General features: G+C 41.0%; 1 protein-coding gene across 2 annotated transcripts; it reads left to right on the top strand.

Annotated features, from left to right (window-relative positions):
• The first annotated feature begins 6,202 nt into the window (after window positions 1-6,202).
• Window positions 6,203-46,243, top strand: LOC140497159 (cytochrome P450 2W1-like). Of its 2 annotated transcripts, none has more exons than XM_072597771.1 (9): window positions 6,203-6,467; window positions 14,350-14,512; window positions 17,167-17,316; window positions 17,420-17,577; window positions 24,520-24,693; window positions 25,757-25,895; window positions 32,590-32,774; window positions 41,108-41,249; window positions 46,080-46,243. In XM_072597771.1, the coding sequence occupies exons 1-9, from the start codon at window positions 6,270-6,272 to the stop codon at window positions 46,085-46,087; spliced, it is 1,317 nt and encodes a 438-aa protein (XP_072453872.1). In that variant the 5' UTR covers window positions 6,203-6,269; the 3' UTR covers window positions 46,088-46,243. The 2 variants fall into 2 exon arrangements, with proteins under 2 accessions (XP_072453872.1, XP_072453871.1); XM_072597770.1 differs by lacking the exon at window positions 46,080-46,243 and adding an exon at window positions 43,279-44,626 and having other exon boundaries at window positions 6,205-6,467.
• The last annotated feature ends 14,705 nt before the right edge of the window (window positions 46,244-60,948 follow it).

The following is a 60,948-nucleotide window of genomic DNA, read 5'->3' as shown; positions in this document are numbered from 1 at the left end:
AAATATTGCAAGCAGCTAGAAAGAAACAATTCAAGTATTGTGGAAATACAATCAGGATAACACAAGATCTAGCAGCTTCTACATTAAGGCATCGAAGGGCGTGGAATAGGATATTCCAGAAGGCAAAGGAACTAGGACTAAAATCAAGAATCACCTACCCAGCAAAACTGAGTATAATACTTCAAGGGAAAAAAATGGTCTTTCAATGAAATAGAGGACTTTCAAGCATTCTTGATGAAAAGACCAGAGCTGAAAAGAAAATTTGACTTTCAAACACAAGAATGAAGAGAAGCATGAAAAGGTAAGCAGCAAAGAGAAGTCATAAGGGACTTACTAAAGTTGAACTGTTTACATTCCTACATGGAAAGACAATATTTGTAACTTTTGAAACTTTTCAGTATCTGGGTAGTTGGTGGGATTACACACACACACACACACACACACACACACACACACACAGAGCACAGAGTGAATGGAATAGGATGGGATCATATTTTTAAAAAATGAATTTAAGAGGTGAGAGAGAAATATATTGGGAGGAGAAAGGGAGAAATGGAATGGGGCAAATTATCTCTCATAAAAGAAGCAGGCAAAAGACTTTTTAGTGGAGGGAAAAAGAGGGGAGGTGAGAGAAAAACATGAAGTTTACTCTCATCACATTCAGCTAAAGGAAGGAATAAAATGCACACTCATTTTGGTATGAAAACCTATCTTACAATACAGGAAAGTGGGGGAGAAGGGGATAAGCAGGGTTGGGGGATGATGGAAGGGAGGGCAATGGTAGGAGGGAGCAATTTGAAGTCAACACTCTTGGGGAGGGACAGGATCCAAAGAGAGAATAGAAGCAATGGGGGGCAGGATAGGATGGAGGGAAATATAGTTAGTCTTACACAACATGACTATCATGGAAGTCATTTGCAAAATTACACAGATATGGCTTATACTGAATTGCTTGCCTTCCCAAAGGGAATGGGTGGTGAGAGAGGGATGAAGAGAAGTTGGAACTCAAAGTTTTAGGAACAACTGTGGAGTACTGTTCTTGCTACTAGGAAATAAGAAATACAGGTAATGGGGTATAGAAAATTATCTTGCCCTACAGGACAAAAGAGAAGATGGGGATAAGGGAAGGGAGGGATGTTAGAAGAGAGGGCAGATTGGTGATAGTGGTGATTAGAATGCTCAGCGTTTTAGGGTGGGGGGAGGGGAGAAATGGGGAGAAAATTTGGAACCCAAAATTTTGTGGAAATGAATGCTAAAAGTTAAATAAATAAATTTTAAAAAATAAAATAAAATTACAATTTGTTATGCATAATTCTCTGGGAGTGTGGTAGGGAAAACTGTAATGGTGTAAAAAACCCAGACATCAATGAAAACTTTTTTTTTATTTTAAAGGTTGAGCCTGCATGGTTGCTATAAGCTTCATTGTAATTAGACATCACAGCATCTATGTGAGTACATAGTTGGCTCTGGTCTGGTCTCTATTTCCAAAAGGTTAGTGAGTTTTGCAGTTCTTCAGTTTAAAGAGAACAGCTGTTAACAATAACGGTTAACACTTTCTAAACATCTGTTTAGGGTGATGGTTATTTGAAAGAGCTATTGATTTCTCCAGCTGAAGATAATCAATAGTTAAGCAATGAATAGAGAAGCTCTTTCATGTGATCTGGATATTCCTGAATGGAACAGTAATTTTTTTTCTCTTAAATTTAATATTTTCCCCCAATTACATGAAAAACAATTTTAAACATTCCTTTAAAAAAAATTTTGGGTTCTGAATTCTCTCCTTCCCTCCCTTCCCTTCCCCCTCCTCACCTCATTGAGAAGGCAACCAAATTGACACAAGTTATACATGTGCAGTCATGCAAAACACATGTCTATATTACTCCTGTTGTGAAAGAGAACACAAAAAACCCAAGAAAAATAAAGAAAAGTATACTTTGATTTGTATTCAGACTCCATTAGTTCTTTGTCTTCAGGTGGATAGCATTTTTCATCATAAATCCTTCAAAATGGTCTTGGATCACTGTATTACTCAGAAGAAGTCATTCACAGTTTATCATTATACAGTATTGCTGTTACTGTGCATAATCTTCTGGTTCTGCTCACTTTGCATCAGGTCATGTAAGTCTTTTTCTGAAATCTGCCTACTCATCATTTCTTACAGCACAACAGTATTTTATTATGATCATATCCCATAACTTGTTCAGCCATTCTCCAATTGATGGGCATCCCCTCAATGTCCAATTCTTTGCCACCACAAAAAGAGCTGCTGTAACTATTTTTGTACCTATATTCCTTTGTGTTTTTTATGTCTTTGGGATGCATGGCATAGCAGGGGTATTGCTTGGTCAAAGGGTAGATATGGTTTTATAGTCCTTTGGGTAGAGATAGAACAGTCATATTGAAGCCTGCAGTCTGGACTTACAACTCCAGTTGTAACTTAAGTTGATGTAAGTGAAGGTGCCTTCCTCATGTGTTCCTCTAAGTGTGTGCCCACTTTTTACCACAGCTACCCAATGCATTGGTAGAAGAATGTGAAATGGGTTCATACCTGTACTATGCATTTTGTTATATATGCATTTGCCTTAATATTAGTACATATAATTTATTTTGCCTTATTATTAAGTAAATAGTTATGTTTCAGATCTAAAAGTGTCAAAGTAGGGGGTTGGTTGTATAGATAGAAAACATATCAGATGGGGCTTAAGAACTGAAGTGTTAACTAGAGGAAGTTTATTTCCCCTCCACAGCATTACCCCAAGGGCCCTAAAAGAGTTGGAATGTGTCTGTGTGGTGGTCCATCTCTGGGATCTTAGACCTGCTGGCAGGAGAGCAGTTTGGGGGAATAAAAAAGTAGAATGTCTAGCTCCACTAGGCCTGGATGAGAGATAAAGCTGGTTACTAGTAGTATGAACATTCCCACTGTGACACATTATCTGGTTTTACGTTGGGGGCTATTAGAAGATTTATTGTTATTGCTTAATTATTTCAGTTATGTCTGACTCTTCATGACCCCATTTGGGATTTTCCTGGCAAAGATACTGGAGTGCTTTACCATTTCCTTCTCCAGCTCATTTTACAGGCAAGGAACTAAGGCAATTAGGGTTAAATGACTTACCTAGGGTCACACAGCTAGTAAGTGTCTGAGATAAGATTTGAACTCAGGTTTTCCCAATTTCAGACCTGGTATTCTATCCACTGTGCCAACCAGCTGCCTTATGTGTCCTAGCACACAGTCATAAGTGTGTCTTTGGAAAATTCCACCCACATATTACTCTCTTATTACAGAAGCACAGCCCAGTCCCAAGGCATTTTTTAAAAATAGGTTCAGAATACAAATTAGGATGGCAAGGATGTTTAGCCAGAGACAAGTTAGAGCAATTGGGATTTTGCAGGGAGAAGTCGGATATAGGCACCATATTCTTCTTAACTACATGCTTCAGTAACCAGTCATATTATATCATCCCGAAAGGGACAGCAATGCTCTAAAGAGGCTAGCCTGGAAGCAATGTCTTGGGAAGAAAAATTTAAATGAGTGGGCCTACAGAGATTGGAGCAGGAATGATCACAATGCAGTGTGAAGGGGCATCCAAGAGGGTTTATAAGAAAATAGATTAACATGTACAAAAATATTTATAGCCACTCTCTTTGTGGTGGCCCCAAACTGGAAATCAAGGGGATGCCCATCAATTGGGGAATGACTGAACAAGTTGTGGTATATGAATGTAATGAAATACTATTGTGCTATAAGAAATGATGAACAGGAAGACTTCTGAGAGGCCTGGAAAGACATATATGATCTGATGCTGAGTGAAAGGAACAGAACCAGGAGAACTTTGTGCACAGCAACGACCACAGTGTGCGACGAATTTTTCTGGTAGACTTAGTCCTTCACAGCAGTGCAAGAACCTAAAAAATTTCCAATGGACTTTTGGGGCAAAATGCTTTCCACTTCCAGAGAAAGAACTATGGAATTGGATCGCAGAATGAAGCAGACCATTTTCTTTTGTATTATGTTCTGTTTTGTTTTGTTTTATGGTTTCTCCCATTCATTTTAATTCTTCTATCCAGCATGACTAAGGTGAAAATGTATTTAATAGGAATGTAAGTGTAGAACCTATATAAGACTGTATGCTATCTCAGGGAGGGAGTGTAGAGGGGGGGGGAAGGAGGAGGAGGGAGGGGAAAATATCTAAGATATATGGAAGTAACTGTAGAACGCTGAAAACAAATAAAATAACTTAAAAAAGAAGTCCAGGCGAGGTGAAAGGAATCAATAACTATTGTTATTACTCTTTATTATTATTATTGACATCTTTAAAGCAATTCAATATTCATGAAACCCTTTATTCACGGAGGAAGTGAAATTTGTTTTGGATATACTTGGTACGAAGAGGCTTGAGGGGGCTCAGAGCTAAGAAGACATGATTCACATCCCACCTCTGAAACAGTCTTAGCTGCGTGACCCTGATCAAGTCACTTGATATCTCAGTGTATAAGTTACAGAAAAGGAATTAATCTTAAGGGGTAGAAGGGATTTTCTCATTTGAAAGTCCTCATACAAATAAAATCATAAAGTGCTGGACTTGGAGTTAGGAAGATCTGAGTTCACATCCTCCATCATACACTTAACTAGCTGTGTGATCCTGGGTCGGTTTCTTCATCTGTAAAACAGGGGTAATCTAGCATCTACCTCCCAGGGCTGTTGTGAGGATCAAATGAGATAAAGCATTTTGCAAACCCAAATATTAAGGCTTTCTATTTTTTGTTCAGTCATTGTAGTCATTTCTGACCCTTCGTGACCCCATTTGGAGTTTTCTTGGCAAACATGCTGGAGTGGTTTGCCACTTCCTTTTCCAGATCATTTTACAGCCAAGGAAACTGAGGTAAATGACTTGTCCAGGGTCACCCAGCCAGATTTGAACTCAGGAAGATGAGTCTTCCTAACTCCAGGCCTGGTCTTCTATCCGCTGGGCCACATAGCAGCCCTGAAAAGCACTATATAACTGCTAGCTATTATTGTTATTATCATCTTTATTTTTCATGAAAGGCAGTGCAAAGGAGGGAGTGAACTGGGAAGACATGAATTTACATCCCATTTCTGACACGTTGGCTGTGTGACTCTGGGCACTTCACTTTCCCTCTCTGTGCCGGAGTACCTCTCTACTTCTCTGAAGCTCAGACAAGGCAACAATTGCGTAGTCAGAGAAAAGTCCTTGACCCAAGCTCCCTATGCCTGTGAAATCATAAGCCCAGAAAAAAAGAAAAGAAAATGTCGTGTATGGGTTTATATGACAATCCTCATTGGTGTTCTTATCATCCCCATTTTACAGATGAGGAAAAGTAGTCTGGGAGAGGTTAAAATATCTTGCCAGTATCAAGCAACTAGTAACGTCTAAAGCGGGATCTGAACTCAGGTCTTCCCTCAAGCCTAACACTCCACTCACAATATTTATATGCATGCACATTGTTCTCTCTATTGAAGCCCTTTGAGGGCTGGGACCACTTCATTTCTGTCTTGATATTTCCATCATCTGGTACAGTGACTGACGCATGGTAAGTCCTTAAAAATGCTGTTGAATGAGTGATTGATTGATGTAGGAAAACTGGAAGGCAACACGGTATATTCCCCATTAGGAATTTAGAGAATGGAGAAAGAAATAAGGATTTATATTGTATCTACTACGTGCTGAGCATGGTGCTAAACACTTTACAAATATAATCTCATTTCATCTTTACAACAATCCTATGAGGCAGGTGATGTTATTATATCCCATCTTCCAGCTGAAGAAACTGTGACAGACAAAGATTAAGTGACTTGCTCAGGGACATACAGCTGGTAAAGGTCGGAGACTGCATTTGACTATCACTTAGCAGGGATAGTGGTTTGAGTTCACAATAAGCTCATGAAAAAATAGATACTGAGCTCACCTTTCTGTTTTGGTGGGCAAATAGGCAGTTGGTGTAGAAATATTTCATCCATGAAGTTGGGGGCTTGTTCTCTGTGGACGCCCACACTGTCCACTCAGCCCTCTCTCTTGACTAAAGCTCAATTTCTTGGAGACTTCATTCACCTACATACCACATTTGTAACTTTAAACCTTTTTGCTCCTGGTTTTTTTGCAAACTGCTTGTTCCACATTCTCCAAGGTGAGCAAAGAGGGTGGAGTGCTTCTGGCACTCCCAGGGAAGGTATAGAAGTAAGCCCTGCACTCTGGGACAGACCGTGGTAGGACAGTCATCCCTTGCCTGCTCAACAGGTCCTGACTGCCATGTCGTTCCTTACTTTTCTCCTGTCAGACCCCATTGGGCTTGCTTTGCTGGGGTTTCTGCTCTTCTGGAGGCTGCTCTGTTTCCTCACTCAATCTAAAAAGCCAGCTGGGAAGTGGCCCCCTGGGCCAACCCCTCTCCCTTTCATTGGGAACCTTCACTTGTTGGATCTCAGAAGACAGGACAAGTCACTGATGAAGGTAAGGCTGACTGCCGTCTCCTTCCAAGGACCAGCTCCTCTCTCAATAAGACTCTTTGCTCTGGGATTGGTGGGACTGGCCCAAGTAGCCTTGGGATCTCGTTTTCTCCAGTTTCCTCCAGCCTAATGTGGGTGAGTGTGGTACTGAGAGGGGTTTTTATTTGGAGCAGGGGAAACAGGCAATAATTTCCCACTATTCACTTCAACAAGTGTTTATCAAGGGTGTAGAGAACAGCCCAAATTCAAAAAAGAGAGGACTCTGTTAGCTGGAGTAGCTGCAGGGAATCTTCAGAATGGAAGGGGATTTTACTTGAGCCCTGTTGGATCTGGTTATCCAGGGACAGAAGGAAGTGGGGTGTTGGTGTGAGGCTCCCCATTACCTCTTTTGTTATGTAGTTCTTTCAGTCACATCTGACTCTTCATTACTCCATTTAGGATTTTCTTAGCAGATCCTGGAGTGATTTGCCATTTCCTTCTCCAGCTCATTTTATTGTTGAGGAAACTGAGGCAAATGGGGTCAAGTGACTTAGGGTCACACAGCTAGTCAATGTCTGAGGTCGGATTTGAACTCAGGTCTTCCTGACCAGCATTCTATCCACTGCATGACCTAGTTACCTGATGGTTACCTCTAGGATCAAATATAAAATCCTCTGTTTGGCATTTAAAGCCTTTCACAAGCTGGCCCCTGCCTAACTCTGGGTTTTCTTAAACTATATTTGTCTCCACATGCTGTACAATCAAGCAGCACTGGACTTTGGCTGTTCCTCCATCTGCCATCTCTATGCCTTTATATTCTTAGCTCTTACGACACTGTGTGGCATATGCTGAATAAATGTGTATTGACTGACAACATCACAGGTCAGGAGGGAGGCAGGATGGGATGCAATGGAAAGTGTGTGAGATCTGCAGTCAGAGGACCTGGGTCCAAATCTTGCCTCTTTGTGACCTTGGGCAAGTCATTGGCCTTCTCAGGATATCAGTTTCTTCACCTATAAAATGGGAAGCTCAGACTAGATTGCTTCTAAGGTCTTTCCAGCTCCATCTATGAACTTATTATGAGCAAAGATGCTAAGGTAAAAAATGAGCATGATGCCCACCAGGACCAGGATGGGGAATAAGCTTTTATTAAGTACCTGCTATGTCCTAGGCATTGTGATAAGTACTTTTCCAAATTTTACCTTATTTGACCTTATTGTTGAGTAGTCTTGGATAAGGGATCTTATTTCTAAACTTTTGACTTGGGTCTCTTTAGCTGTTTGGTGGGTTGTCTCTGAAACCATATTAATGGAGCAACCACTGGTACAGCATGTCCTTCCAAATAGTTTCTGATAGTGGGGATGGATTTGCATTGGACTCTCCCATCCTTTCATCAGTTTCCTTTGGTGATCTGTGGCAATGAGGAGCTAGATGCCCAGTTAACAGGTTACTTCACCTCTCTGTGCCTCAGTTTTCCCATCTGCAAAAGGAAGGGACTACATTCAATAACCTCTCCTGTCCCTTGTGGTTGTAAATCTATAATCCTTTGATCCTATAATCCCTAAACATGCATGAGACCAGCCCATTTGGCAAACATTCAGCTGGTGACTCATGGTATCCTTAGACAAAACCATTAAGATCCCTTGTGACTTCTTTCCTTTCTTTGTTTAATACTGTACATTTACAAAGTACTTTTCTCACAACAACCTTGAGAGAGAAGTATCACGTATTCTTTTCTCCATTTCAGAGATTACAATGTCTTGCTTAAAGTCACAAAGCTAGTTAGAGTTAGAGCTAGCACTCAAAATCAGGTGTTCAGTTTCCAAGACTGGTACTCCTCTCACAACACCACACTCATGATTAAGCATCTAATGCAGTAAGGTTACCAGAAATTATAAGCCTCAGGCTATGAACTTTCTGGCTAACTTAAATTTCTGGTCAGTTGAGAGTCCAATAGGTAATTATTCCAACCTTTGTTGAAAATGAAAATACCTTAGCCTGCTTTCCTATATTCTATATATCTATATATTATCTATATTCCTATATATCTATATGCCTATATTCACTATATTAGTGAATATAGTGGAGTGGATAGGGTTGAAGTTTGCTGTGTTGAGTGAGAGCAAGCAGTTCAGGATTATTTGTTCTCACTAATTATGAAGTAACTGAAGTTGTAGAAAGTATGAGATAAATACTACATGGAAAAGTTGCAAAAACTGTTGTTCAGTCATTTCTATCGTGATCAATTCTTTGTGACTCCATCTGGGGTTTTCTTGGGAAAGATTCCAGATCATTTTGCAGATGAGAAAACTGAGGCAAACAGGGTTAGGTAACTTGCCCAGAGTCACATAGCTAATAAGTTTCTGAGGCCAGATTTGAATTCAGGAAGATGAGTCTTCTTCAACTCCAGACCCAGTGCTCTATCCACTGTACCACCTAGCTATCCTTTGAAAAAAAAATCATAGCCTTTAATCCAATGATTCTACTGTTAAGAATATGCCCTGAAAGTGTATCATAAACAAATAAACAAAAAGAACTATCTGTTCAAAGATTTTCATAGCTGCATTATACAAGATTAAAAAAACTAACATGGAAACAAGTTAATGTCAGATAGAAGAATAGTTAAATAGATTGTGGCACATTATATTAATGAGATACTATAATGCAATGAGTTAATCAGCAAGCAATTACTAGGCACCTATTGTATGTCAGGCTTTGTAGTACGTGATGCAATGGAAAGTGTCTGAGATTTGGAATCTGAGGACCTAGGTCCATGACCTACCTTTGTGACCTTGGGCAAGTCATTGAACTTCTCAGGACATCAGTTTCTTCGCCTTTAAAATGGGAAGCCTAGACTAGGTGGTACCTCAGTATAGCTACGAAAAAGAAAAATCAACAAGTATGTAAAAAAACCCAAAGAAATCTTGAAAAGCTTTTATGAAAGAATTCCAAGTAGGGAAGAAACAGAAGTAGAAGAAAGGACTACATACTAAGTATAACCAGATAAGAGAATGAGTGTACAAAAAAAATCCTAATGCAGACTTAGAGGAAGAAATTGTTATGAAATTGTATGTTACTTTACCCACTGAAAAGAAGTCAAATGTAAATAGTTACATAGCAAACTCAGTTGGCTTCATTGACATTTGACTCTAAGCTTTTAATAAAGCTTTATTTTTTAAAAATGACAGGATCTGTGAGTGCACAAAGAAGGAAATGGTCTCCACCAAAACAGATCAATGACTGTTCTGGGCAAGTTATAATCTTAGACTTGTCCAAGGTCCTGCAGTTAGTATGTATCAAAGGTGGGACTCAAATCCAGGCTTTCTTGACTCAGAGCCTGGCATTCCATCCATAAAAACATGTTACCTTTTAAGAAAACACTTAAACTTTTGGAAAAAGTGGAGGGAAACTCAAGGTACTTGATGGAATAGTTTCTGAGCCAAGGGGATCCCCCATAAATGAATCGTTCAGATAATTTTTCTACAAGTCTATTCTCTTGTCATCTTTTTCCCCTTCAGAGCATGGCTCAATACTTATCAATCACTTTGGCCTTTAGAAGGAGAAGAAAATAAAAACATGCTAGTCTTTACTCTCCTTTTAACTCTTTATTCCAGTTACCTGGGGTCTAATTTTTCAAATTTCTACCTTTCATTTTTTAAAATAGAAGGTAGTATATAAATTAGAAGCAGCAAGAGTGGCATATAAATTAAAACTGTGGTATGTAAATTAGAAGCATGGTGGCCTCCAGGTCAAGATGAGCCAGGTTCAAGACCTGCCTCTAACTCATACTGCTTGTATGACTCTGGGAAAGTCACTTAGCCACCCCTGGCAACACTCTGAAAACAGCAATTGCAAATTTGCATTATAATATAATAACAATTGCCAGCCTGAACTGGAATCAGGAAGCCCTGAGTTCAAATTTGGCCTCACACACTAGTTGTGTGACCCTGGCAAAGTCACTTAATCCTGTTTGCTTCTGTAAAATGAGCTGGAGAAAAAAATGGCAAATATCTTTGCCAAGTAAACCCCAAATGATGTCATAAAGAGTCAGATACAATTGAAATGACTAAACACCAAAAACAAAAACTTACCAATTTGCATTGGCTGGAGGGATTTCCACCTGAAGTTCCCTAAATCAATGTAATTGCAGATCTGGCCATAATTAATATATTAATAGTGAATAGAGGTTTGTCATTACATCATATCATCTGAGCTCATGTCCTGCCCACAACATATACTTGCTAGGTGGCCATAGACAAGACACTTGATTACTCCATCCCCCCTTCCCCAGACAACTCACACCTCAGTTCCCCACACAGACAAAATCACAGGTACAGCGCCTTCACCCTGTCCATCCCCCTTCCCCACAAATCATATGTAGCAACAGAAGAGGGGACCCACATATGTAGTGAAGCTGTCCATGTGTTGCAATACTACTTAACAGTATTTTATTTTTTCCAATTACATGTAAAGATAGTTTTCAACATTCACTTTTATAAGATTTTGAGTTCTAAATTTCTCCCCTCCCTCCCATCACCCCTCACCAAGAAGAGATGCCATCTGATATGGGTTATACATATACAATCATACTAAACATATTTCCACATTAGTCATGTTGTGAAAAAAGAGTCAGAACCAAAGGGAAAAACCATGAGAAAGAAAAAAACAGAAAAAGAGAGAAAATAGTATGCTTCAATCTGCATTCAGACTCTGGTACAGCTAGGGCTAGGGGAGCTTGTTATGTATGGTTCAAAGGGAGGCAGAATAGACATCTCTGGTCTCTTTTCCCCTGACCCTTCTCCAAGAGAGGCTTTCATTCTTAACAGGAGGGGAAACAGGAGGTTGAGGCTGGTAGCCACCATTCTGCTCTGCTCAGAGAGAAGGGGTGCTAGGTTTGAAGTATATCTATCTGTTCCCTTTAAAATTGTTCATCTAAGGTATATGACTGGATTCAAGTTAACTTCTGATCACTTTGTCATTTCTGGAGAAAGGGGGACCCAGGTTCTATATCTGAGCCTTTATCCCTTTCCCAACTAATACCAGATCCACAATGAACACATACAGCAAATATAAAAAAGAAAAAACAATTTATCCAAATCATAGCAGAACAGAAATCAGACAAGATATACACAGGAGAACATATACCAGACAATGCAGAGTGAAAGAGCTCTCCCATTGGGACTTAGATAACTGAGCTCATCCAAGAAAGAGTATCCTTGATCTCACTCAAGGGGAAACTCCCCCAAATCTCTAAAGGTGCAAGCTGGGAGCAGAGACATTATGAAGATGTTCCATTCCTCTCAAGTGTTCCCAGAGTCTTTTCCTTCAGCAACATGATGTGGTGGATGGCCTTTTTGTCTTCTCGTGAAACTAGAAGTCCATTTGATGCTAACCTTTAAGACTCTCTGTCTTGGAGAGACCCCAAAGTTGGGATTGGTTGAGAATTGGAGCCCTCAACTTTTTCCAACTCTGCCTGCCCCTCACAAAGGTTAGTGAATTCACCTCCACCAATAACAAAAAAGTCCCATACCAATGGGTCTTGGGACATGGTTGACATATATAAATACTAATTATTTTACGTTCTGTTCATTAGATCATTTTACATACTCTACAGTCCAATTACACTGGCCTCTTTTCTGTTTCCCTCACAAGACAGCCAGCGTCCCAACATCTGATATTTTCACTGACTGTCTCTCTAAACTGGAGTTCTGTCCTTCCCTTACCTCCAACTCCTGGTTTCCTTTAATTGTCAACTAAGGTGCCACCTTCTATAAGAAGCCTTTGCTGGTCCTCCTCAATCTTAGTGCCTTCCCTCTGAGATTCTCTCCAGCTTATTTTGTATATATCTTGTTTGTACATAGCTTGTGTGATGTCTCCCCCATGTGACTATAGCTCCTTGAAAGCAGAAACTCCCCCCCTCCCTTTCTTTGTATCCTCAGTTCTTATCACAATGCCTGGTACATAGTAGGTGCTTAATAAATGCTTGTTGACTTGACGAGAGTGGGAACTCTTAGACAATAGTAGCAACAACATAGTATGATGCCCTATTCCAATAATATATGCCTTTTTAAACCAATAGTCATCCATAAGACAATTCAGTTATTCACACCAGTGGAGGGTAAGCAGTGGCATCCATAAACCAAATATAAATTCCAACTTTGGCTTGGAATGAATATTATGCTTTAGATTTTTTTGGGGGGGGGCCAACAGATTTACCCTTCTAATCATGTGTTAAATGTATTAGCTAATATAAAAAGGAGTTTTTCTTCTCCGATGATGGAGACAGTGACTCGGAAATTTGCTGCGTGGCAATAGGTCTAATGGCCTAACTGTTGTTACTCTAGATGAGATCAGTATCTCAAGAATTGGTTCCAACACAGCAGATGTCTCAGAAATCCTCTTTCCTACAGATGATGGTAAATCGACAGTGAAAGGTAGTAATAATATTCTTCTGCCAAGTCTTCTGCCTACCTGGGAAGACAACCCCAAGGGAGAGGACTAGAGATCTAGGAAACCCTACTTGTCACTTTTCTTTCATTTCCTATGACTGTCTTCTCTGGATTAAGACTGAAAGGAAGAATGTAAGAGGGAGAATGAGAGGAAAGTACCAGCTGAACAAGATTGGCTCCTGCTTTAATCTTTTTCATTCTCATTGGTCTCATCATTCCTCACTGTGTCTCCCATTACTCATACCCACACTCATACCTATAGCCCCCCCCCACACACACACCCATGTTGCCAAAGAAATCTTTCATCAGCTTTCCTCTTGGTTGAGAGAGAGAGATAGGCACTAGACCTGTGACTTAATTGGTATAGGAAACACCCAGGTGAGAAAACTCTTTCTGACAAGTCAGGTCAGCACCTTCTCTGTGACTTAATCTTAGAGAGTTGCCTAGTGTGCCAAGAAAGTAAGTGATTTATATGAAAAAATTATCTAAATCACTCTTGATTAGAAAAATGCAAATTAAAACAACTACCTCACACTTACCAGATTGGCTAATAGGACAGAAAAGGCAAATGATAAATGTTAGAGGGGACATGGGAAAATTGGGATGCTAATGCATTGTTGGTGGAGTTGTAAACTGATCCAACTATTCTGAAGAGCAATGTGGAACTATGCCCAAAGAGCTATAAAACTGTGCATATCCTTTGATCCACTAATGCCACAACTAGATCTATGTCCCAAAGAGATGTTTAAAAGGGAGGGGGGAGAAAGACCTACTTGTACAAAAATATTTATAGCAAGTCTTTTTTATTTCAAAGAGAGCATTCTTTCCCCAATACCACCCTGGTGTAGGGACTCCTTCCACCAGTACCAAAACAACCTGTATATGACTTGGTAAATAAATCCTAGGGAATTGTCTGAGACACATATAGGTTAAATGATTTCCCTTGGGTCAGGGAACCCTTATTCCCTCTGCCCAGATGTCAGAGAAACATGTCCCCATCTTCACCATTCACATTGGTCTCCAGAAGATGGTGCTAACTGGCTATGAGACTGTAAAAGAAGCACTGGTCAACTCCAGCAGGATTTGAATCCAAGCCTTTCTTGACCATAAGTTCAGCTTTTTCTGGCCATACTGCTTCCTCATTGTATTCCTAGGGCATTGTTTGGAGATTTTTCCACTGGTTATACATTTGTTAAGTGGTTTGTGAGAGGCAATACCACATAACGGAAGGAACCCCAGCCTGGGAATCAAGAGATCCAGATTTGCTTAAGATGAGGGAGTTGGACAATAGGGTAATTTCCAATTCTAATCTTTTGTGATGTTTTTCTCAATGTGCCCTTTAGTCCATAAGAATCCTAGGGTTGTTAGCCAGAGAAGGCATTCATATACCTGTGTATTATATGACTTAACCACCTTTTTCTTTTCACTGATGACATGACCCTTGTGTCCCCTCCCCAGATTTCAGAGAAATATGGCCCCATCTTCACCATTCACTTTGGTCTCCAAAAGATGGTGGTGCTGACTGGCTATGAGGCTGTGAGAGACGCACTGGTCAATTCTGCTGAGGAGTTTGCTGACCGACCACCCATCCCTATATTCCAGCACATCCAGGAAGGCCAGGGTATGTGATTGAGAAAACACTGACCTTCACTCAGCATAGTGGGGCCAGGAGAAAAAGGAGAACTTCCCAGATATATCTCTCCCACCCCAACTGCCCAAGTCAGCCAAGGCAACTGTCTCTTGGAGCAGCCGTTCACTTCTATTTTGCTTTCATAGTTTTGAATAGTATGGCCATGTAATTAAGCATATGCCCCCAGGTCTAGGGATATATATACACACATACATATATATGTATATATACACATAGATTTGTATGTGTGTATATATCTATACACACACACACATATATACACATATATATGTTCAGTTTCAAAGAAATGAAGGACTGAATTGAAAATAAATGGAAGAAAGTGATTCCATCTTCTTTTCCAATACAATCTTGTGTTGCAACAGAGTTTTATCCTTTTCAAAGGACTTTGGACATATATCATCTTGTAATCCTCATCAAACCCTGGAAGGCAGCCAGTACAATAACAAGACATTTATATATCACTGTAAAGTTTACAAAGTGAGGCAGAAACAGGAAAACAATATACTGACTATAACAGTCTAAGTGGAAAGACTATTCAAAACCCCCTACAAACTTAATACTATAATTATAAAGACCAAACTCAGCTCCAAAGAAGAGATAGGAGATTACTCCCTGTGGTAGGAGCAGCAGCACCACCTCTCTCTAAACCTGACCTACCAGGGGACTGGTCAGAGTCAGGCCCAGCCTAAAACACAGCACCTTCCCTTTTTGTAAGAGGAAGGGGCCCATGGATGCAGGGCATCAACTATTCCGCCACACTATGGTGAGGTATCAGTTTTCTAAAACTGTTCTTTTCCTCCCCTTCTCTTCCCAGCATCCCCTTAATTCTTTGCTAAAGAGAATGACTCTCTGAGAAGGGGTGGGATATGTTTGGAAATAATGGGACTATAAAAACCAAAGATATCTATAAAGATTTTTTGTTATAGTCTGCAAAGTGATTTATTGAAATCATAAAGCTCCAAATCAGTCCTGTGAGGTAGGACTATAGAAATTATACTTCCTTTGGTGATTGCTGTCCTTCTTTCTTGAAGAGGAGCAAAATGACATCACTTAGTTGGAATCAAGGTACAGTGCGCGCAACGGTGGTGGCTGATCATACAATATGAGCTCAGAAGGTCTACCACAGGTCAGGCAGAAATAGTCTATGTGAACATTTGGAGCAGATATGCTCCTTAGAAGCAGCTAGATGGTGATGTGGTGGACAGAGTACTGGACCTGAAGTCATGAAGACCTGAATTCATATCTTGACTCTGATTCTTATTAGCTATGTGAGCCAGGGCAAGTCACTTAATCTCTCTCTCTCTCTCAGTTTCCTTATCTGTAAACTGAGAATAATAGTATTTATCTCAAAGTGAGGATCAAATGAGAGACAATGTATCTAGATTGGTTTGCAATTATTAAAGTACTATTTAATAACAATTATTATTTCTGGATGAGGAAATGGGCACTCAGAAGTGATTGGCATAAGGTCACACAGTAAGTCATAGGATCACAGAATAAAAATTGAAAGGGGTTTTAGTAGGCAGTTAGTCTCCTCATTTTACAAATGAGGAACTGCCCAGAAAGGTAAACACACTTGCTTAAATAGGAAGTTAAGTATAGGAAGTTAGATTCAAACTCAGTCTTCCTGGATCCAACTTTAACATAGTCTGCTATGCCACACTGCTTAGCATTATTTCCATTGTATATATGAAGAAACTGAGGACCATTGAAATTAAGTGACTTTTTATACCTCCCTAACTCTTATGGTGACTTCTATACAATTGGCACTCAAGAAATGTTTGCTGATGATGAGAATAATGATAATGAGGATTTGTACTGGGTCACATAACCCAGAAGTAAAAGAGAGGACATTTGAACACAATTTTCTTATGGGAAGGGTTCTAGAGCAATAGGGTGGGGTTTCTGCCTGTGGTTCTCTAAGGCTACAGAAAAAGGAGGAGGAAGAACAGGTTGTAAGCTTGTTTGTCTGGGAGTAGAAAATAGTAGATGAACGCCAACCTGGTTCAGATAAAATGGGAGAGTAATGGGGCTAGGGGTGCAGGTAAGTAATGAAGAGTCAAAGTCAGAGTCGGATATGCTGAGAGAACCATAGATAACAGTAGATAGAATTCAAAGCCTTTTAAGTTGGACAACAGAGTAGCAATAAGGTGTTACTATGCTAGGGTTGGTTGTCATAGATTAGCTCTTTAAGGATGGATGGATGGATGGATGGATGGATGGATGGATGGATGGATGGATGGATGGATGATGAGTTGTTCTGATACCATCTACTGAGACTGCATTGATATTTAATAAGATAAGAAAGTACAGGGCTTTTATGAGTTGCTTCTCTAGTCATAAATTTCTCCTAAAGAGCCTCTCGCTACTAGGAGAATACCAACATTAGATCCCTTCCTCAAACCATCTTCTGGGTCAGAAGACAGATGAATTTCTTCAGAGAAGTGTATCTCCAGGCCATGGAACTCTGAAGACCTGTTTCAGCAGTGATATCTTTCTGACTCTGGTTGAATATGTTTTTGTATTTGACTGTCTTGGGGACTCTGGTAGGGAATGAATGAAGGTGAATGAGGTAGTATGATATTTTTAGGGAAGGAATAACTTGTAATGTATTCACCACACAGGTATATTCTTCTCATCTGGGAAACTGTGGAAAACCACTCGTAAATTTACCATGTCTAGCATGCATAACCTTGGGATGGGGAAAAAGCTGATGGTGAAGAAGATTCTGGAAGAATTTAGCTACCTGGCAGGATTGATAGACTCTTTCAATGGTAAGATCTTTGATTCTAATCATTTTTTTTGCTATAGAGCCTGAATTTTGTGCCTCCTAATGTAAGGTATTGGGGTTGTTGGGTTGTTTTTATACCCTTGCAGGCAAACCTTTCAAATTGAAACTATTCAACATGGCGCCAACCAATATCACTTTTCTTCTGCTCTTTGGAGAGCGGTTTGATTATCAAGACTCAACATTTGTTACTTTATTAAGACTAATAGATGAAGTTATGATTCTTCTGGGCTCTCCCTTCCTCCATGTAAGTAGTTTCCCCCCACTTCAATGCCAAAGGTAAGCACTTCTGATGATGCTTTAACTAGCAGTTAATGCACATGGGGCAAGATGGGAGTAAGGGATAGCTTCACTTGGGGAATAGGTGCCCTGAGATATCACCATAAGGCAGGAGCAGAAGAAGTATCCTTGGCTACTGCCTTCATAGGGGGTGAGCAGGAAGAGTTTAAAGCACTGAGAGGATGAGCCATCCATCCCCTGCCTCCCACTGTGTCTGTAGGGGATGGGTCAACAATTAGGACAATGTTGTCAGTGCCCTCTAAATTTTCTACCCTATATGTCATCCACACTGGTTACAGCTCTAATGTGATTTGGTTAGTAATCCAGTACTAAGTGTTGGACAACTCAATGGACTTTTCATTTGAGTTTCAAGGTTAAGACCAGCAAAATTGAGAAGTCATCAGAGACTATGTTCAATGTTCCTCCTCCTCCTGAATACTTGTCTGTTTCTCTTCTTCTTGTCAGTCTGATCTTCCTTCTCTTCTCCTCCCTCTGTGCATCCTCTGCACCCTTCTGCAGTCTCTTCTTCCTCTTTGAAAAAATTACCCTCAGAAATGGATTTGATGTCCTAAGAGCATCGATTTAGAACTGAAAGGGTTCTTGGAATCATAAAATTGGAGCAGGAAGGGACTTGATAGGGCACCTAATTCAAGTCACATCTGAACAACAGTCTTCTTCAACAACCCTGTGGAGTGAGGGTTCAACCTTTGCTTAAAGATCCCAAGTGAAGAGGAACCTAATACCTCCTGAGGCTGGGCAACCCACTCCACTTTGAGGCAGTTCTAATTGTTATGAAATTTTCTCTAAGAACAAACCTAAATATGTTTCTACTACTTTTGACTCCTAGTCCTGACATTAGAGGCCAAGCAGAATAAGGCTAATCTCTCTTCCATGTGATAGTCCTTGAATGCTTCAATCAGTCAATGGACAAACATTTACCAAGCACTTGCTCTGTGCCAGGCAATGTGCAAGGCATCGAGGATACAGTGACAAAAACAAAACAATCCTTGCCTCCAAGGAGCTTACTTCATATCAGAAGAAACAATATGTTCTGCCATCATGTTCCCCTTAAGACTACAGGTTAAACATTCCCATTTCTTCCAACTGGCTGGTTCTAGTCAAGATCTAAGATAGGGGTCAACAAACTGTTTTGAACTCGATGACCAGATACAGGACATCCTTGCTTATTACCAAGTTTGAACACCAGTGTGTGTGTGTGTGTGTGTGTGTGTGTGTGTGTGTGTGTGTGTGTGTGTGTGTGTGTGTGTGTGTATGGGGTTGGGGGAGTTGTGTGTGTGCGGAACAGGGATCAGGAACTCCTAACAGAGAGGGCCAATAGTATCTCATCCACCCCAGTACTGTGAGTGATACCTAGACAGTAGGTGTTAGACAAGGGAAGGTGTGGAACATGTGAACCTGATCCCCCCAATATGGGGTAGGTACACTCACTGACTTTTCCCTCATTCCTTTTTTCCTTTCAATTAAAAAAAGGAACCATTTGGGGTTTATATCAGCTCCTTCCCTAATATAACCCTCCTCTCTCCTTCACCCAGAGAACCTATCCTAATAACAAATAAAAAAGAAAGAAAGAAAAAACAGTTCCACAAAATTAATCAATGCAAATCCATAGATGAAGCTATGGTCCCCCACCTCTGCAAACTAGACCCACCTCTCTTCTCACTCAAGCAATACTTTTTAAAATATAATTTATTTCAAACTTAAATACACAATAAGAAAGGAAAAAGAAGCATATTATAAACTAAATACAAAATAAGAAAAGAAAAAAAAGCATTGCCATGTGCACAGAAGAATGTAAGAGAGGATTCAAAATATACAGCAATAAATTTCCATTTCCAGAAAGCCTATATAGAGAGTCCTATGTATTGTGTTCCAATTTGTCCATCTTTCCTTTGCTTTCTTTGAAGTTTTCTTTTCTTCTCTGTTGTGTTTTAACTTTGTTCTTTTTCTCTCTTCTTCCCCCAAGAAGGTTACAATTAAGTACTGAGATATATGTGTGTGTATGTGTGTGTGTGTATGTGTGTGTGTCACAAACATATATTACCCCCATATACACATACACACCTGCATTTACATACACCTACATGTACTTAGATATCTATAATCGTATACATAAATATGTACTATACTTGTCTGTCCTCTATTTCTCTCAGGATGGATAATGTCTTCCTCCATAAGAGCAAATCTTTCCATATTTTTCTAAGTTCACCAGCTCATCATTTCCTCCTCCACAGCAATATTCCAACCTTATACTCTCTAGTTATTTTAAATAGTCTAAAACAATACTGACTAATATGGCTGATATATAGTGTAGTTTCCCTTCTTTTCTCTTCTGATTAAATCTTATTTTAGCTTTAACTTTGTCAGACATCATGATTACCCTCCACCACTTTTTTCCTAATAAATTTTGCTCCTTGTCTTTATTTTATGTTTGTTCTACTGACTCCTCTACTTTACTTTCACCTGCTATCTTGCCCTCATATTACTTAATCTATCCCCCCACCAAAAGATCCCTCCTTTATCTTCTCTCCCAGCCTAAAATCTCTCCCTTATCTTCTTCCCCTCTCCCTATCCCTTTAACCTTTTCTTTCTTTCTGAATTTAGAAGACTTTTATGTCCTTCTAGATATATATGTGTTGTTCCCTCTTTAACAATTCCAATTGAGAGGAGGGTTTCATAACAACCAGCCCTCCTCCCCCATCTAATTCCTGTGTCAGTTCTCCCTCTCACATCTCATTTGCATGAAATAATTGCTCTTTTTACCTTTTCCTAGATGATTTACTGAGTTGTTTCACATCATACTTAGCTCTACTTCAATCTTTCTTTTGAACTTCCCAATTACTAATAACAATCTTAGACATATGATTTAATTTTCTCATATACAAAGTAAACAGTTTGCCCTTACTGAGTCCCTTGTAATTAGTCTTTGATGTTTAACTTGTATTTTTCTTGGATCTTCTATGTCAATTTTTACATCGATTTCAAGTCTTTTTGCATCAAGATTCTGAAAGTCTGACAATTCATTTAATGTCCTTTTTTCATTCATTCAGGATTATTCTTGACATTGCTGGGCATGATATTTTTGACTGCAGCCCCAGTTCTTTTGCTTTTTGACATATCTACCACATTTGAATTCAGTTTTTTTGTTGTTGTTGCTTGTAATATTTCCCCCTTGGGTTGAGGGTTTCAGAATCCAGTTATCATATTCCTGTAGGTTTTCCTCATAGGATCTCTTTCAGGTGGTGATTGGTGTATTTTTTTTCTATTTCTACTTACCCTTCTTGTTCTGACACTTCAAGACAATTTTCTTTAATTATTTCTTGTATTATTGTATCAAGATTCTTTTTATGATTGTAGCTTTCAGGTAGTCTGATTATTCTTATGTTTCCTCTTCTTGATCTGTTATCCAGATCAGTTCTTTTTCTTATGAGATGTTTTACTTCCTCTTCTATTTTTTCATTCTTTATATTTTTTTTAATTTCTTGGCTTCCTCTTGCCCAATCCTAATTTTCAACGAAAAATTTTCTTCCTTAAGATTCTCAATTTCCTTTTCCAGTTGGTTGACTTTCTTTTCATAATCTTGTTTTCCTTGGATTATTCTTATTTTTTTAAAAACATTTTCCTCATTCTCTCTCATTTGATCTTTAAAGTCTTTTTTAAAGTTCTTCTAGGAATTCTTTTAGGGCAGGTGACCATTTGACGTTGCTCTTTGGGGTAAGAGAGTTGGATGTTTTTTGCTTCAACATCCTCCTCTGAAGATGAATCCCAGTCTTTTCTATTCCCATAGTAATGTTCTATGGTTGCATTCTTTCTCCTCTCCTTGTTCATTTTTAAAAATAATTTATAGCAGCTTGTTATAGCAGCTTGGGGGATGGTGTCTCTGGCCTCAGATCCTCCTGCAGTTCTCCCCTCTGGCTTGGAACTGAAACCAACAACTCCACCCTCCTATCCATGCCCACAGCCAGCAACATCCCCACCCCACTGTTTCTGCACTCACTGGGTGTGTGCTGGTTTTCTCACCCAGGGACATTATCTCAGCAGCACAGCAGGGTCTGGTGTCCCTTATCAACAGAGGTTTTCCCAGTCCCCTGCACAGCCCCCCAACTCCTCATACTGTCTGGGAGGTTAAAACTCCTGTGACTGGGGCCAAGGCTACCTCCCAAACTAGGCTTGCTATTTCAGTGGGAATAGCCTGGAGGCATTTACAGCTCACAGGGACCAAACCTCAGGATCTTCCCCACTTTTCCCAGAAAGACCACTGTTCTGCCCCAGTTCTTTTTTATTTTTACCACTCTGTGTTTGCCCCAAGCTGCTATTTTGTCTTATTTGTGGAAGAAATCTGGAGAAGGTGGAATTCTCTGACCTACTCCACTATCTTCCCAGGACCTTCTCTTCAAGCAAAACTTTTTGAGCAGTTCTATGGAAAGTATTATAGTTAGTTAACTTACATTAATATTAAGTGTTTACTATGTTCTAAGCACTGTGTTAAGTGGCAGGGGTACAAAGAAAGACCAAAATAATCCCTGTCCTTAAGGAGTTCACAACTAATGGGGGAGATAACATGTAAGCAGCTGATATATAGATGATATATATGTATATAGATGATACAGTAATAATGGGAGGGAGTCTCAGACAGGAAGGTATCAGTAGGTGCAGGGATTGAGGAAGGCCTCCTCATCATTCAAAGTCACTCTCTGCCTCCTCCACTGTCCCCAAAGGCACCATGCCACCCCAATGCCTTGGAGGGCCATCTTGTAAACTGCATATCGTTTGTTGTCAACCCCAGTCTGAACTCTCCTCCATATTACATAGTTCTTAAACCTACTTTGCTTTTCTTTGTTTCTAAATCAGTTCATATTCTCTCCAGTATGTAAAACTAAGTTGGCACAATGTTAAACATCTGGAAGAGGAATTACAAAGGGCAGGCAGCCAGCCAGATGTTTCATTCACATCAAACCAAACATCTGGTTATTTGGAAGTCTCTGAATGAGTGATAGAACTTCCTATCTTGCATTTGCATATTTGGCATCAGGAAGAAATTTTCTTAGACACAGAGAAAAAATTCCACCAGCTCCAAGAACCTTTCTTGGACAGCCCATCACCACGGAAAAATGCATGGACCAGGAGTTAAAAGACTTGGATTCTAGTCTTTCCTCTGTCATTTACGAGCTGTATTACTTTGGATGCACCATGTCACTTCTCTGGGGTCTGGCTTTCATTTCCTCATTTGAAGAATGCAAGGGTTGGGCTCAGTGATCTCCAAGGCCCTTTCCTGGCCTCATGTTCTCTGAAATCTTTAGACAGAATACTTTTGCATATATTTTATTTTTAGTTATTTCCCTTAATTTTGAATTTTTTCTATTATTCTTGTTTTTATATAAGCTTCATTTCCGAAGGAATTCCTCCCCTCTTCCACACCCAGAGAGCCAGTCCCCGTTACAAATAATGAAAAACAGGGAAAAAAATGAATTTGTCAAAACAAATTGACTCAGTAATCAAATCTGATAGTATGTGCGATGTGTCATACCCATAATTCCCCATCCCTGCAAAGAAAGGAGGTAACAAATGTTGCTGAAAACTAATTGATTGATAGAAATGCCTTTCCTTAGAGATATTTTGAAGTAGCAAATTATTAGATTTAATCCCAAATATCTAGCACTACTTTTTCCTCCACAAATAGTTAAAGCAATTAAAAAGATAAAAATAAGAAAAAAAACCCATATATTGAATACTTTCCCCATTTAGGGGCATAGTACACCTCAAATAAACAAGTCTGTCATTATTTTTGCCTGATCACCATTTCATAAGGGGTCTCAGCTATGCTTACTCCACTCCCAGTTCAGCTCATTCTCTGGATTTCTGCTATCTCCTCACCAGAAACCTTGCCCACTTATATGCCTCTTGATTGGTGAGTCCCTAGCTGGGGTCTCCATTTCATGAGGGACTTCAGCCATGCTCCTTTCACTCCCAGATCAGTTCACTTTCTGACCTGCCCACCTCCTGACCAGTAACTTTGTCTGCATGGGTAACCCTCCTAGAACCCCCTTTCCTGCCCCCTTTCATGTTTTGTCTTGCCTTATTAGAATATGAGCTTCTAGAAGGTAGGGACTCCATTGTATTATTGCATTTGCATCCTCAGTACTTAGCACAGTGTCTGAAACATAGTAAACCCTTAATAAATGTCCCATCTATCTCTCTATACATCTATCCAATCACCTCTCCATCTGTCTATCCATCCATCCACTTTATCATCTATTAATATATTAAATATATAGATAATAAAATAGCTTCACCAATAAACAGATGACCTCTGATTTGGAAAAACCTGGGTTCAAATCCTGTCTTACACACATATACTGGCTGTGTGACCTTTAACAAGTCACTTAACCTCTTGGTGTTCCAAGCCACTCTCTAAGACTATAAACTGCAGAAAAGGTGATGATTTGCTTTGGTAGAGGAAATTCTTCCCCTATTGTTACCTATCCTTGTGAAATCACAAGTCTGATCTCTTCACACTCCCTGCCCCCTTCTCACTCCCTCCCCCATTAACTACTTTCTCTTCAAATTTCATATTTTTTGCTGTTCTTTAATTTCTTCTGTTCACACCCAAGTAGATGTTAATTAGGTGCTAATGATCTTTAGGCATTAACTCAGGTCACTCCCTAGACAGCCTCATTTGTAAAAATCACCCAGAGTTTTGGAGTAGAGAGAAAGGGGGAGAGACTTAGGGCAGCACTAGGGCAAAGGAGGCAGCTACTGCTCCAGCCCCTGAATCCCTGCATGAGGAGAATTTCCCATAAATCTGTTAATGGCTTTTTGGCTTAGCATCCTGGGCTCCATGTGTGGGTTCTTCCTCATGGATTTATTAGTTTTTTTTCTCCTTTAAAACTAGCTATTTAACTTCTACCCCTTCCTTGGACGGTTCCTCAAACCCCACAAAACAATCTTAGTGAAAATAGAAGAGGTGCGAGTCATCTTAAGGAACTACATGGCGGCAAGTAGACAGCAAGTCCCTGGACGAAACATCACAAGCTACATTGATGCTCTGACGCAGAAGCAGAGTGAGGTATTCAGTAATGGTCTTGTCCCTTTCCACAGAACTGAAAAGGACCTTTGAGATCACCTAGCCCAATCCTTATTTTACAGATTAGGAAACCAAAGACCCAAGGGGTAAAATGATTTGTCCAGGGTCACATGGTGGCAGAATCAGGATTTGAACCCAGGTTTCCTTAATCCATTGTTTCTTCCATTTTATTCCCAAAGGCTTTCCTAGTAAGTTATATTTTTTAAAGGAGTCTGATCTCATACTTAACTAATAGGTCTCCCCTAGGATCTTCTCAAGGGCCACATCCAGGAATATGAAAGAGCTGTGTGTTTTTATGACATTTACATATAGTTTGGTTTTGTCTGTATAAATTGTGTGATCTATTCATACACAAAATGGCACACAGAAGCACTAACATTGTAGTGAGAAGACCTCACTTTAAATCCCATCTTCTCTGTGGCTTACTCCTTCTGTGACTATAAATAAGTCACAACCTCCCTGGGCCTCAGTTTCTTGAGTAACAACAGGAACTACTAGCATTTATAGTATATAATAACTAGCCGTTGTATTATATAATGATATAATGTATAATATAATAATTACGAGCATATACAAATAGTACTTTACGTATATTATCTCAGTTGATCCTTGAAACAACACTGGAATGTAGATATTATTATTATTTGAGGAAACTGAGGCTCAGATAAGTTAAGTGACTTGCCCAGCTGGTGTCTAAGGCAGGATTTGAACATGATTCTTCTTGACTCTAAGTTTAGTGCTCTGTGCACATTTAGCTGCCTGTAAAATGAGAGGGGTACGACTGGGGTTCCCTTCTAGCTCTATCCTATGATCCCATAAAATGTTAAATTATTTTGTTCGTGCTCCTGTTCTGAAGTCTTCTTACCCTCCTGGTGTAGATCCAAATCTCTAGCACTTGAGTACAAAGCCAAGTGCAAGGTCATGCTCACTGGTGGGGGCAGTATGGGAAGAATCTGAGGACTCTTCAAGACCTGGCTGAATGCCTGCTATCCCAGGGCAATGGCCTGGAGCTTGTGACACTAAACAAGGTCTCTTGTTCTTGAAGGAAACAAAGATGGAGACATTTTTCTCAGATGCAAACATTGTGGCCTCCATCCTTGACCTGGTGATGGCTGGTACTGAGACAACGTCTACCTCCTTGCAGTGGGCTGTGCTGCTCATGGTCAAATACCCAGAGGTCCAGGGTGAGTCTTTGTCTCAACCTAGCTCTGGTCATGTCTTCTCTTTCTAGCTAAGCTGGCTGGAGAGAAAGCTTTGCTATGTGGTTTGTCAAAGGACCTTGGGTTACTGTCAAGTTGCTAGTTAGCTCAAAGCTCAAGAGAACTAAATTTATAAGTTAATTTATGCTGCTACAGCTGGTTTTCCCTAGATCCTCCTCTTGGTGTCCCTTCTAAGACCTAATAGTCAACCAAATGACATTGTTTATTTGGTGAATTATCACTGCTCTCAAAAATCCTGGGACCTAGGGACCTAATTCCCTAGGGTGAGCACTTCAGAGAGACTTCAGAGTACTTCAGAGATATTCACAGAGATAGAGACACAGAGGAAGACAGAGAAAGAGAGGGAGAGAGGGAGGGGGAGAGAGAGACAGAGACAGACACAGACACAGACACAGAGAGAGAGACACAGAGAAAGAGGAGAGAAACAGAGAGAGACAGAAACAGAGAGAGACACAGAGACAAACAGAGCGAGAGTGAGAGTGAGAGTGAGAAGAGAGAGAGAGAGAGAGAGAGAGAGAGAGAGAGAGAGAGAGAGAGAGAGAGAGAGAGAGAGAAGGAAGAAAACACCTCAATATAACAGGAAAAGAATAAAACTCATTCTCTGTGCCTAGCACTGTCCTAGGTGCTAGAAAAACAAAGACAATACTGAAAACAATCCCTGACCTCAAGAAGTTTACATTCTGCTGGAAAGAAATAATATGTTCACAGATAAGAGATAGCCTGGTCACTGGGTAGAGAGCCTACCTCTAAGTCATGGAAGGTAGATTCAAGATCTTCCTGTGACACAAACCAGCTGGCTGATGATGGCCCAGTCACTTAATTTCATAGCATTCTATTGCAGAGAAGATGCTATACTCATTCAGAAGTTCCCTGAACAGATGAAATTTCAGGTCTTGTCCCTATCCCCTATAGCTTGCTAAATACAGAGTAATTTCACATGCAGACAAGCACTGACCACTTCATCAAGGAAGGCCTCATGGGTCAGATTTCAATTCAGGCCTTCCTAATTCCAGTGCTCTATGCACTGTGTCACCAACTACGATGAGGTTGAAAAGGTTGATTGGAGTCCAATGTGGGGAGCCTCTGAAGGTGTTTGAGCCAAGTGTAGTAGCCCGGCAGTTTGAAGCCTGGGACTGGATTCCCAGCTTTGCAATGACTAACTAGATGACCTTGGTTAAGTCAATTCACTTCTCTATTTCCTCATCCCTAAAATAGGGATAATAAATATTTGTACAATCTACTAAACCTCAGAGTTATTAATAAAAATAAAACAAGATGACATGTGTAAAATGAAAGAAAGAGAAAGGAAAGAAAGATAAGAAGGCCTCATGTACAAAGTGGGCCCTGATCTGAAACTTAACAAGACCTAGGGATAACAAAAACCTGGAGTGAGAAGGGAGAGCATTCTGGGCATGGGGGATAGCCTGCAAAGGCACAGAGATGGTAGATGGAATGTCATGTATAAATAAAGAAAGCAAGGAGACCAACTAGGCTAGAATGTAGAATATGTGTGTGAGAGAGAGACAGAGACAGACAGAGACAGAATGAGAGTGTAATGGGAAATTATTCTAGAAGGATAGGTTAGCCCTAGATTGTGAAAGGCTTTTGATACCAAATAGGGAAATCTGTATTTGATCTTAGAGACAGCAGGGAGTCACTGAAGCTTCTTGAGCAGGGGAGTGACATATTCAGTCCGGTGATCCTCACTCTCTCCCTGCTAGGTGAATCATCCGATGTTTTTAAAAGCTCAATGATCCATAGATCTAACCGCCTCAGGGTAGACCCCCATCACATATCCTTTCTTTACCTCCCCCCCCCCCCCAATTAAACACTGATAGAAAGCATGGGTGGTGAGTAGCAAGGCTGGAACAACTGAACTCCAGCTTAATCTGTCCCCACTAGCTTCAGCATCAGCGATGGACAGAGCTCATCCAAGAGTACAGAAAAGCAGGGTGATCCTAGGGGTGAAGGAGTGGGGGAGGTGTACTACAATGGTACTAGGAGTGCAATAAGGACTCAAGAGATAGGCAAGGAGAAGGCAGCCAGTTCTAAATCAAAAAATACAAATTATGAGACAAAGGGATAGAATGGAAAGAAGAGGGACTTTTGAGTTAGAGGACTTGGGTTCAAATCCAGGCTCTGCTTCTTATTTCTTGTGAGATTTTGAACAGATTATTTCAGTCTCTGAGCCTTTGTTTTCTTATATGAAATTGGATCAGCTTACATTTAAGCTTGCTCTCTTCTCTAAATTCTGATTTGTTTAATGTAATTATATTATCTTTTTTAATTATAGCATTATGTTGTCTGTGATCACATATCTATGAATATATTTATTCAACCTATAAGCCCTGTCCATGAACCCTCATTATCTCTTTGATGGGAGATAGAGCTGTTTCCTGATGCCACTATCTTTTCTCCTCATCTTCCTCTCCTGTCCTCTCTCTCCCTCCTCCTCTCCTCCCTGTCTTCCTCCCTCTCTCCCTTCTTCCTTCCCTTTCTTCCTCTCTGCATGTTTTCCTTCCTCCCTCTCTCCCTTCTTTCTTCACTTCCTCCCTTCTTCCCTCCCTCCCTCCATTTCTCTCCCCTTTCCTGTTTTCTTTCCTCCTCCTTTCCTTCCTCTGTTCCATTTTCCCTTTCTCCTTCCCTTCCTGCCTCCCTTCCTCTTTTCCTTCTTACCTCCCTCCCTTTTTCTTTCATGCAAATGCAAATACATGAATTTACACCTTCTGTCGTCTGGGGAGTTTTGCAAAGACCCTTGTAGACGAGGTGCAGTACATTGCCACACTCCTTAGGAGGAAGCTCTTGTTCATCCCCTTTCCATAAGTAAGTCTGACTGCCAGTTCTGATTATTCCTTGGCAAGGGCTCCAGGAGGGATTCTAAGCTACTGCAATTCTAGGAATCTTCTCCTCAGTAAATCAAGATCAGAGAAAGGTCACATTGACTTGATATCTCCTGACTGCTTGAGTTGTTACAAGACAGTGCACAGACCATGTTGGCTGCCCTGGAAACTTGCTGCCTTCCAAGTCAGTGGGATGGCTTCTTGCCACCCTGTCCCTCCTCTCAAATTCCTGCTCAAGGGAGGCAGAATGGTGAAAAGATAGCATGCTACACTGTGGCCTTCCAGGCTTGAGCCCCACATCTGCTGCTTACCTACACTTTACGACCTTGGGCAAGTCATTTAACTTCTCAGAGCCTCAGTTTCCTCATTGTTAAAATGAAAAGATCAAACTATATGACCTCTCAGGTCTCTTTTAGTTCTAAATCTGTGATCCTATGTCAGTTTCTGATACCTTCAGGTAAAGTTTAAGGCCAACTAATCAATCAGTCAACCAGTAAACATTTATTAAGTACCTACTATGTTCTGTGTGTTGTCCTATGCTCCGTGAAAACAAAAAGAAGCAAAAGAAAGTCCCAGCTCTCAAGGAGTTTACAACACAACCAATTAACTTATAATCTAATACTGTAATTTTTGCAGATTGCCTCTATCTAAGCTGCAACACATCAAATATTAGAACTGAGAGAGACCTTGGAAAATCATCTGGTTTGGTCCCCTGCTTCTGGGGGACATCTCACTAAAACATCCTAAACAAACTTCAAATTTTTTTAACCTCTGCTGGCAGTGATTGGAAAACATTCTTTAGGACCATCTCCCCCCACTGTATAACAATCAACAAGCTTTTATTAAGTGCTTATTATGTGCCAGGCATTATATAAGCACTGGCAATGAAAAAAAAGAAAAAAACACCATCCCTGCCCTCAAGGATCTCACCGTCTAATGGGACAAACAATAAACATAAAACATGTACAATATAAATGGGAGTTAATCTCAGAGGGAAGGCACTAGCTCTGTGTGTGTGTGTGTGCGTGTGCGTGTGCGTGTGCGTGTGCGTGTGTGTGTGTGTGTGTGTGTGTGTGTGTGTAGAAAAGGAAAGAGAAGAAGGAAAGATCACTTGAAGAAGGTCTTCAAGGAAGCCAGGAGAGCCAGGAAGGAGTACCAGAGAGAGGGAGAGAATTCCAGGCTTGGGCGATACCCAGTGAAAATTCCCAGATTTAGGAGATGGAGAGTCCTGTGCAAATCCAATGATCCTGGATGGCACAGTGGGTGCAGGATAGTAAGGTGTCAGAAGACTAGAAAGGTAGGAAGGGGCAGGTTAGGAAGGACTTCAAAGACGAAATAGTTTTGTACATTTGATGATAGAGGTCATCAGGAGTCACTGGAGTTTATTGAGTAGATGGGTGACAAGATCAGACCTGCACTTCTGAAAGATCACTTTGAAAGCGGAGAGGAGGATGTACTGGAGTGGAGAGGGACTCAAATCAGGGAGGCCAAACTGAAAGCTTTAGCAATAGTCTGGGCAGGAAGGAATGACTGCCTGTCCCAAGGTGTGAGTGGGGTGACTAGGGGAAGGGGACATAGATAAGAGATGGGAATGTGGATTGGGACAGCAGAAAGGACTAGATTTGGCAACAGATTGGCTAGGTGGGATGAATGTGAGGAGTTGAATATGACTTTAAGGTTGGGTTTGAGTCTGGGTAACTGGGAGGATGGATGGAGCCAATAGGGAAGCTGGGAAGGGAAGGAAAGGGAAGGGTTAGGGGAAGTAGGTACCATTACTATCTTGGGTAAGTGTCTGAGGCCATATCTGAATTCAGATCTTCTGGTTCTGGGGTCAAGTACTCTATCAACTGGGTCATCTAGCTCTTAAGTGTTGCCTGGAATCTTATGAAATTCCAGCCTGCCTAACAGCTGGCATGGAGATAACTCTAAAGTTTGCAAAGATAAATACATCTTATCTCATTTTTGAGAAATTTATGTTATCTCATTTGATCCTCAAAGCAAGCCTGTTAGAAATGCAATAATGGATGGAGCCCTGGCCTCAGAGCCAACAACCTGAATTCAGGTGTTAGCTCTAACATTTTCCCCCTGGAAGACTGAATTTCCATTACCCATTGGCACCGAAGAATCACTTCACCTTGGTGCCCCCAGACTCTAAGTTATCAAGCAATTGCTGATCTACTTTGGTAGAAGGAGTTTCCTCAGTGGGGATTCTCCAAACCAATTAAATCATACTTCTGCACCAAACAAACAAACAAAAAAACCCCCAAACCCTCCCACAGTAACCCAACCCTGTGAAGTAGCTACTACAGGCACTACTGTCCTCACTTAAATGCCAAGGTTAAATTTTGTTGTTGTTTGTGACCCCTTCTGGGGTTTTCTTGGCAAAGATACTGGTGCGGTTTGCCGTTTCCTTCTGCAGCTCATTTTACAGATGAGAAAACTGAGGTAAACCGAGGTGAAATGACTTGCCCAGGGACACACAGCTAGAAGTGTCTGAGCCCAGATTTGATCTCAGGTCTTCCTGACTCCAGGCCTGATCCCACTGCACCACTTAGCTGCCCATGTTAAATAAGTTTTCTATAATCACATGACTAGCAGCTATTGGAGGTGGAATCTGAACCCAGGTCTTCCTAACTTGATTTCTTGCATTCTTTCCACTCTGTCTCACTTCAAATATCTAGCATGCCACCTGATACATATAGATACCTCATAAATGCTAGTTTTTTGATTGCCTTTCCTATGTATTTTAACACTGTTTCTTCTAATCACAGTACCACAGGGATGGGGGTAGGGGGAAAATTGGTCACTGCCCTCAATATTGGATGAAAGTATGACTTTAAAAAAAATATATTTTCTTATTATCAAGCAGGCAAGCAATAAACATTTTTAAAAATACCTAGATAATGTTTGATTGATTGGGCCTAGAGTTAGGAATATTCACCTTCATGAGTTCAAATCCACCCTCAGATACTAACTGTATGACTCTGGGCAAGTCACTTCACCCTGTTTGCCTCAGTTTCTTCATCTGTAAAATGATCTGTAGAAAGAAATAGCAAACCACTCCATTATCACCATCAAGAATATCTAATATGGGATCATGAAGAGTTGGACACTGCTGAAAAGTCAACAACATGTTCAAGGTCTGGGCTAAGCACTTGGGATACAAAAGGAAGCAAAAGACAGTACCTGCCTTCAAGGAGTTTACAATCTATACAATGAAGGAGACAACATACAAACAAATATGTTCAAAGCCAACTATATTCAGGACAAACAGGCAATAATAAACAGAAGGGAGTGCTGGAATTAAAAGGGGAGGTAGAAGACTTCCAATAAAAGATGGAATTCTAGTGGGGACTTAAAGGAACCCAGGGAGGTCAGTCGTCAGAGTAGGGGAAGGAGAGCAATCTAGGCAGAGGGGATAGCCAGGGAAAATGCCCTGGACGGAGAAAGATGGAGTATCTTGACACTGCCCAGGAAGCCCAGGTCACCTGACAGAATGGTATGTTGGGGAGTAAATGAGGTAGAAGAAGACTGGAAAGGTAGGAGGGGGCTAGGTTAGGAAGGGCTTTGAATGTCAAGCAGAGCATTTTGTGTGTGATTCTAGAGGTGATAGGGAATCAGGGAAGTGACATGATCACATATCTAAATCTCTGCCATATGCCAACTGCTTTGGAGTGTAGGCAAACTGTCCTGAGGGCAGTTCTCTGCCTCCATCTCCCATGTCTTTACCTGGATGGGGTAGTGACCAGAGGAGTTGCTGGTAGCAGCAGCATAGAACGCACCGGGTCAGACTAAACCCTTTGTATCTTTTTGTTCAGCCAAAGTACAAGACGAGCTGGATCGAGTCCTACAAGCAAGCAGGCTGCCTGACTATGAAGACCAAAAGTCATTGCCTTACACCAATGCAGTCATTCATGAAATTCAGAGATTCATTGCCCTTCTTCCCCACGTCCCTCACTCCACATCGGTGGACACCCATTTCAGAGGGTACTTTCTTCCCAAGGTAAACTTTTCCTGACAGCATGACTTTAATCAGTTTTGATCAAAGAAATTACATCTTGCAGTCCTATCGTTAGATTGCTGGCCCTGGAATCAGGAAGACCTGAATTTGAATCCAGCCTCAGACACTTACTAGCTGTGTAACCCTGGGCAGGGCACTTAACCCTGTCTGCCTCAGTTTCTCATTTGTAAAATGAGCTGGAGAAGGAAATGGCAAATCGCTCCCATATCTCTGTCTAGGAAACCCCAAATGGGATCACAGAGAGTTGTTGTGTTTGTCCTTTGTTGCCGAAGAAGACCACGTCATCAGAGAAATGATGACATGACTTACACTTGACTTTGTCTTGAGTGAGGGAGGGCTGTGCAGGTCACCAGCCTCACTTCTCCTCCAGAGCAGAGAGCTGGACACAACTTGTCAGGCCCTTAACAACAATATGAGGAAGATAATAGCACTCACCTCCCAGGGTTGTAATGAGGATAAAATGAGATGATAATTGTAAAGCTCACTGTAAGCTTCAAAGGGCTATACAAATAAATGTTAACCATCTTGTCAGTCCATCAAAATTTAAGTGCTCTCTATGTGCCAAGCACTGTACTAAGCAACGGGGATCCAAAGAAGGCCACAATACTCCCTGTGCCCAAGAAGCTCACATTTTAATGGGGTATACAACATGTAGATGGAAGGCATTCTCAAAGGAGAAATCACTGGGAGCTGGGGAACACTGAAAAAGGCTTCAAGCAGAAGATGGGATTTGAACTGTATCTTGAGGGGATCCAGGGAAACTGAGGCAGAGGTGAAGGGGCAAAGCATTCCAAACACAGGGTATAACTGGTATGAAGGTATGGAGTAAAAAGATGGAGAGTGGAGAACAGCAAGTAAGCCAACCAGTGTACCTGGCTGGTAGAGTATGTAATGGAGCATTAAGTATAATTCGGGAAAGAGAGGAAGGGGCCAGTTTATGAAGACCTGTAAATAATAAAAAAGAAATTTATATCTAATCTTGAAAGTAATAAGACAATGGAGCTTATCAATGAGGGAGGAAAGGGGTGGCATGGTCAGGCCAACTTCTGCTTCAGAAAATTCACTGTGGCATCTCAAGTGCAGTGAAGGAGACTTGAGACAGGGAGACCAAAGCTATTGCCTTCTAATGGCTAAGTGGTGCAGTGAATAAAAGTGCTGGGTCTAGAGTCAAGAAGACCCAAGTTCAAATTCTGCCTCAGACACTTAGTAGTTGTGTGACTCTGTACAAGTCACTTAACTGTTATTTACCTCAGTTTCCTTATCTGTAAAATAGGGATCACAATAGCACCTCCCTTCCATGGTTGTTGTGAGGATCAAATGAGATAATAATTAGCACAGTGCCTGGCATATAATAAGTACTGTATAAATATTAGCTACTATTGCAATGTTCCAGGTGACAGGTGTTGAGGGCTGTGTGAGTAGACAAAAGAGATGTTATGAAGGTAAAAATTGCAAGATCTGGCAATAGATTGGATAGGTGAGGTGAGTGAGAATGAGTGAAGAATAATGCCAGGGTTGGTGAACCTGACTCTTTGGGGGCATGCTTGTGTCCTCAATAGTGGTAAGGAATTTTGGAAGAGTGGAGAATTTGGAGACAAAAGATAATGAGTTTTGTTCGGGACATGGTGGATTTGAGATGTCTCAAAAGCAGTCGGTTATGTGGGACTGTAGCTCAGGAGTGATAGTAGGGCTGGGTATAGTTATGGGAATTGAAAAGAAGGCAATACTTAAAGTATGAGGGGAGGTCCTTAGCAAAGAGGGAGAGGTCAGAAGATATGGGAGATCTGAGGGGAGAAGAGAAGGCTTGTAACAGCTCTGTCCCTTCACATAGGTGAGTTCCCCAACAAGTAGATCTTATCCATTTCTTTCCTTTTTTTCCCCCTGAATCATACAGCCTGCCCCCAGAATACTGCTCACTGTTATAGGATCTCCTTCTATTTCCTTCTATCAGAGCAGACCAGTATTGGACACTAGGAATCAGTTCAATTTCCTTTGCCAGGAGAAACATGTTATGAGTGTTCAGGATCAAAATATGGTCAGGAGCAGGGTATACATTAGGATCAGACAGAGAGTTGCTTTATTTGGTCTCATCCTCTATCAAGTTCACTCCCATCAACCTCCAGATATACAGGGCAGAGTCCAAATAAGAAAACGTCATGAGCTAGAACAAACGCCCACAGTTAAACTTTGTGTGTGTGTCCCTATATCCTTCTAGAATGGGTTGAAATTGATCATAGAACCCTATCTCTGGAACTAGAAGGGATCTCAGAAACCAGCTGGTCCAGTCAGCTGCCTCATCTTGCAAATGAGGAAACTGAGGTCCAGAGAAATTAAGTGAGTTGACCAATGTCATCTAATTCCAGAACCCTTTGTTCCATTGTATCTCACTGCCTCCTATGACCTGAGTTTTTGTTAAATTGAGAGATGTTCTGAAAGATTTTTTGCATTATTCAAATATTTTCAGACCATAGGCTTAGACTATTCAGTGAAGACTTTATCTGCTTCATGATACAGGTGAGGCCAGAGGATGGACTTGGCTCAGGGGACCAGAAGAACCTGACTCATTGTAAATGCTTAATAATTGCTTGTGACTCACTGACAGACTGAATGATTGACTAGCTGACATCAAGCCCCAGATCAGCTCTATGTAGATTAGCTACTGAACATTTTAACTAACTAGGATCTCCTAGAAGACTTGAAAAATTCCTTTTTACCCTGTTCTGAAGTTTCCAGCAGAGTGTGTGGGTTTAGAGAATGTGAATGAATTTGAATGTCAGCAAAATAATTTTGATATTAGTCTGACCAGAATTTGGAAAGTCAACCAACCGGGGAAAAAAACAAACACCAGCTGGTATATTACATGGTGTATCATAGATTTGAACAGTTTGGTTCAAGGGGGTCCCCCAAACACTTGATTACTGTATTGATTCCAAAGTCTACCAGAAATTAATTGTGCATTGTCTGTCTCTATTTAATGTTCATTAGTGTGAATATGTCAACAAGGAAGCATTTTAATAATGCTTCTGTCCTGACAAATAATGTTCTGACAGAAGCACTTAGTATGTACTTGGGGTAGCTAGGTGGTCTAGTAGATAGAGCACAGGCTCTGGCGTCAGAAGGACCTGAGTTCAAATCTGACCTCAGATACTTACTAACTATTTGACCCTGGAAGAGTCACTTTACCCTGTTGGCCTCAGTTCTTCATCTATAAAATGAACTGGAGAAGGAAATGGCAAACTGCTCCAGTGTCTTTGTCAAGAAAACCCCAAATGAGGTCCCAAAGAATGAAAAATAACGTGTTAGGCATTGAGCTAGGTGCTGAGGTAAAAGAGAAGTATCTAAAGCATTATCTAAAGTCACATCTAGCCTGTAATGTAGAAATCTTAGACCAGATATAGTCTGGGGAACTAAGACACCAAGGGTCATAGGGGAGCTTGAAAGGATGTCGGCCAGGAGAAGAAAGTGGAGACAGGAGAGGAGCAGAGACTATCCCATGCTGACGCAGGGATCCTTCTTCTCACTAATGATGAACTCCCAAAAAGGAGGAGGAAGGGAAAATAGAGAAGGGGAGGTAGATCTGAGGCTAAGTACTGCACTGAATAATGACATGCTGCCATGTGAGGGCACTTAGTCCCATTTGTGTATGATGTTTCTGACCTACTGTAAGACTGGAATGTGCCTTTGAGTGACTTTCCTTATAGTGAGGTTGACTCTGAAATGAACCATCCACGTATCTTTGGCAGTCAAGGCTATACACTTAGGAAAGGGTTGGTCAAGGTATGGACCTTGGCTATGGACCACAAGAAAACTGTGTTGTACTTCTTCTGTATCTCTACCGGAGTTTAGCATAATACGTAATGGGCAGCTAGGTCGCCATAGTGCACAGAGCATTAGACCTAGAGTCAGGAAGACTCATCTTCCTGAGTTCAAATCTGGCCTCAGACAGTTATTAGTTGTATGATCCTAAATAAGTCACTTCACCCTGTTTGCCTCAGTTTCCTCATCTGTAAAACAAATTAGAGAAGAAAATGGCACCCCGCTCCAGTATCTTATCTTTGCCAAGAAAACCCCAAATAGAGTCATGAAGAGTCAGACATGTCCGAAATGACTAAACAACAGCGACAAATGTGTAATAGACACTCAGTACATGTTCACTGATGGATGGCTGAACTGTATCCCACAAGTAGGAGGGCAGAAAAATAGCTCCTCTAAGGCCTATATTTTCTGCCTCATTCATTTCATCCTTTCATCCTTCATCCATTGTGTAGCCGGCCATCTGTCAATTCGTTGCTTGCTGAATGACTTGTTGCAAATGAACATTTGTCAATACACATAACCACAAAGAATACAGAAGGCTCTCCTTATTTACATTAGATTCCACAGAGTTTTCAAAAGATCCTAGACTCAAAATGTGAGCATTGTGAAGGCAGTTTCTGCATCACTTTTGTATTTGCATCCCAGAATCTAGCATTGTGTCCAACACACAGTAGGTACTTAATAAATGCTTGTTGATTAAGTTAAGATGCTTCAGATAGTTTTCAGGTTTCTTTTCAAAGCACTCATTTTTCAATGCTCTTTCAATTTTTCTGATACTACCAGAGGGGGAAAAACTCAGAGCTAGTTCCCAGTGGTCTTTAAGACCTCCTAATTTCCCTTTTAAAAAACAGGTAGTGAACTTGGGATTGGATTTAGAGTCAGTCTGAGCAGAGTTCAGGTCCCTGTTTTTGACACTTACTAGTTCTATGCCTGTAGGCAAGTCATTTAATCACTAGTCATTCCATGAAACTCTCCCAGACAATAAATTATAAATTAATTGCTGATTTGCATGGGTAGAGGGAGCTACCCAATACAAATTCAATTACAAGCTTGGACAAAACCAAAAATCATCTCCTCCTACTTTTGAATTTATATCCTCAAACTTTTATTCAATTACAAATGGCAACCAGATCATCCACCTTTCTGACAGTACCAGTGAACACTGTACATAAAGTAGCTACATTTTTAAAAAAATTCTTTTAAAAAAAATTAAATTAAGTGTTTCTTCAAAATAATCCTTACTTCCCAACATCTCTTCTTCTATATTGAGTAAATAAAAAAACTTGAAAAATAAAACCCTTCATACATAACTCAGTAATCCAGCAAAACAAATTTCCCCATTTGCCAAGCCAAAAGCATCTTCTCCTTCAGTATTTTAAGTTCATCACCTCTCTGGCAGGAGGTGAGTAGCATGCTTCATTTTCATTCTTTTGGATTCATGGTTTTTCATTGTATTGATCAGAGTTCTAAAATCTTTCCAATGGGCAGCTAGGTGGTGCTGTGAATAGAGGGCTGGGCCTAGAGTCAGGAGAATCTCAGTTCAAAATTGACCACCGACACTTACTAGCTATGTAACCCTGGGCAAGTCACTTAATTCTGATTGCCTCCCTCCGAAATAGAGTTTTTCCAAGATGTTTTTCTCTAGAATGTTGTCATTGTAACATTATTCTCCTAGATCTGCTCACTTCTCTCTCCATCAATTCATAGAAGTCTTTCTGGTTTTCTCTGAAATGATTGATTTCCAATTACATTCATATGCCACAATTTGTTTAGCCATTCCCCAGTGGGAGAATAGCCCCTTACTTTTCAATTCGCGACCACCGTGATAAGAGCTGTTATAAATAGTATTTTACATCTAAATTCTATTCTGCTTTCTTTGGGGATTTAAGTTACTGGGAAGTATTTTGATATTTGATTCTCTTTGAAAGTATCTGTTTTGGGATCTATTTAGGACCACTAGAGGTATGGCTGGGTCAAAGGATATACACAGTTTGCCTACTTTGCTCTGGGCTCAAGGTCTTCCTCAGGTAGTAGCAGCCAGGAGCAACCACTCCCAGGGAAAAACAGCCTATTCTGCACCAAGGAACAGGAGGCATCGAATATGTGAACATTTGAAATTTAAAATTCTGGATCCAAATGCAAGAAGGAGTTCTACTCCCCAAGAGGCTTCTTTTTATCTCTAGTGAGGTGAACTACTTGTCATGATCCACCTTGGAAAACCGATCCAGAGATGAAGGGAGTCTGGTATGGGGGAAAGTAGAAGACAGAGGACCTTGGTTAGAATTCTGGTTCTGACCCTTACCCCCACCTGGTTTTGGGAAAATGGCTTCCTTTCTCTAGGTTTCAGTTTCCTCTGAAATAATGGGTTTGGACTAGATGCCACTTCCAGCCTTGAATCTATGATCCTATGCTCTTGAAGCATTTATTTCACAGAGAGGTCATTTTTGAGACTGTGAGGAGTCATAAGAAGATAGGCAGGCTTTGAGTGACAATAACTGGCATTTATATAGCACATGAAGATTTGCAAAATATTTTACAAACATTATCCTTACAACAATTCTTGGAGGTTGGTGCTATTGAAAATGAAGCAACCTGAGGCTACATGACTTGCCCCAGGTGACTCTAGTTCTTGCACTAATGTCATTAATGAAAGTGGGTAATGAGAGGGGAGAAGAGTCAGTTTAATTGATTAATTAATTAATTATGATAATTAATCATCATGTTTATTCATAATTATTTGATTAGTAAGCATCATGATTAATTAATGGTAATTAAGCAAATATTTATTAAATGTCTTTTTATCTGTGGGCCACTGCGCTAGGAGCTGGGGACACAAAGACAAAATGAAAAATTGTCCCTGCCCTCAAGAAGTTTATATTCTGCTGGAGGACACAAGGTAAAAAAAAAAATACATCCATACAATGGCTGAACAATGATTATGGTACATGATTGTGGTGGAAATGACAAGCAGGATGATTTCAGAAAAACTTGGGAAGACTTACCCAAACTGATGCAGAGTGAAGTGAGCAGAAGCAGGAGACCAATATATGCAGGAACAGCTATATCATCTGATAAAGAATTGTGAATGACTTAGACCCACATTCTATTCTCAGCAATGCAAGGAAAGCCCAAAGATGTATGCCGAAAAATTCTATCCACCTCCAGAGGAAGAACTGATGTTGCCTGGAGACTGAAATATCTTTCCTTCCTTCCTTCCTTCCTTCCTTCCTTCCTTCCTTCCTTCCTTCCTTCCTCCCTCCCTCCCTCCCTCCCTCCCTTCCTTCCTTCCTTCCTTCCTTCCTTCCTTCCTCTTTCTTTTTTTGTTCTTTCCTTCTTGTACAAAATGACTAATATGAAAATGTTTTACAGCTGCCTTTGTTGGGGGCCAAGGATTTTATTGGTGTGAGGAGTTACTATGGAGGAACTTTCTCTACCCATGAAGATTGGTACCTTCTCTGCAACTTTCAGTCTGACGCTATTTTTATTGCTTGAGGCAGTTAGATGACATTGTGCGTAGAGCACTGGACCTGGAGTGAAGAAGAATTATGTTCAAATTCAGTTTTAAACACTTACTAGCTGTGCCAGTGTGAGACAAGTCACTTAAAACCTGTCTGCCTCAGTTTGTTTATCTATAATAGGATCATCAGAGCACCATCCTTCCAAGGTTGTCATGAGAATCATATAAGACAATATTTGTAGCAGTAGTTATTGTTAGTCTTTTTCAGTTGCATCTGACTCCCTGGGACCCACTTTGGGGTTTTCTTGGCAAAGATAATGGAGTGGTTTGCCATTTTATTCTGTAGTACGTTTTACAGATGTGGAACTGAGGCAAACAGAATGAAGTGACTTGCCCAGGGTCACACAGCTAGCAAATGTCTGAGGTCAGATTTGAACTTGGGAAGGTGACTGTTCCTGACTCCAGCCCCTGTACCCTACAGAGCACTTTGCAAACCTTAAAGTGACATATAAATGCTAGCTATTACAGCAATGACCACAGTGTGCAAGAGTTTTTTCGGTAGGCTTGGAATTTTGTAATAACGCAAGAACTTCTTAAAAAAAAATAAAATCCCAATGGTGGTTCTCTAAGGCAAAATGCCTTCCACACTCAGAGAAAGAAATATGGAAGTCATTCGCAGAATGTAGCAGATCATGTTTGTGTGTGTGTATGTTTTTGTGTATCATGTTTTGATTTGTTATATGATTTCTTCCATTATTTTAGTCCGACTACATAGCATGACTATAGTGAAAATGTACTCAATAGGAAAGTATATGTAGAACCTATACAGAATTGTATGCAGTCGTGGGGAGGGAGGGGGGTAGTGGGGGGTAGGTGTGGGGGGGATAAAATCTCAATTGTATGGCAGTGATTGTTAAACATTAAAAAATAATTAAAAAAAATAAATGCTAGCTATTACTAAAATTATTATTGATGTGTAAGTAGATCATTAAATTCAAAATGTTTTCTTCACCCATGCATCCCATCCCCACCTCTCTTCTAGGGCACCCCCGTGATTCCTCTGCTCACTTCTGTGCTCCTTGATAAGACGCAGTGGGAGACCCCAAATGAGTTCAACCCTAGTCATTTCTTGGACGCCGATGGGAACTTTGTGAAAAAGGCAGCTTTCCTTCCCTTTTCCATCGGTAAGGATCACAATTCACATTTTTCCGGGTCACCTATGCTTTTCAATACATTTCTGTATACTATAGAATGCTGGTTTTAGAATGAAAACTTTGGGTTTGAATCTCACATTGACTGCTGCTAACTCTACAGACAAAGTCCTTTTCCTCTCTGGGCCCCAGTTTCCTCTCCTATAAAATGAAGGGCTTGCACCAGATGAACCTGAACTCCTCTCTTTTCACACTATCCTTATAATATAAGAAGTCAGATGTCCCATTTTATGAATGAAGAAACGGAGGCACAGAGAAATGTAGGAAGTCTAAGTATGCACAGACAGCTAGCAGTAGAGTCAAGAGTAGAACTCAGGTCTTCAGACTTCCAGGTAAGCTTATTTCCCACTAAAATAAATTACTGCCATTCAATAAGTAAAATTCAAATAAATAAAAAAAAAATTATGTGCCTACATAATAGCAAAGCACGTGGCTAGAAGATGCTGAAGATACAAGCAGCTCAAAGAAACACTTAAATTCTGGGAAGCTAGAGGAAGGTGTCATGTATAGAGGCACAAGAAAATCTGGGGAATCAGGGGAGCCTCCTTGGAAGAAGCAGTACTGGAACTGATCAGAATCTTAAGTTGGCAGAATTGTAAAATAATAGGTCAAGTTTATTTTGAATTCTTTCCTCTTCCTCCCCTGTTCAGGATCTCCCCCCTGTTTTAGAACCCATCTCCCCAATCCCTAGACCCCCCCATCTCCCCGATGCTCACATTTCTAAGTCCACCCACTGTTCCAACTATACCAAACTCTGACCTTCACCTGTCTTCCGACTGACCTGACCCAGGCCCAATCCCTCTATTCTCTCATATTTGACTGAAATGACTAATCTGATCAATTAATTTGTGTCAAAGTGCAGTGGACAATCAATTATACTACCCTCTCCCTTCTCCCAGAGAAATAAAAAAAGTTAACAGGGGTCATAGAGATCATCATTATTTCACCAACTGGGGTAGGAGGAAGGGGAAGTGAATAAACATTATAGCACCTACTGTGTGCCGCTGTACTAAGCACTTAAAAAAACCCCGCCAAGTATGATCTCATTTGATTCTCACAACAACGTCCTTTGAGGTAAGTGTGCTTATTACTCCTATTTATTTGTTCAATTCATGACCCCATTTGGGGTTTTCTTGGCAAAGATCCTGGGGTGGTTTGCCATTTTCTTCTCCAGCTCATTTTACAGATGAGGGAACTGAGGCAAACAGGGTTAAGTGACTTGTCCAGGGTCACAAAGCTAAGAAGTGTCTGAGGCCAGATTTGAACTCAGGTCTTGCGGACCCCAGGCCCAGTTCCTTATCCAGTTGCCTCATGAGAAGGTTGTGACCCAGGAGGGGAAATGACTTGTTCCTTTAGCACCTGGGTCTCAAGACTGTGAGTTAGATGATCATTCCTCTATGGTCTTTGCTTCCTCTCCCTCTACCAGTGTGTTTATTTGGAAAACATCCTCAGCCTAGTGGTAGGGATTTCAGATAGAGTTATAATAAATCCTTATATCCAGGGAAAATTTGGGGGTGTGGGTGGGGAGGAAAGGGGGCAAGTGGGCAGCACAGAAGATAGTATGCCCCTGGGGCAGTAATTCTAGAAGTGAAGGAGGAGACCCATTTGTCAGCATAGCCCACACCTCCAGGGCCCAGACCGTAGACCCTCTGGAAGAAGGGACATAGAACTAGGGGAGAAGGTAGGTTCTGGAAGAGGGATTCCAGCAAGGCGACCCTGGCAGTAGTGGGTTTGGGTTGAGTAAAGGAGAAGGAGTTGTCATCTGGGTATGAGATTGGTAGATAGAGATTCCGGAAGTTGGTACCCAGGGGCAAAGCTATGATCCCCCTACCCTAAAGCTGTGATCTCACACACTGGAGAATGCTAGGGCTGAGATGGCTGGGAAGGGGCAAGGGAAGCTTTCCACACCTGTGAAATCACACCCTCCCTCTCCCAAGACACTTGTCTACTCATCCTGAGTGCAGTCGGACCCCAAGCCTGAGGTTTTCTTGTTATTTTGTAGGCCGCCGAGTTTGTCTAGGAAAGCATCTAGCCAGGATGGAGATGTTCCTATTCTTTGTGACCTTGCTTCAGAGATTCACTTTCCACCCGCCCCCAGGCATCAAAGAGTCTGACCTGGACATCACCCCTGAGGTCACCTTCACGATGAGACCTCAGCCCCAGTCTGTGTGTGCAGTGCCAAGGACAATTCCAGGCCATTGTGGGAATGAATGCCTCTGATTAAATGGCAGACACCAAGAGATACAAACATCCTCCCTTGCCCCCACAAGCATCTCCCGTGAGAAGGACCAAACATGCCTTTGGCAGCCTCAACCTCTCTGTTCTGGGGCCTCTGCTCCCCTTGGTAGTAACATTTTTTTCACCACCCTGACCTATACCTAGCTACCCCAATGCCCTTGTGATTTCTACCTTTATCCCTATCAAAACCTCCTAAGGAGATGAAACTAATTTACGTTAATCCCTAACAGTTTAAAATTAAAATTTTAAAATAAAAATTGCTCCTTCCCTTATGGGGAAATTTGGATTTTAAAACAAGGTCTTAGATTATGCTAGTGAAGCCAAAATGGTGACATTCAGTGCATTAATAACCAGTTTGAAATGAAGTGGGGTGGGGCACATTATCTCTATTGTTAAAATTTCTACAGTTACAGCAAACAGTAGAGGCAAGAATGGACATCCCTTGCTGGGGATGGAAGCTCAATTCCATGTGGACAGTCTCGGGCGGGTAAAGGTGGGAACTTCTAAATCTTAGAGTTCTCACGAGGCCCCCCAGGAAAACGACTGGGAATCGAGGTGAACCGAGCTATCTCGTGTATTTCCGCCTCTTCCCGTGAGAGACGTGATGGGAGAGAGCTCTCCCCACCCTTGAATTGGAAGTCAGACACCCCGATTTGGGTGGAGCAATGGCCCCTGACTCCAGAAAAACTCCAGGCACTACAACTATTGGTTAAGGAGCAATTAGAAAAAGGAAATATAGAGCCATCACAGTCACCCTGGAATGCTCCTGTGTTTGTTATAAAGAAAAAATCCGGGAAATTCAGGTTCCTTACAGATGTTAATCAAGCATTTGTGAGCACCTGGCAGCAGCTATACCAAAATAAACAGCCAGTATGCAGCCTTATCAATTTCACCTTAAAGGTGATTCTCGCTAAACAAAAAAGGGGGAGATTAAGAGATTGCCTAATACAATCAGAGCTTGATACAGCTGTCTCAAAAAACTCACATACTACTCCAGCTATGAGACATTTTGTGACGATTCCACGACAACTCCGCAAGGAAAGTAATACCCAGGCTGGAAATAAGGACACATGGGCCATGGTAAAGGATATGGCCTCAGGGAAATGGAAAGGTCCGTATAAGATACTGATATGGGGTCCAGGGTATGTTTGTGTCTCCACAGGAAAAGGGAATGCGTGGATTCCCATTAGAAGGATCCGTAGGTGGAAACCGGTGTCGGAGACAATGGAGACGCAGGAGGCGGAGACCCCGGAGAGCCCGGAGACCCCGGAGAGCCCGGAGACCCCGGAGAAGGATCATGCACCACCTGAGTCTGCTGATGACAGCTTTAACCCTGCTGCCCAGAGAGGAAGCAGCACTCATCCCAACATTGCTGACCACTCCATCTAGGCATCTCTTTCCAGCGGCTGAAGGAGGACTTTGATATCACAAACCGAGGACATTGGGGGGGAAGGGGTGACCACCATTTGCATGATTGAGGGGGTGGCGATGCGTAAGGCGCCAGCACTAGCTGCTTCTCTTAGAATATGCTTTGGAATTAGTGATTGCCCTTTCTCTTGTTGTAACTCAGCCATTTAGCTTCATCTTTGTTTTGTCTGATGCCTCTCTTTGTCAGTTGTGCTAGCTGCAGATTTCTGTGTAAATGAAGTCTTGTTGTGGGGTACTCATATGCTAAAGGCCTTCCTAATCCACTCAGCCTCCAGCCACTGTTTGCTCTAGAGCCATGTGCGCGCTGCGCAAAACAAAAAGGGGGAGATGCTGGGGATGGAAGCTCAATTCCATGTGGACAGTCTCGGGCGGGTAAAGGTGGGAACTTCTAAATCTTAGAGTTCTCATGAGGCCCCCCAGGAAAACGACTGGGAATCGAGGTGAACCGAGCTATCTCGTGTATTTCCGCCTCTTCCCATGAGAGAAGTGATGGGAGAGAGCTCTCCCCGCCCTAGGGATTGTCCCGGATCTGGGCACACTATTGTTATCTAACAGCACGGTATTCAGATGCAAACTATACGGCTGGAGAGCTTAAGTAGGATCAGGAAAGCCTGAAAGCGCTCTTGGGCGGAGGGGCCACGTGTGAGGACACAAGGCTCCGCTTTTCCTCTCTCCTCTCTCCCCTCCCCCTCTCTCCCCACTTATACTTCTACTTCCAATCTCTTATTGTAAGATCTTTGCCTCCTTGGGAGATCTTTCTCTCTCCCTCCTAAGGAAGAATTCCCCTGCACTTGTAACTAGACCCTGAAATAAAGCTCAACCCTTGTTCGACTCTGGAACGTCCTTTCTCTCATACAAGCATCCGGTTTGGCCAGCCGAAGACCTCCGATAGAGGTAAGGGAAGACTCGGGTAGCCCTCAGGCCTCTAGGCCTGGCAATCCCTATTTTTTAATGGAAATACTTTTCACATTTCCTTTATTATATAAGATGTTAGCCAGTGGTTATAAAAAATATTCTTTATATCATGCTAAGGAAAGAACCTACTACTCCAGTTTTCAAACAAAAACAAATGTTGAGAAAAATCTGCATCTGATGTGACCACAAATTCTATTTTCTCTTGTTTATTATATTTGCCAGTAAGGTAAAGGAGAGGGAGACCTGGTCATGCCTGAAGTCCTACCAACTAAAAATGACTGTCTGCTCATCTATATGAAAGCTGATCCTGGAAACCATTTATCCTGGCTTCAAAATTCTCAACTAAATTTTTTAAAATGTAAAATAAAAAACAATTTAAACTCCTACTATATACAGTGCACTATACTGGTCCTGGGGATGAATAAGGATAGACAGACAGAGAGATAGAGGAATAGACAGAGAAATAGAAGATAGATGATGGCTGTGTAGACAGATGGATAGTACAATATTTATTATTAGCCCAGGCATTGTGCTAAATGGTGGGGATCCAAGTAGAAGTAAACAAATCTCTAGCCACCCTCAAGCTTATATTCTAGTGGGGTAAGGCAACATATAAGGGACAGGACGTGGAAATGGTGGCTGAGAAGTGGGTGTGGAGCCTGGTCCAGCAAGACAACACACTTATCAGAGCCCATCACCCCAGAAACTGAGTCCAAGATTCCAATGGCAGAGAGGTGAGGATGATGGGCAGATTGCAGGCAGAATGGTGTGGAGATGGCCAAGAAGATGAAAAATGACATTAGCTTTACTTTAATGAAGCTAATATCCTTAAAAAGTATTACAATGAGAAGAAGGAGGAAGAAGAGGAAGAGAGGATGATGATGATGATGGTGGTGGTGGGGATGATAAAAGGCAAAGGAACAATTCAAACAATGCTAACAAATACGCTGCAGAAAAGATCAAAGACTATCTTTAAAAATTGTACACCACCGAAACATAAAAATCAACAACAAAGACAAATAAACGTATAGAATAAGAAATAAAATCTTAAACAAAATCCTTAGGATATAACAAAATCGAGACCAGTGAGTTAGCAAACAACAAAGAACGCATGTGCCAGGCATCCCTTTTGAAGACCTCTGAAGTGCCAATGTTGATGTTGTTGTGTCATTTCAGTTGTATCCCATTCTTTGTGACCCCATTTGGAGTTTTCTTGGCAAAGACACTGGACTGGTTTGCTATTTTCTTCTCCAGATCATTTTACAGATGAGGAAACTGAAGCAAACAGGGTTAAGTGACTTGCCCAAGGTCACACAGCTAGTCAGTGTCTGAGGCCATCTTTGGATTCTGGCAGATAAGTCTTCCTGATTTCAGGCCCAACACTCTACCCACTGCACCACCTAGCTGCCTGAAAGAAACCAGTACTTTTGGCTTAATTTCTTCTAACACAACTGTAGTCACTGTGCCCATAGTTCTGATTCGGTGGATTTTGATTTGCTTTACTTTTGCAAAGTCTTTCCAAATTTCCTGATTGTTGGACAGTGAATAATTATTTATTAAGCCCCTACTATGTGCCAGACATTGGGCTAAGGTCTAGAAATACAAAGAAAATAAAAAAGACATTCCGTGTTCTCAAAGAGGAGACAATATTCAAACAATTATGATGTACAAATAAGCAGTATACAGGATAAACCGGAGATAGTCTCAGAGGGAAGGTATTAGAATTAAGGATTGGCAAAGGCTTCTGTAGAAGGTGGGGTTTTAGTTGGGACTTGTGGGAAGGCAGGAGGCAGAGATGAGGTCAGAGAACATTCATGGCATGGGAAACAGCCAGTGCCCCAGAGTCCAGAGATGGAGTGTCTTGTTTCAAGGCCACAAAGATTTGACATTTTTTTAATGGCACCATAATATTCCATTGCAATTTCATACCATAACTTATTTAGCTATTCCCCAAATCATTGGACATAGTTTGTTTCCTGTTTTTGTTATAAATTAAAGGAACTCTCACTATTTGGGGTCCAGATAGCTTTCTGCCCCTTGAATATCTTGATCCCTAAATATAAGATGTATTTTGCTCTAATTTTAAATGGTACTTCTGCATCTGTTTTCTTAGATTCCCAATGGTACAGATGATATATGTGAGCTTATCTCATATCCTACCACTTTACTAAAGCAATTTATTACACACACTAATGATTTTGTCAATTGTCTTAGGTTTTCTAAGTGTATCATCCCTTCATCCGCAAACAGAAGTATTTTAACTTCTTCATTTCCAATGCTTACTGCAATTTCTTTTTTCATGCATACCTTAGTGCTGTTGCTAAGATTTCTAAACATTCTCAAACAATAATGCCTAGAATGGACACCCCTGTTGTTTTTAAAGGGAATGCTTTTCATGTCTCCTTCGCATACAATATTAGATGAGAGATACTGGCAGAGGACCTCCCAGCGTGTTTTAACTGCATCAGAAAAGGTGTAGTGTTCTATGAGTGAAGCAGAATTGTAGTAGCTCAAAAGAAATGTGAGATGGGAAAATTTAGAGATATCTCCACTCTAAATGGTCATGTGGATGATTTATGCCTGAACTGTGGTAGCGCCTTCCAAGCTTGTATTGGTCTGATCAGCCAGTCAGACACACTATACCTTGAACCCAACATAGTGAGGTCATCTTGGTGCTCTGAGAATAAAGGACAACCAGCCAATCAGCTTAGAGTGTCAAATATATACTTTTTGAAAAAGGTATGTTAAGTAATGATCTTATTCCCATATTTTTAACATAAATGAATACCTCTTTTATCTAAGGTTGTACTTGATCAGAAAAATGCACCTAATCAGATCATGAGTCCTACTTTTTTCTCTTGTTTATATGACTGATTAAATTATCTTTCTGATAGTAAATCATCTTTGCACTCCAGCTCCATACCTGTTTGGTTGTGATGACTATTTTTTTGAATGACTAATTATTCCATTTGTGAGTATTTAATATTTTTATATTGGTATTCATTATTGATATTGCTCTATCTGTCCCCCTTCCCCCCAAGTTTTGACTTTATTCATTTTAGGGATTTTTACCTTATAGAAAGAACTGGGGTGGCCAGCCATCTTTATGTTCTGAAACACACTGAAACCATGTATGTGACAGAGGAGCTGCTTAGTCCTAAAGAATTTGGCAAGAGTTGCTTGTGAATAAGTTAGGATTTACTGTCTCCATTTTACTTTATTTATTAAAACAGGTTAGTTTGGTTTTAAATTTAACTTTTGTTGATGCCTGGTTTTTCTTTAACACTACTGCCATTTCCTGGTTAAACCTCCTCCCATCACTGACCCTCCCTTGTAACAAAGCAAAATAAATAAGCCAAACGGACAAAGCCTTCAGCAAATATATGCATCCTTCCATGCCCTTGGGCCCCCTCCCACCATGGTGGGCATCTTCCTTGTTTTTACTACCACAAAATGTGTTGCTACAAATATTTTGCAGCATATGGTAACTTTCTGACCTTGACTTTCTTGGGGGTATATGCCTCATAGTGGCTGAGGGTCTTTTTAGAGAGAATCTCTCTATTTGCCAAAGTTCTTAATATAAAAGAAAATTAAGGAAACAAGCATCTGTTAAGTGCCTACTATGTGACAGGCACTGTGCTAAGTGCTTTACAAATATCTCATCTGATCCTTACAACAATACTGGGAGGCAGATGCTATCCATTTTACAGTTGAGGAAAATGAGGCAGACAGAGGTTAAGTGACTTGCCCAAGGTCACACAACTGGTAAGGATCTGACACTAGATTTGAACCCAGGTCTTCCTGACTCTAGGTCTAGTACTCTATCCATTGCACCACCTGGTGCTGTTATTGAAGATTCAATAGTTATAGGAAAACTCAGTATCCATTTTATTCTGAGGTATCACTTACCTTCACATCGTCTTTAATGGGAACTAATGGGAACTCCTTATGGTCACTGTGCCCAGCGTTCTAAAGCTTGTCACTTAGTAGAGTGGTCGTTCTAGGCTTTGTATAGGACTTGCAATTTGATTTTTAATATTTACATACTCTTTTAAGAGGGGGAGATGGATTTAATCACACAATATTCCTGAAATATTACTTAATGTAATAATATAGGAATACTGGGTTTGAAAAGCAGTGACCCTGCTTTTCTCCTGAATTCTGCCTACAATGTCAAGTGTAGAACTGCAAAAGTTTATTTTGTTTAACTAATTTTCTTTGTCACAGGGAGAGCTCTATGTGGGAGAAGAGTTATTGGGAAGTTAAAGAGGCATAAAAAGGAAAGTCATCAACATGTTAAAAAAAAAATTAAACTAGGGGATGCAATATGATGACCGCCATTGTAAGAAAAGTTTTGTATAACAACACTATCTCTAGGTTCCAGAATGGCCCTTATAGTGTATACATACTGACTGGCATATAGTGAATTCCTATTATCTAATATTCAACTTTTATCTTACCCATACAGTCCCCAAATCCCTGATGCTGTGGTAAGGATAGTGCCAGTGTCCCTCTGTGGCACACGAGATCTCATGGAACCCTGATAAAAATAACAAATAACATTTATATAATGCCTACTATGTACCAGGTATTGTGCTAAGTACTTTATAATAATTGTCTCATTTGATCCTCACAACAACACTGGGATCCCCATTTCATAAGTCAGAAAACTGAGGCAAACAGTGGTTAAGTGACTTTTCTGGGTTCACACAGCTAATAAGTGTCTGAGGCCAGATTTGAACTCAGGAAGATGAGTCTTTCTGACTCCAGGCCCAGCACTCTATTCCATCACCTAATTGCCTAGCTTGCTTTAAGAATTACAAAGTACAGTTATCCCTTCCACATTTCAACTTTCTCCATTGGTGTTTCTATATATAGTATGTTGACATAAGAAATGAAAAGGGAATTTGGAGAGAGTCCTGTAGAAGTCACAGATGACATGTGAAGGCTAGCAAATGACCCAGAGCCTATCACCAAAACTTAACCCAAATTTTACAATAAGGTACTCTAAACACCCTACAAAAGAAGAAAAAATTCAGACTTCTTCTCTGGTATGAAGGGAGGATCAAAAAATTTTACACAGATCTGTACAGACTCTTTATAACAAGAATAATAATACCTACACTATTTCTCTCACAGGGTTGTTATATTCTGCAGATGAGGAAACTAAGTCTCTGGGGTGAAATGACTTGTTCTGGGTCATGTAGCCAGTCAGCGCCAGAGCCTAACCCAGAAGGAATCCAAAAGAACTACAGTTTAGGGAGCTTTTGATTCCAGCTGTGTTATTGCTTAGGCTTGTCATCTGACTCCCTTTGGGTCCTGGGCACAGGTCAGTTTGTGTCTGTGAGATGGACAAAGGAGCCCCTGCACTGAAATCTGAAACCTGTTTCCTTAGATTTCCTTAAGTCTCGACAGGAAATTCAGAATTTTCAGCATTTGATTTTTCAGAGAGGTCCCAGATAATTTAAATTTAGCTTTGAGATATGTTTTTAAAAATATTTTACTTCTGCCTTTTGTTTTTAAACATAATTAGTTCTGGATATGTTCTCCATCCTTTCCTACAATGATCCATCCAGTGATGAAATAGTATTTTTGAAATTATATTTGAATATTGATGAGCTTGATATTTGGGGAATTCACTCCTATTAAAAAAACCAGAAATTCCCTCTAGAACCTGGTCTCGATCCTACTTCTTCATAATCTCTCTCAGCTGAATTTCTCCCTTGCTTTTCACTCCATATTGAGAACAGATAGTATCACCTATCAGACTGAAATCTTGAAGACTTTGCCCAGTGGAATGTGAGAACAATTTGCTCCAACAGCCATGAAGCAGTCATAGTGGAGAGCTTGGAGCGTGGTCAGACATCAAAGACCCCAAGGTCCACTGCATCCCAGACCATGACCAGTCATCCTGACTTTTGTCCTGCCACTCGGCTTTGATGACTCTGGAAGGGAGAGTGAGGCTGAGGACTTTGTGCAACTGTGCCTCACTTAAATCCAATTCCTGTACAAGTCAAGACATCACTCTGTGATGTAGATCCTCTTCAGAAATGAAGGACAAACAACAATATTAATCTAAATAGAATCTCTCTTAGTTTGTGGACTTTCTGTTTTATACTTTCACTTTAAGGAAGTAATTTAGTTTCTAAGGCTTCCTTCACCAATAGAATATATAGATCAAGTTAATGTCAACTAAGACCAAAATGAAGTTAAGGAGGTGACACTTTCAGTAAAAACCCTCAAGTAGTAACTGCTGTGATTGGTCATTTATGAACAAATGGAGTGATGGACGTCTTTATAGGTAAAGAAAGGAAAGAGACAGAAACAGAGAGAAAGAGAGAGACAGAAGGACAGAGAGGAAGGGAAAGCAATGAGGGAAATACAGATGGAGGGAAAGAGAAAGAGAGAGAGACTCAGTGTGTGTGTGTGTGTGTGTGTGTGTGTGTGTGTGTGTGTGTGTAAGAGAGAGAGAGAGAGAGAGGCAGTTCTCAAAGGGGACCATCACATCAGAGAGGTGATGCCATGCCATGCAGGAGAGTTGGATTTAAGTGAGGGAGAGCTGTACAAAGTCACCAGCCTCACTCTCTCCTCCAGAGCCATCTGGGTCCAGGGTGAGATATAGATCAGAATGACTGGAGATGGGCCCAGATGCAATGGGAGACCTTGGCCTTTTTAAGCTAAGGTCTTTCTCAGGTCTCAGTTTGACTGAGGCAATGCCTCATTCAGTGATTAAGGCTAGGTATGAAATGAGGCAAAGAATGGCCTTTCACCTAGTACCCCCCAAAAAAAAATCAGTCGAGGAGGGGAAGACCCTCAGAAACAATTGTTATTTACATTCACTCTGAGCCAATCAGGGTCCGAACAGTAGGTCTTGGCCTGGTACCTATTGTTGGCCAATCAATAAAAACCAGAGTGATTTGGGTTTAAGGCATGATTCTTAAGGAAAAAAAATCTATCTTGGAGTTTACCAACTAGGTCAGAGATGACTGTAGCAAAAAGGGCAATAGGAATCTGTCCCAGCAAACAAGATGCCATATATTGGACAGTAAATATGTGGTCGTGTGTGTGTGTATGTCTGTGTCTGTGTCTGTGTTTTCCAGTGGAAGACCTAGATGTTAACCAGACGCAATGATCTGGTTGCTGCACCTATAGGATATAGAATACAAGGGAGGCAGGGTCCTACTCCAGTCCAGCTGAGGTAACTGGATAGCATCATGCATCTCCAAGCTAAGGGAGCTTTGGTGCCTACAAAGCTGTCAGGGCAGCTCCAGTTTAAGTGGTGGACCCAGGGAAAACCTCCCCAGAGGAGACAGACCATCTGAACCATGAAGGATCAAATTCAGTATAAAAATGAGTGCCCCAGGCTCAGGAACCAGAAAGGCCATTGATGATATTGAATTCCAAACATTGTGGAAATGAGGCTTTGGAAATACTTGATTTAAGAAAAAACCATTTCTTGTCTGAGTAGTGAAATCTCCGGCAGACATCACTACCCTTACAAAAAGGGAACTTCAGGGCCATCTTCTATCTCAGAAGTCAATAGTCTTTCATTGTTAGAGGAGATGCTTTTCCTTTGCCTCTCCTGGCATCCCGTGCAACTATTCTCATAAATTTGGGGCAGTATCATCACCAAACTTAGTCCCAAATCTCTAATCCCAAGGGGCTAACATAGGTATATAATCACAGAAAGTTTGAAGAGGAAGAAATCTATTCTATGTTCAAGTTTTTTTCCACTTTCACTTCAGATCTCCATTGTTGATTGCCTTACTCAAGCTCTATCATTTCTGGTCAGTAAGGCATACATGGCTCATTTTAGAGTTGGTGCTCCTCTTCTCTGAGAATGGGCCCAATTTCAGGAAGTACCTCTTGCTGCCAACAGCTGGACTTCTTGATGACTCTGGACCTCTGAAGCTCACCAGATGGCCACCCAAACTGGGAACTTTCCTCTCTGGATCACTGTTCAGTCACCTGAGCTGAGAAAACAAAATATGAAGCAGAAGATGCTAGGGGCTTGACAGCCAGTCTCAGGCAAACACATTTACTCAGGGCCTTGCACAAAGGACTACTCTAGTTGTTTCTGGAGAGAAGGAGGAGAGAGAGATGTTTTTCTTCTTCTCCCTGGAAATGCAAGGCTGCATAAGTTCCAAGAAACACCCTTCAAAGTGAGAGATAACAAAAGCAGAAGTCATTTCTCCTTCTAAGTCTACTGAACAGACAGAATTTCTTGCCAGTCATCAATCATTTTTGACACAGCTCCAAGGAAGGGGAGCATGGAGACCATGCCCATGTATGTTAGCAAGGCACCACCCAGAAGGTGTCAGGGTGAGGCAGTTTCCTAGCATACTGCAAATTATGGTTCCCAGCAGATCTGAGCTTTCCCAATTATCCTCATTACGTATGTATATACTAAATTTATACAAAATAAAGTCAAGGTAGCTTGGTGGGGGGTGGGGAGAGGAAAGGACCAACAGTTCAGGGAGGGACCAGGGAAGGCTTCATGTAGAGGGTGACACCTGAACCGAGCTTTGGAGAAAACTAGGGATTCTAAGAAGTGGAGAGGAGGAGGCACATTCTAAGCATAAGAGATATCTTAGGCAACGGCAGAGAGATGTGAGATGGAGTTGTGTGTGTAAAAAACAGCAAGGAGGGCAGCTTGGCTGAACTTCAGAGTATGAGAAAGGGAGCAATCAATGTCTAATAAGGTTGGAAAGGAAGGCTAGAGTTGGTTTGTGAAATGCCAAATGGAGGAGTTTTCACTTGATCCTATAGGTAATAGGGAGCCAATGCAATTTACTGAGCAGGAGAGTGAAAGGGTCTGATCTTTGCTTTAGGAAAATCACTTTGGCACCTATGTGGAGGACAGAATAGAGGCAGGAGAGATTTGAGGCAAGGAGATCCATTTTAATTGCCATTTTAATCATCTCAGTTCAATCTGGAGGTAGGGGTTGGACTGATCTACTATACAGTTTGGAGTATTAATAGACTACTTTATTATTGGTGCGCTAGTAAACTTTTAGCAATTAGCTCAAAAAAAAAAAGCTTCACAACACACTTTGAAGTTTAATTGGCATTTCCTCCATCAATCAACAAAACAATAAATCAAGCCCTGAATTGCAGCAATTGTTAGTTTCTGAGTTGTAAATGATCATGCTAAAAATTTAACAATCGTCTCTCCAGCTACAACCCTAAATATCCCCTGACTTAGATTCCAACGAGAGCTTCCCCCCACCCATGGCTCCAAATAAAAGGTTTGCGGCCACTAGAGGGAACCAATCATCACAGTTTCCTGGTCTACCAGAGCTAAAACAACTGAGTGGTTCTCCAGGTACCTCCAACCCCCATTTCCCCCCTACCTCCTCTCCCCCACACACATCATTTTTTTACCCAGGTGATTTCAGCTTCAGATGACTATCCAGGGCAACCTCGAAAAGGAAAGGAAGTTTAAAAAGCTCATGTTCCCATTGGGTCATGACCATTTCTATGGCTTCTCAAAGACCTTCCACCTCATAGAACACGGGTGGGGGGCAGTCACAGCAGGAGCACAGAGATCCCATGTTGATTTTATTTGAAAAATGAAACTCTGACCCAGGACCTGGTGAGAAAATGTGGAATTCATTCCCCAAACTTCAGAGGTTACACTCAACAGGCAATTTCTCCCCAGACAGAATGTTTTACCTCAAACTGAGGAGAGTCTCTCATTTAAAAAATAAAATACATTTTTATTGATAAATTTTGTTTTTTTATCTCAGTCAGACCCAGATAGAACCTCTTCACCCTCATCAGCAACTAACCTTCCTTTGTGACAAGGAAAACCAGTTCATCAGAACAAAGGATACAAAGCCCAAGTCTGACAGCATTTGGGATATTTTTGCCCCAAAAGTACCACACTTATCTGCCTTAGGGATCTGCTTTAGATCTGGAAGAGACATCAGCACCCATCTAATCTCCCTCCCACATTTTACAGATGAGGAAACTGGGACCCAAGCAGTGCAAGTGGCAGCAATAGAACTTGAATCCAGGACCTCTGATGCCGAAGCCAGGGTTCTTTTCCACTCTACAATGCAGCTAAGGAGGGAGGTGGTTTTCATTATTTATTGTTGGATGACAAAATTGGTTGTTGCAATTACTTGGAATTTTGCTCGTTTTTTATTATTTTTATTTACATCAGTGTGGCCACTGTACAAGTTCTTCTGGTTCTGCTTTTTTTATTTTGGCCTTGCATCAGTTCACACAAGATTTTCCATGATTTTTGGAATTCCTTATGTTCTCATGTTACAACAGCATAAACCTTTTTAAAAATTGTTTTTAAAATTCTGAACTTAACAAGAACCAAATAAAACGAACATTTATATGTATATATATAAATATTTATATATGTGTGTATATGTATGTATATATATGGATAACTAGGTGGCACAGGGGTTAGGGTTCCAGGCCTAGAGTCAAGAAGACTCATTTCCTTGAGTTCAAATCTGGCCTCAGACACTTACTAACTGTGTGATCCTGGGCAATTCATTTAATCCCGTTTGCCTCAGTTTCTTTATCTGTAAAATGAGCTCGAGAAAGAAAGGGCCAATCACTCCAGTAACTTCCAAGAAAGCCCTAAATGGGGACATGAAGCATCAGACATTACCGAAAATACCCAAACAACATATACATATGTATATACACACGATATACATAGTGTAAAAGTAAGAAGTGACTATGAAAAAAGAGAACTGTACATAAAAAAGCAAATCTCTTAGGCCCAGATTGCTTTTATTTTAAAATATATAATAAAATCAATGGAACCTGCTTTGTCCAACAATATTCCATTACATTCAATACTAGTTGGTTTGGTCATTCCCCAATAGATGAATACTTACTTTGTTTCCTAGTCTTTGGGAACACCAAGTGTTCTTAAGAATATTTTGGTAGAAATGGGCCTTTACTTTTGGTAGTACCTGAGGCAGCATGATACAGAGGAGACAGGCTGGATTGGGCAGTAGAATTTTGACTCTCCCACTCTCTGCTTCTGGGACTTTGGCCATATCACAACCTCTCTGGGCCTCATTTTCCTCACCTGTAAAATGAGGGAGTTGTACTAAATGGGCCTCTTGAGACTTCTGATTCCATGACCTTATGATCCTTGGTCAGAGGTACCCAGGTGTAAGCTAGCTCTGGATCTGTGACCCTTCAGACATGCAGTGGGCACCTCCTGGCCTTCTCCACATGATGCTGCCTCAACTACAGCCATCATCCCCATCCCCATTACCCTTCTTCCTCTCCCAGCCTTGGACTCTGGGCTCTGATGGACAAGCCTTGGTCTCTTCCGTCCCCTCTATGTCACTCACCACTCCCCAGTTGTTTCCATACCATGGCCCTCCCCAGGTTCCCTTTACAGCATGTCCTTCATTAGGATGTAAGCTCCCTGTGGGCAGAAACTCTCTTAACTTGCTTTTATTTCTATTCCCGGAACTTAGCTGAGAAGTGAGCACTCAATTTCTCAGTTAAGTGCTTGATAAATTCCTTGTTTCTTTTCTTTTTTTTCCTTCCCTCTTTTCTTCCTCCCTCCTTTCCTTTCCTTCCTTCCTTCCTTCCTTCCTTCCTTCCTTCCTTCCTTCCTTCCTTCCTTCCTTCCTTCCTTCCTTCCTTCCTTCCTTCTTTCCCTACCCTTTCCTCTCCTTACCTCCGCTGACTCTTCCTCCTGCTCTCTCTCCCTATATCTCTATCTCTTTTTCTTCCTTCCAGGCAGGACTAGGGAAGGCTTCATAGAGGAAGTGGCATTTGGTTTGCACCGTGCTGGATAGGCAGAATTACCCAGCAGAGGGGTGGGGAGGACATTCCAGGGAGGTGCCACATCATGAACAAAGACATATGTAAGTAAAAGAGCCTTGCGTGGCTACTACTACTGCCCAGGGGTGCAAGATGGTGAGTGAAGATGAAGGTAGAAAGCTTTACTGGGGGTCTGACCATGCAAAAATCAAAGTAATTACGCAGATTTATCATAACCTGAAGGCAATTCTGAATTTCCCAAAGCGCTGCTGAATGTGTGCCTAGATGCTGTCATCCCCTAGCCCCACCACACATCCCACGTCTTCTCTTCCCTTGGCCCTTGCCTGCTGCTTGACACCAACCAACGACAAGACCGTTCATAGTAACTGACGTTTATATAGCACTTAAAAGCTGACAACCTATTTCTTTTACACACATTCTTTCAGTCGATCTTCACAACAAGCCTTAGAGGAAGGTACTAGAAGTATTATCATTTCACATGTCACACCATTACCACTTCACAGATGAGGTAACTGAGGTCCAGAGAAGCAAAGCTATTTACCCAATGTCACACAGCAAAGTCAGAGGCTAAATTCAAACAGATGTCTTCCTGACCAAGCCCAGCTCCTCTATCCACTAAACCTTGTCATCTCTTATCAACTTACAAGCAACATTTATGAAGCTCTTTACAATTTTTAAGCACTTTACATACATGACCTCCTTACATCTTCACAATAAGCCTTTGAGGTGAATATAAGTTTTGTTGTCCACAATTTTAACTGAGGCTTAGAGAGTCAAAATAAGTTGGCATGGGTTACACAAATAGCTAGTGCCAGAGGCAGGGTTTGAATCCAAGCCTCTCCTGATTCCAGGTGCAATGCACTTCTCACTATTACTCAGTGCCATTTCTCTGATGAAGCCCTAGGCAAGAACACCCCATCCTGGCATCCCTTGCCACCTTCTCTTGCCATCAGGGCACACAAAAGATAACTTGTGCCAACTTGGTGTTGGTGCCAACAATTTCATCAGCACCTTTACTTTTTAAGAGAAGGAAACTAGAGCCTGAAGAAATGAAACTACTTTGCCCAGCAACACACAGTGTAAGTGCAGAGCAGACTTGAAGCCAGATCCTTTGAGCCCAAATTAAATATTCTTTCCCATGTCACCACAATGCCTGGTATACACACAAGATCATAGGAACATGGGCTCATAAACTTAAAGCTTGAGGGGATCTTAGAGGTTACTGAGTCCAATCCTGCCATTTTTCAGATTAGGGAAGTACAACACGGAAGAACTAATGACTTGCCCAAGGTCATACTGATAGTAATGTCTGAGGCAGGATTTGAAGTCAGGTCTTCCTTACTCCACATCCAGTGACCTAGTAAATAATAAAACAAGGTCATAAGATAAAGGGAGTCTCAAGGTCAGAGAAGAGAATAAGAGGTGAAATGAGGAAGAAGAAAGAGAGGGAAAGAAAGGGAAGAAAGGGAGGACAGATGAGAGTGAAGAGAAATCCCCCACCATCCTCATCAGGTGCTGCTCAGGTGGATCCCCTAGGGGGTCAAGGATGCTGGAGAGGGAAACAACTCATCATGAAGAATCTGCTTTGCAGGCTGCAAGGCAGAATCTAGGCTGGGCAGCATCTTTCTATCACACCATCCTTCTATCAGACTACATCCTCTAGGATGTTGAAGCCTCTAACATCATTCACCACTAGGTGGCACTCGGTCCACAAAAATGAATGAAGCTGTCTCTATAGCAGGAGGTTGGTCCTTGCAGGGATAGCTGTCATCTTCAGGGAGAAATCTGTCGATTAGCCCAGGCTGGGGGTTGGTTATTTTCCAGTCCTACTATAAACTCTCATAAGACCTGGTTGTTGTCCAGAATAAACACGCTGAAGCCTTTTGGCAAAAGTCACAATTATATCCCCATCAGAGACCTTAAAGCCAAGGCTATTTATTACGTGTTAGGTATTGTAGAGTAATACCTTAAAGTCATCAAGAGCTATGCTTTCCAAAGAACCTTTCTTATCCAATCTAATTTTTTCTCAATTACATGTAAACAAAAATTTTTACATCTGTTTTTTAAAAAAATTTTGAGTTCCAAATTTTTTCTCTCCCTTCCTCCTTTTCCCCCTCCTTAAAGGCAAGTATTTTAATATAGATTATACATGTGTATTCATGCAAAACATTGCCATATTAACCATGTTGCAAAAGAAAGTGCAGACCAAAAAACCTAAGAATAAGGAAGTAAAAAAAAGTGGGCTTCAATGTGCACTCGGATGCCATCAGTTGTTCCAGAGAAGCTTTCTGAACATTCCCATATAGCTCAGTAGAAAGAGCGTTGGCTATGGAGGCAGAGACGTGAGCTCTGAATTCTAGCTCTGTCAGTGTGACCTTGGAGAAAGTCACTTAACTTCTATGGACCTGTTTCCTCTCCATAAAATGACAGTTTGGACTAGAAGGTCTCTGATTTCCTTCAAGATGAAGATGCAGGTTGATACTTTTATCTTCAATGACAGATCCAAAAGCCGAGAAGAATGTCCAATGTCCAAATGCCCCTTGGTGCAACCCTTGGAAAGGGCAGACTGGGAAATGGCAGAGAGATAAAAAAGAACCTAGGACCTGATATCTCTCTCTAAATGAGTAATAGAAATGTCCCCTGCCCTCCAAACACAAAGTCACCCAACAAAACAAAGCAAAATTCTCAAATGGAATTTCATGTAAAAAGAAAAGAACCAAAGATATGAGCTAGCAAAATTTTAAAAGATTTACTATAATAGTCTTCCAGAGTTCAGATCTGGCCTGAGACACTTACTAGTTGTGTGACCCTGGCCAAGTCACTTCACCCTGCTTGCCTCAGTTTCCTCATCTATAAAATGGGCTGGAGAAGGAAATGGCAAACCACTCCAGTATCTTTGCCAAGAAAATCCCAAGTCGGATAGAAAGAGTTGGACGTGACTGAAACAACTGAACAACAGAAGAGGTGATGGGAAGCCTTACACCAACACTCTACTTCCTTTTGTCTCTGAAAAATGACTGGATAACATCATAATTCATATTTTATACTAAAAGAAAAAAGAAATATAAATTATCATTAACCATATGACAAAATGTTCCAAATCATTAGTAACAGAAATGCAATTTAAACAACTTTTTGTGTTATTGAATACCTATTCAAATGGCAAAGCTGGTAAAAACCAGAAATACCCAATGTTGAAGTGCTTGTGGGAAACAGGCTTTTTGTTGTTGCATTTTCCAAGAGGATCACTGACATCCCAGGGTGATGTGTTCACTTGCTTGTGAATTGGAGTTAAGCGAGACAGAGCTGCACAAAG

This window comes from Notamacropus eugenii, chromosome 3, assembly GCF_028372415.1.
Source record: "Notamacropus eugenii isolate mMacEug1 chromosome 3, mMacEug1.pri_v2, whole genome shotgun sequence".
Classification (NCBI taxonomy): domain Eukaryota; kingdom Metazoa; phylum Chordata; class Mammalia; order Diprotodontia; family Macropodidae; genus Notamacropus; species Notamacropus eugenii.
Note: the sequence above shows the minus strand (reverse complement) of the source record. Positions and strands in the feature narration are given on the sequence as shown.

Bases quoted from the DNA above. Each gene is read 5' to 3' on its own strand.
- LOC140497159 (XM_072597770.1), top strand. From the start codon at position 6,270: ATGTCGTTCCTTACTTTTCTCCTGTCAGACCCCATTGGGCTTGCTTTG. The intron at 24,694-25,756 runs GTATTCAGTAAT...TTGTTCTTGAAG, and splicing joins TGACGCAGAAGCAGAGTGAG to GAAACAAAGATGGAGACATT. The intron at 25,896-32,589 runs GTGAGTCTTTGT...CTTTTTGTTCAG, and splicing joins CAAATACCCAGAGGTCCAGG to CCAAAGTACAAGACGAGCTG.